The following is a 71,879-nucleotide window of genomic DNA, read 5'->3' as shown; positions in this document are numbered from 1 at the left end:
TCAGGCTGGGTCTCAGCTCCCAGAGGCCTGACCACTCGTCCCGGGGCTGTTTCATAGTCCTGAAGTCCTCTCCTACAAAAGTGGTAGCATGGAGGCCGCAGCCACCTTGTCCCACAGGTGGCTTGTGGTGTCGGTGCAGATGAGTCACCCAGGAGCCAGGGTTCTCATGCAGGGAGTCCCCAAGCTCTGATGGTGCAAAAAAAAAAAAAAAAGGTGAGGGTCAGCAATTTTGTTTACTGCTAGCAGGAAAGAAATCCTAGAGGTTCCCAGCCTGTGGGCTCACTTGGGAAGCACATAGCTCCTTTACACTGTGACCCTGGAGGGTTGTCACACAGCTGGGACTAGGGCCTGTGGACCTGGGCCCTGGGCTCCTGCTCACGTCACTGTCACCCGTGCCAGCCTAGCATTCTTGCCCGTTGGAGCTTTGGGGACAGGAATCATTTTCCTAAGGCAAAGTCACAGCACTTTGTTGTTGTTGTTTGTTTGGTTTTGTTGCTGCAGGGCAAGCCTTTTACCTTCCACTAAACATGGCAGCGGCCATAGCCAAAAATTGCTCACCGCAAGTTTCTTTTTTTGGTGTTAAGAGTGGTGAGTAGAGCTGCCCTAAGAATGTTCTGGCAACAAGTATAAATAAAGACACACACACACACACACACACACACTGACAAGCTGTGCTGGTTAGAGCTGAGCTGATGACATTCTTGTTATTGAAACAGGAAGTGACTCAGCCACGACAGAGCATATATTTTATTCGCTCACGCTGGCTCATTTGAAAAAAAAAAACCCGGATCACAAGGCAACCGGGTTTGTTGTCTAAATAATACATTTCTGCTGGGGAGAAGTTTAACACAGAGGAGGCTGTACAATTTAATGTTTTCTAAGAAACTAGGGAGGACTTCTTCAACTAATAGCCATCATAAAGATATTGCAAATTAAGTTTCACAAGTAGTCTATGGAAGGTTTATATAAAGGAAAATGCCAGTTTAGTATCTTCTCAGGGTCTGGAATCTCTAGCATCCAGGCTGCTTGTCCCCAGATCTTCACGTTGGTTCAGGGGCGAAACTCTGTGATGCATTCTGAGTTTTCAGACTGGACTCCTTTGAGATTTTGTGTTCACTGTGAGCGGGCTTGGAGTTTATCTTTTGTCTCTAAACCTTTATCTACACAGTGCAGAGAGACACTATATAAATTTTGTTTCGGGACACATGTTTAAGATTTCTGCACAAGTCTCCATGTAGATAATGAGAAACTGCTGCCCTTTGAGAAGATGCTGCCTGCTCCCAGACCACAGGAGGACAACGCCACTGCAGGCATAAAGGAGAGAGAATGAACGGGACTCTGGAAATTCTATCAGTAGACGTCCACAAATGCACCCACTCACACCCTGGGTTCAGCTGTGACTATAGTCTGCTAGATGTGTGTTATTCCTGGTCAGTTGCTGGCTGTCTTGCTAAAACACTGTGCTTATTTCATAAGGTGTGCACCCACCTGTTTTCTTTCTTCTTTCCTTCCTTTTTTCTTTTTCTTTTTCTTTTCTTTCTTTCTTTCTTTCTTTTTTTTTTTTTTTTTTGCCTCCAGGGTTACCACTGGGGCTTGATGCCTGCACTATGAATCCACTGCTCCTAGCAGCCTTTTTTTTTCCATTTTTTATTGTTGTTATTGTTATTGGATAGGACAGAGAGAAATGGAGAGAGGAGGGGAAGACAAAGAGGGGGAGAGAAAGACAGACACCTGCAGACCTGCTTCACCACTTGTGAAAGGAACCCCTGGCAGGTGGGAGGCTTTACAAAGGTCTTTGCACTTGCTGCCATGAGCACTTACTTAACCCACTGTGCTACTGCCCAGCCCCCATTCTTTTCTTATCTTTTTTTTTCTTGTGACTAATAGTGGGTTACAAAATTGCAAGCTTACAGGGTCTAGTTTTTATACCTCACTCAGCATTAATAGTTCTGTGTCACCCACCCTCCCGGCACTCAAAGATTACCACCATAGTTCTCATAAAGTCTTAGAAACAGTTTTTTTGCTTCTGTATTCTCTGTCTCTCTCTTTCTTTTTGCAAGTTCATGTGTATCAGTATCTAGATTCCATATATCAATGAAAACAACTAGTTGTTGTCTTTTATCTCTTTACTTATTTCAATAAGCATCATCACCTCCAGTTCCATTCATTTAATCCCAAAGGAGACAATATCATCTTTTTGACTGCAGAGTAGTATTCCATGGAGTGTGTATCACTCAACTTCTTCAGCCAGCCATCTGTCAATGGTGCCCACCTTTGAAATGCTGAACCCGGAGGTCCTGAAGCTTCCTCAGTCAAATCGCAGGCAACAGAGGATGGGCGAGAGGCCACACCTGGGATACAGCTAGAATGGGACCTCTACAGGTGGCCCCTGACACGCCTTGACTGTCACCTCGCTCCCTGAGAGGGCAGCCTGGCTAGCTTCCTGCTGGAGGCTCAGGTGTGGTAAGGACATGGGTGGTTTTGCTGTTCTGCTCGCCCTCCTTCAATCTCAGGCTGCCTGGTCTCCATCTGCCATTGCCGCAGTGGAGTTTTGCACAGAGACCCTCAGAATCAGCCTGTTATCTCTGCATGAGCGCAGCTCTGTGGTGTGGCCCGCAGATAACAGCACAGCCCTGTACTCTGACTGTGTCTGCGGGGAGGGCCAGCTTTGGGGGGAAGTTCCTTTCCTATTTCCCTCTCCTCACCCAGGGTTGCAGTTTTCTGCTGCTTTCACACTCTGCTTAGATCTAATTTAGGAAGCATCTAGAAAATTAAGACGCCCAGGCATTCTTCAGGATTGGCAGTTTCCAAGAAGCATGTGGTATGGAGCCTTCACTGCAGATCTGAAGCTAAGTGTTTCTGCCCTTGTGTGAGAGGGTTACCTCTCCTGAAAAAATGGGCTGGCAGTGCATCGTGAGAACCTGTTGAGGAGAATCACCGAATCTGCCCTTCTTCAGGCCTTTCCCTGGACACCCGAAGAGATCTTGAAAACTGTGCTTTCTTGAAATGGCAGAATCCACCCACTGGCCTCTGAAGCAGAGTATTGTCCTTGTTCTGGATCTGCCATGCCACCTGAGGTCTTGGAGGGAATGCAGGAAACGTCCTGGGACCCAGGACATGGCTGGGGCTGTCCACAGGTGGTTCATCTAGACAGGGACACACCACGCCTATCTGCAACCCTGACAGTATGCTCTCCCAAAGTCCCTGTTTTGTTTTGTTTGGGTTTCGTTTTTCGTAGGGTAGACTCTCCAGGGTGGAATTCCTCAAGAGATGCTGCCTTCCCGCAAGGTGACCTTTGAAATGGTATGAGCAGTGAGGAGACCAGAAGACTCTTGGGGACTTTGCTCTTCCCTGAAGCTGTTGACAGGACAGCAGTGACCTAGTGGAAGGGCCACAGAGCAGCACACACATTGTCTAATGTCCTCCAGGACTGGCCCCACGTCTTCACGCTGTCAGTGCCATGTGTAGAGAGGGATTCCTAGCAGCCACTGGCCGCTGTCTAAGCACGTCTGTATCTGCAGAGCCTTCCTGGAGAAGGTGGATCTGTTCCTGTGGCTTTAAAAATGGCATATGAGGGGGCAGGTCTAGTGGCTCACCTGGCTGTGCACACGTGTTATCATGTGCAAGGACGCAGGTTCAAGCCCCCTTACCCCCCACCTACAGGGGAGAAGTTTTAGGAGTGGTGAAGCTGGTCTGCAGGTATCTCTCTTTCTCTTACCCTCTCTATTCCCCCCTCCCCTCTCCATTTTTCTCTGTCCTCTCCAATAAGATAGAAAGAAGTAAAAAAATGGCTGCAGAGAGCTGTGGACTTGCAGTGCCTGCACTGAGCCACAGAGATAATCCTGGTGGCAATAAACAAACACATACAGACTAGCTGGTGGCTCTCGTCAGGTGATCCACACACATTGCCTAATGTGCAAGGACCTGGGTTCAAGCCCCCATGTCCCTACAAGTGGTGGAGCAGTGCTACAGATCTCACTTCTCTCTGTCTCTCCTTCTTTGTCTCTCCTCTCTCTCTCTCTTTTTCTCTCTATCTCTCTTTCTACCAAAAAACGAATGGCCACTGGGGATAGTGGAGTTGTATGAGCACCAAGCTCGAGTGATAGTCCTGGTGGCAAAAATAAATAAATAAACAAACAGATAAATAAATACAAAATAAAGAAAAATACAGTAAAGGTGACAGTTGGGGCAAACTTGGATTGTACACCAGCTTTTTCATGCTAACCACCCAGGTTTCAGCCCAACTCCCATAACTTCTGTGTTGTGTTTTCTTTTCCTCACTCTCTATCTGAAAAAACTGGCCCAGAGCAGTGAAGCCCTAGCAATAGCAAAATAAAATAAAATAAAATAAAATAAAATAAAATAAAGGTACCATTTATACTTAGTGGGGCTCAACTGTGACCTCAGTGTACCTTGTCCCATTTAGTCCCCATCCAACACTGGCAAGTCAGAAAATCTTTTAAAAATATTTATTTATTTTCCTTTTTTTTTTTACCCTTGCTGTTTTTGTTGTTGTTGTTATTGATGTCATCATTGTTGGATAGGACAGAGAGAAATGGAGAGAGCAGGGGATGATGGGGTGTTGTTGTGGTGGTCTGGTGTCGGGCTGCACCGCGGAGAAGAGAGCGAACATCCAGAGCAAAGGGGTACACAAATCTTTATTATAGGATGGGGGGGTTTGGTTCAGACCACGTGGAGCCAGCCGGCAATGGCCGTCCCCACTACCTGACCACGGGGGGGGGGGGGGAGAGCAGGGAGCGAGACCTCAGAGAGGGAGAGCTGAGAGCCCAGAGAGAGAGGGGGGGGGTGAGGGGGCTTTTTATTGGGCGATAACCAGGGGTGACGTGTAGGACCAGGATTGGTTGAAGGGGGCAATGCTAGGGTTTCGCAAGGCATAGTAAAACCTGGGGGCGGAGACTGCATCAGAATAACTCCTCAGCGACATCTCCTCCTATCTCTTTATATCTAAATGGACACAGTAAAGAAAAATGGAATGGAGCAGGCTTAAATGTTTTAGAGGAATGCCATGCTCAGGTGGGAAGATGTAGGACTTTCTGTGGAGGAGGGAAGGCTTAATGGGGGGTGGCGAGAGAAGACCTGCTTCACCACCTGTGAAATGACCCTCCCTGCAGGTGGGGAGCCAGGGGCTTGAACCGGGATCCTTACTTCGGTCCTTGCACTTTGTTCCACATGTGCTTAACCCACTGCACTACTGCCTGACCCCCAAGTCAGAACATTTTAAACCAAAGTTCAGGGGTTTGACAGCAAGGTCTGTAAGATGATTATGTTGGTCTCCAAAAGCCTGTGGGACACTGAGACTTGGCGGTGCTGGTGTCCTTGTCTGTGACTTCAAGAAGAAAGGCCACCTCCTACCACAGGAAGGAGCACACTTAGGTCCTGACGATCACCCACTCCCAGAACTCCGGCACCCAATAAATCCCACTGGGGATTCTGGGAAGGGGACAGGGACCCTCAGGATTCTGATTCTTGTACAAGAGGCCCCAGGTGCTGGAGTCTCCCTAGAGCTGTGTTGAGTTAGGAGATACTCTACTGGCTGCAGGATCTTGTCCCAAAGGCGAACCCAGGGTCTTGTGAAGGGCCCCTTCTCCCTGGCCTGAGCAGGGACCCAAACTCTCTCACAACGGATCCCAACAGCAGGCCTTTCCCAGCACACAGGGGCCTACACTCTGCAGTAACTTATTTCCCTTCCCTAGAAGTGAAATGTAGGTTGTGCTGATTGCCTGAAAATTTATACTGTGACTGTCTAAGAAGAAGTGTAGGTTTTTTTTACTAGTGCCTTAATATTAATTTCCAAAATTATAAGATAACAGGGGTGTAATTCTGTACTATTCCCACCACCAGAGTTCTGTGTCCCCATTCCCTCCATTGGAAAATGAGGTCATTCTTCCAAGATTGTAGATGTGGGTTGGGGATTATTTCTATAACTATCTGTTTATATTTACATATATCTAGCCTTCCCCCCATATTCCTGTCTTCTTACCCTTTCTAAGTCACATGTACACCTGTTACTGCTTCTGAAAGTCCTTCCTTTATCCTCTATCCTCCTCTCTCTCCTGGTCCTGATGGAGGTGGAGTTTAGAACCCACTAGTCATCTTCCCCTGTCATTTCTCCCCCTCTGGGAATATGGACCAAAAATCTTTCTGGGGTGCAGAAGGTGGGGCTCTGGCTTCTATGGGAGGAAATGCAGTTTGTAAAGAAAGATGTACTGAGTAGACACGGGATCCAAGTGTCCTCTCACATGCCCGTGAAGGACGAACCACTCACCATCCCTGGTGGATGCAAGCTGCCAGCTCTTTTTGTCTCCCCTTCTCTCTGCATAAAGACAACTCAGGCTGTCCTCCAAGATTATTTTCTTTCTTCCGTTTTCTCTCTCTCTCTCTCTCTCTCTCTCTCTCTCTCTCTCTCTTCCTTTCTTCCTCCTTTATTTCCACCAAGGCTATTGCTAGTACTCGGTGCCTACACCATGAACCTACCACTCCCAGTGGCCATTTTTTCCTATTTTTATTTGACAGGACAAAGAAAAATTGAGAGAGATGGGGAGACAGGAGGAGAGGAAGACAAATACTGGCTGACCTGCTTTACTGCTCATGAAGTGTTCCCTCTGCAGATGAGGAGCAAGGGCTTGAACCCGGGTCCTTGTGCATCGGTGATATGTGAGCTGAGCTGGGTGAGCCATTGCCTGGCCCTCTCCAGTAGTCTTTGCTTTCATCATTTTGTCATTCCTATACTTCTTTCTCTCTCTCCTTTTGCTATCATTGTTGTTGTTTATATTTACCTGCTTATATGTTAAAAAATATATTTATATATCTTAGGCTTGTCAGGCATTAAATAATTTAACACATGCCAACAAAATGAAAATAGAGGTCTGGAGCTAGGCGGTAGCACAGTGGGCTAAGCGCACATGGAGCAAAGTGCACAGATGGCATAAGGATCCCGGTTCAAGCCCCCGGCTCCCCTCCTGCAGGGAAGTCACTTCACAGAGGGTGGAGCAGGTCTGCAGGTGTCTTTCTCTCCCCCCCTCTGTCTTCCCCTCCTCTCTCCATTTCTCTCTGTCCTATCCAACAATGATGACATCAATAACAACAACAACTACAACAACAATAAAAAACTAGGGCAACAAAAGGGAAAAATAAATAAATAAAATATTTTTTAAAAATTAAAAAAAAAAAAGAAAGAAAATCCTAGATACCCAGGGATGCCCAGGCCTGTGAGACATCTCCATAATCTGGAAGAGAAAAAGACAAATGCAGCAGAAACTAAATCTGGAATCTAGCAGCACAGAGTTTCCTCGTTCCGGGCAAAACACACCAAGCAGTCTTTGTGTCCAGTACAGTTATTCTCGAGGGTTAACTTGGGATTGATCGTAAGACGGCCCTCTGGTATAATAGACGGAAGCTGAGCACACACTTTCCAGCATGTTCTGTTCTCTCATTCTCAGGTCATGTTTTCTTGATCCCATACGTTGATACACCTCAGTTATTACACAGTAAATACGAGAGGAGATGAAAGAAAATTGAGACTATGACTCAGAAAGCTTGCACACATCTGTCAGGAAGTTACTGGAGGATGTACCCCAGAAAAACTGAGGAATAAACAGCAGACAATGGGCTCTCAGAGCACTTCCGCATCCAGAGCACAGCAAAGCCCACTTTGAGGGGTTACTGGTGACCTACAGCTGCATTCTGCTCAGTGGTCGGTTGTAGCCTTTCTTCCCTTAGTTCCCCTGACCAGCAGTAAAATACAATTTTTTTTTAGACATCTCTGAGTTTGCCTATTATTTATCTGGCGGGCATACAATTACTCTGCTCTTAAACTCATAGATTAGCCTCAAGCAACCTCATTATCTTAACTATGTTCTTAGGACGCAAGAGACCTATGCTGGACTTTTCACACTGGGTATACAGTGAAATGAACTATGACTTATTTAGGAGAAAGCTAATTAAAATTTTTTTATTTAAATATTGAGATAAGCAAAAAAAGCAAACAAACATTAAAAAGGGGGTGGAAAGTGAAATAAAATCAATAATGAATTAGAGTTAAGAAAGTTATTAAAAGTTAAAAAAAGACTTTTAAGTGGCATCACTGACCTAAAGTTAAGTCCCTTATTTGTAGATTCAGTGGTTCACTCAAGAAGTATTGAGTATCCCATCAATTCTATATATAGCCCCTTTCCCTTCAGCCCTTTCTTCAGGGACTGTGCCCCAAGCCCATATTCAGGCCCCTTCTCTGTCACTGGGCACTGCGTGCCTCCCTGGGTCTAGGTGGATAAGGTAGAGGAAGGAAGGGGCCTCACTCTATCCCTCACTTAGCAGAAACAGCAAGCCCAGCACATGCTTCTACAAACAGCTCAGCACACCTGCCCACCTGTATTCAGCTCAGAGCTGGTGCGAACAACCATCCTGTAGGCACCGGGTCTGTAGCTCATATCCACATTCAATCTGATCTCATGAGGACTTTGAGTCCCCAGGAACTGAGAGGTGTCAGTGATGAGTATGAAGAATATGGTTAAGTCCTCAAGTGACCCCACTATCTTAACTATGTTCTCAGGATGCAAGAGTCCTATGCTGGGCTTTTCACACAAAAAACGTAACCTCTATAGTTGGAGAGACAGAAATGCCCCGCAGTGAAGTCTGTCCATCAGTCTGTATGTGCACTGCTTCAGACAAGCCTCTGTCCTGCGGGGCTCAGAAAGGATGAGGCCATGGCATTTGTACAGCCATCAAGATTTGCATTCTGCCTCCAGAAACCTGGAAAGTCATTAAAGAGGCTCCAAACACTGGATGAAATCACAGGCTCAAGAGACACCCCAATTCCAGTATGTGGAATCCTGGGCAGAGACCCCCAACAATGTACTCAGGCTCCTATGTGAACTGGGACATGCCAAATGAATGCTGCTTCCAGGGACAAGTTTATTATGGTAACTTTAGGCTAGGACATTGAGTGAATGCAGCAAGGTTTAGGGATCTCCTTCTGACTACAGAAGACCGCCTACTGTTGAATCACACCTCCTGCAGGTAAGATTCTAAAATCCACCTTCTGACAGCATGCTCTAGCACCATCAATATAATTCTTTGAAATCGCAAAATAAATTTAGAGGAGAGTTTGAATGGAATGATAAGAAAAACATATGAAATAAAAATTCTGTGAGACACAGTTTTAAAATAGTGTTTGAAAGACATTTACCATTCAGTACAAAAGAAGAGGGGTCTATGCTAGTGACAGTGGATTCCACTTAAAGAATATAATAAAAATGTGATGATCGACTTCACCTAAATGTAGTCAAGTAGGTAGCACAGTTACTAGGACATAGCACTTGCGTGAAGTTTTGAGATTGCTCCCTAGCATCACAGATTTCTGATGATCTGAATCTCTCTCTCATTAATAAATAAACCTTTTTTTTCCAATAAAAAAGAGAACATATTTACAAAAAGTATATAGTTAAATAGGATAAAGCTGAAATCAAGAAGTTAATAAAAGAAACAAATAAAAAAATCAAACACATCAGCTCTTTGGAGTTCCTGCATCTGGTTGTGGTCCTGGCTTTGACCCTTGATGGCTAATGTGACCAGAAACGATGATTACCTTTCAAGGTCTGCATTCCACTGCATTCAGTCTCCAAACAAGGGAGTTACAAGTCTGAAGTCCATGTTTTATGACAGGCCGCACTTCCCTCTCTGTGTGACTCTGAGATTCCTCTCTGCTGTCCTTTCTCAAAAGTAGGTATGGATGGCGAGGAGCAGACCACCATGCACCATGTACACCCGCAAGATGCTGTACGCCCCAGAAGTGCAGAAGGCCTGTTGGGGGGGCCTCATCTTCCTGTAGACCACCCCCCACCCACCCCCTGCCCCTGTGTCCCCAATACCTGCCTAGTCACAGGTGAGCCTTGTGTGTCGAATGGCTGAAGACAGGAAGTCAGAGAATTCCTTCTCTTTGAGATTCACTGCACACAACCTGTTTTCACTCTTAGTTTTTGAAATTTTTTTTGCCCTCTGAATCTATCAGCATCATATCCACCTAGATTCACTTTTACAAGTAATCTACATAACCTTCTCACCACTGGGCAGTGACTGTCAGAGCCAAGGACACAACTAGTTCTTAGAGGAAACCTTGAGTGAAGAAATGTCCAGAAAGGGAATGGTCATGCCCTCACTAGGACACCACATGGTGGCACAGAGTCATGAAGGCACCTTGATTTACCTAACCCTCTTGACCCAACTCGTGTTCCCTGGATTAGTGCCTAACTTTAGGGAGCGCCCTAATGACCAGGAAACTTCCAATATAAGCACACTCTCTAAACAGTGCCTATAACCACTAGCTGGTGACTTGGGGATAGGGGTAGTTCAATCAACCTGGGAGCCTGAAGATAGCTCAAGGCCACCCCATTTCCATCTGGGAAATAGTCAGTGTCCTCACTCAGTTGTGGAGGCTCAGCCATGCCGTTTGCTTCTAGAGTAGAAGAAGAAGGCACAGGCCTGCCATTTATACCAATTTACTTTGGGGTATCCTTGCAGACTGCACACAGTAGGAACAATTAGATAACTTAAAAAAAATTAAATTTCTTTATTGGGAGATTAATGGTTTACAGTAGACAGAAAAATATAGTAGTCTGTACACGCATAAAATTTCCACATAACAAAACACTAATGGTCCTCCTTTGCCATCATGTTCCAAGACCTGAACCCTCCCCTCTACCCCTGCCACGGAGAACTTTTTTTTTTCTTACTTTCCATCCACAAAGGTCCACATTTCTAATCACACAGGGTCAGAATCCTCGTGTATTCTAGTGTGCTCAAGTCTGCCAAAATGCCACATGTAAAAATCCTCTTTTAAAATGTTTCCCAAAGCAGGTTTTAAAATGGATGCTTACTCTTTAAAAGAATGTCCACACAACTCTTAATTTGAAAGAAATAAACAAAAAATTGAAATGGTAGCTATAATTCAGTTTTCCATTTTGAATCTGAAAATGCATTCTTTGTGTCTTGGCATTTTTCATAAAAGTGAACATTATATTTAGGAGATAACATATATATATATATATATATATATATATATATATATATATATATATATATATATATATAAAAAGCCACACACACACATTGAATGTCAGCTTCGACCTAATTTAAATTGTTTACACATCCACTGGGGAAAAGCCTCCCTGTTAACCTTGCAGAGGCTTCTCTGATATTGCAGTGCTACAGATAAACACTTTTCTCCCAATTAGAAGCAGACTGCATCTGAGAATGTCTAAGTAACCATGGACAGCACATGGTCCTCCCAGCGCCTGCTTCTCAAAACTGGAAGGCCAGTTTGAACACAGTGGCTGGGGCAACCCCCCCCTTCCCCCCAATCCCCGTCTTTCCCAATTTCTTCATCTGTCTAGTTTTAGGGAGGGAGGAAGGGACCTGAAAGGTGCTATTTACTTATTTATTTATTACAAACAGAGAGACCAGAACACTGCTCAACTCTAGTTTATGGTGGTGCTGGGGATTTAACCCGGGACCTCAGAGTCTCAGGAATGCAAGTGTTTTGCAGAACCATTATGCTGTCTCCCCAGCATAATGTCTTTCAGGAGATGTCTTTCTAACAAGGACACTGTACAGGAAGGATGCTGATGGGGGAGGGGGCTGCTGAGAACCAGAACCAGTTACAGGGTCTCTCTTCTATTTTTATGTAAAACATGGGGGAGGGGCCGTTTTCAGTTGCTTGTTTAAAAAAAAATCCGGGGTATCATTTTTCATTATTAATTTAGAAGATTGCAATGTTTTTTTTTTTTCAAGACAGCATTCCTTACTTCCCAGGCATGCAAACTTAAAACACTTCACAGGCCGACAACCCCTGCCCACCCAGGGCCCAGCCCATCCCAAGAAGGTTCTTTGACACCATCACTCCCGCATCAGGCGTCCCCCGAGACTCTCCGCACCTGAGGGGCCCCTCGTGGGCTTGGGGACAAGAAGACCGGACTGGCGGGGCTTTTTTTTTTGGGGGGGGGGCTTTCATGGGGTCAGGTTTCTAGGGGTTGATGGGGACAGAGGAGGATTTGGGGGGTAGATGGGGCAGACAGAGGGGGGCAGAGATCCTGGGGGACAGAGGATGTGGGGAGCAGACGACCTGGGGGGCGCAGGGGTCCCCGGCCGGCCGGCGGGGACAGAAAGGACCCCGACCCCGCGCAGGGACACAGGGGCCCTTAGGAGCCTGGCGGGGACATGAGTGAAGGGTTTCCAGGGCCCGGCGAATAGAGACGATCAAAGTCCGGGATCGGGGGACGAAGAGGGCCGACGCCTGGGTGAAAGGGAAACGACAGAGAGGAGCCGGCGGGGCCGGAGAGGGCCGGGACCCGTGCGGGCTGCCCCGCCGGCCGCCGCTCGGCCCGGGCCGGCCGCCGCTCCAGCCGCACTGAGCGCTCAGCCCCGCACCTCCCAGCCCGACTCCTCCGGCGAGCTGCAGCCTGCGCCTTAAATACCCTGCTAAAAATAGCCTGCGAGGACACCCTCCAATCGGAGGCGGCCCGAGTTCGAATTGGACCAATAGCGCGCGGCGGAACGGAGAGGCTCGGTCACGCCAGGCGGGGCCGCGCTGTGTCGCCGCCCGCCATTGGCCCCAGCTGACATCATCGGCGCGCCGGTCCCGGGCCGGGCGCGGCGTGATTGGGCGGTGCGCGGGGCGGTGCGCGGGGTCACGTGGCGCGCGGGGCGGGGGCGCGGCGGCGGAGGGCGGCGGGCGGCCGGGCTTTGAATAGGGAAGTTTGGCAGGGCCGGCGCGGGCACAGAGGCCGCCGCTTGCACGACCGGAGGCTCCCAGCTCTCGCTCGGCCGCCTCCCGCCGCGGCGCCCAGTGTGCGTGTGAGTCGGGGCGCTGCAGCCCGGCGCTCCGACATGGACGTGCTCCCCATGTGCAGCATCTTCCAGGAGCTGCAGATCGTGCACGAGACGGGCTACTTCTCGGCGCTGCCCTCCCTGGAGGAGTACTGGCAACAGGTAAGGGGCCGCCGCCGCCGCCGGTGCATCCTCGGCGCTGACAGCCCGGCCCGGCCGCAGGGGCCCCTGCTGGAGGCCTCGCTTGCGCCCAGCTGTCACCGCCGCGGAGCTGCAGCCCTGCCTCCCGGCCCCGGTTGTTGTTGTTGGCTTTTTTTGGATTTTTTTTTTTTTTTTGCTGTTTTTGCTTTTTACACATCCCCCCCCCCTTTCTTTCTGTCCCGAGACATCGGAATCACATCCTCCCCGGGTCGCCCCAGCCCCTGGCACAAGTCGGGTGCCTGTCGCCGGTCCAAATGGCACAGCTGGATCTTGTCAAATGAACTAGCCTGCGCAGCCAAGGGTGTGTGTGTGTGCGTGTGTGTGTGCGTGTGTTGTGTGTGTAAAGGGATTTTGTTTTGATTTTGCTTTGTGTTGTTTGCAACTCGAGCTCCCTTCCTCCCCAATTAAATGATCACCCACCCGCTCCTTTCTCTACCCCAGGTCAGGCCGTCTTCAATCTATTCTTCCGAATCTCTTGGGAATCCTTGAGATTTGCCTAGATCTGCCTCCCCCCCCCCCTTACCTGCTTCTATTGTTGACCAAGAGAGGAAAAAAAAAAAGGAGGGGGCAAACCCAACAATGTTTGCACAACCAGTGACTTATCAGTCATATGACAGTGAATCCTGGCCAAAATGCTTCACCGTCTTCGTTTGGGAAGAAGAGCCTGGGTTTCCGGCATTTTTTTTTTTTTTTTTTTTTTTTTGTGGAACTGGAATTTTTGACATTGGATGTTTTGGAAACTTAACCTCCTCCCCTTCTAATTCCTTCGGGTTGTGGTGAAGGGAGGGACATTCTGACACTTGCCTCATTGTCTTAAAAAAGACAGAAGGAGGAGGGTGTAGGTTTCTGTCAGCCCTGCTAGGCTCTTGCCTTTTTTTTTTTTCTTTAAATTTTTCCTCCTCCACCAAGTGAATTAGTAGATCAAATATATTCTGCGGGTTTCAAAGCCTAGAAAGCTTTTAAGAGGATGAGATGCAATGTGTTGCAACCTTCACATGCTTAATTGTTGGCAGCCCTCTGCCTTACACTCCCCTCCCCCTACCCCCTACAGCAGGCACCCTAGGACATGATTGAAATTGATCTAAGTAGTTTCCTTCGGGCATTTGGGATTTGGGTCCTAGCCAGGCTGAACTGTGCCTGCCTTCAGAGCCTTTTAAAACTCTCTGCGAGTTTCTTTCAGGTCCCCAGTGTTCATCAGCATAATGGAGATTTTAAATTAGCCAGATTATTAAATTTTAACAAGATCTCGATAAATGTGCTTTCCTTCGGAACATCAATAAATATATTGCCGGCCCTACCCCAGAATGTCCTAATGTGTGCCTTGTTGAGTCTGGTGTCTGATTTTAGGAGAAAAGAGAAAGCAGAGCCGTCTCCCCCTTCACTGCCCTGTGAGGGGGTTAGGGGAGGGAAGGGTTCCTGTGATGATTGCCAAAGCAAGAACACTGCTAAGTCTGCTGGTGCCCTTTTGGGGAGGCTGAGCTGGTGCTGCATAGGATATGCTAACCGGAGCAGAATTTGCTGTAGAAATGGCAGTCCCTAGACACACAGTATAGACAGCCTTATATGGGCATGCATGTAAGGATCCTGATGCAGACACGGACAACCTAAAACAAAACAAAAAAAACAGACCCCACCATTTTTCTTTGTCCTGGCTAGAGTAGTGAGGTGGTGGGGAGAGGGGAGACTGGTCTCAGGCAAGCAGTTGTAGCTTCTCGCCTGGTTGGTGTGGGGCTGGAGGGGCGGCGCTGTCTCTGTGACTCTCAGTGTTGTCTCTGAGCTGGGCCCTTGCTTAGCGGCGGCCGGTCAGAATTTCAGGAGGAAGTCTCCTTTGGCTTTGCGTGAAAGAAACCCAATGATGACTCATACAGTTGTACTCTTGGCCAGGAGATAAAGTTCTTGTCCATTGTGGGACTCCCAGCAGGGCCCAAGTCATTTCCCCTCTGGCCTCCCTCACAACAGCAGATGGCTCTTCTGGAATGACTTCTGTTGGGGCAGCTCCCTGTTTGTCCAGAATGTTCCCAGGACGCTGCACTTAGGAATGGCATGCTCAGAGCTGGGTCAGATTGTCCATCAGTGCAGACCCTCCTGGCCTCCCTTCTGCTGGCTGTGTGCATGGTCCTGTCACTGTCACAGCTGGGGGATGTGTGCCATGCCAGAATGCCTTGCCCTGTGCTCTGCCACCCCTCTGGGACCTTCCTAAGTGCACATGCTTCTGGCTGTCAGATAATCTGGTTAGACTTGCTCTGGGGGCGGGTGGGGGTGTGGATGTGTCAGAGGCAGTTCTTTCTCTTTGTGGTTTTTAGGGGTGGGGTGGGACTCATTAGCAACGTCAACACTGGTAACTACAACAGAAACCTGGTCTAGCAGCATCCAGGCTGGCTACCCAAGGATCTTCCTCTGAATTGGGGGCTTTCTAAAGACATGTATTCCCAGTGACGGAAGGCTTTGCTCTGAACTGCCTGGGCCGCCGTCTGCTGGACCCTTCTTCCTGCTTGTTTGGGGAGATGTGCTTTGGCTGCCCTGGTTTATATTCCTGTGCCAATCTCATCCTCTCTGCTTCCTCTGCGCAGACCTGCCTGGAGCTGGAACGGTACCTGCAGAGTGAGCCCTGCTACGTGTCGGCTTCTGAGATCAAGTTTGACAGCCAGGAGGATCTGTGGACCAAAATCATCCTGGCCCGGGAGAAGAAGGAGGACCCAGACCTGCAGATCTGCCCCAGTGCCCCTGAGGATGCCCTGCACAGCCCCGGCTTCGGGTACAGCTTGGAGACCAACAGTGTGCACTCGGACGCCAGCAGCGAGGCCTCCGACAGCTCTGAGGAACTGTCCCCCACCGCCAAGTTCACCTCAGACCCCATCGGCGACTCGCTCGTGGGCTCGGGAACCCTGAGCTCCTCAGTCACCTCCACGCCCCCCTCTTCTCCAGAACTGAGTAGGGAGGCCTCCCAGCTGTGGGGCAGCGTACCCAGCGAGCCGCACCCCCCCGGCAAGATGCGCAGTGGGACATCGGGCAAGTCGGGTGACAAGGGCAGCGGGGACACCTCGCCCGATGGCCGGAGGCGGGTGCACCGGTGCCACTTTAACGGCTGCAGAAAAGTTTACACCAAAAGCTCCCACTTGAAAGCACACCAGCGCACTCACACAGGTCAGTGCCTCCCGCGCGCCCCCACCCGGGAGGTGGTGGGCCGCCGCTGGCGGGCGCCCCTGGAATGCACCCGCCCTGGGAGGGGGCCGGGCCCCCGCAGACAGACACAGCCTCACCTCCTCAGCCCTCCCCCAAAGATCGGGGCTCTGGGGAGGACAGAGTGGGAGCAGAAAGACTGGACATTTTTGCCCGATGGCATTTCAGATTAAACACACAAGAGGTAAATCATATTCTCCGTCTATCCCCACCTTCCAAACTATCCCTACAGCCAGCTCCTCAAGGCCCTTGGGGGCCCTGCAGTGTTGTGTTGTATTGAATTGCCTCTGAATTTGGGGGTCAGGAGTGGGGTTCTGGGCAGTGTGGGTAGAGGGAGGGGTGAACGCGATTGATCCTACAGGAAGCGATGTTATCAGTGGGGACCCTTGGAGTCTGGTTCTGGGTGTGCTGTGGCCTTGTTTCTATCAGTTAGAAGCCAAGATTTGCTCCGGCGGGGAATCCCAGCACCTAGAGAAAAGTCCCACATAGGGTTTCTATGGTGGTGGAGAGACTGGGGAAATAGGAAGGGACCTTTGAAATGATGTCATGCCCACTGCCAAGGACAGCAGACCTGAGACAAACCCCGCTCCCAGCCCAGGTCCAACTGGGGCCAGGAGCCTGTCTTCCCAGGCACAGGGCAGCAGGGCAGGCCAGGCGCTGGCACCTATGTGCTGAGGCCTAGGCCGCACTGGTAGTGAGTGAGCTCACCGTCATCACCCAACCAAGCAGTGAAATCAGCCTGGTCATTGGGTTGTCTTGTCCTATGAAAGTGTTTTGGCCTTGGAATGTGGTTTCCCAGAATCTCATGACTTTAGCCCTGGGGCACCCAGAGAACTGGGGAGACACTGTCACCATGGACACAGCAGTGCGTCCCGCCCTCAAGGCCAGGCGCACCAAGGTCCACACTCCTCTGGGGAGTCAGGGAGTCATTCCTCCATGTTAACTGAGTGTGGCCACGTGGGGCTGCAGACCTGGGCTCTGCCTGGCATGAGGGGGCGGGGGCGGGGAGGGTGTCAGCCCAAGATGGCTGCCATTCCCTGGGAAACTCAACCACCTGCCAGTCAGGGCTTCCTGAGGCCTCCACCTTGTGAAGGCCATGTCCCCGTCATCATGCGGGCTTCCCAACCCTGTGCCCATGCACTCACGGTGTGCCATGTGCTTTCTTCTCAGGAGAAAAGCCTTACAGATGCTCATGGGAAGGGTGTGAGTGGCGATTTGCGAGAAGTGATGAGTTAACCAGACACTTCAGAAAGCACACGGGTGCCAAGCCTTTTAAATGCTCTCACTGTGACAGGTAGGTGCATGCACCAATGCAGGACAAATGCAGGCCCGGGGTGCACACCCCCCCCCCAACACTGGGCGTGCAGAGAACAGGGACCAGACCTAGCCCTGGCCTGTGAGGATATTTCATTTCTTAGCTCCTGGCGTTTAAAGTGTCTCTAACCTGCCAGCTTTTCCCGCATTCAGAAGCCAGTGTGGTGTGCTAAGTGTCTCCACTTAGGCCTCAGAGAGGGTCTGTCACCATGTTCAGGTGGTGATGGGGCAGGGCCAAAGCTCCCTTCTTCCTGCATGGGGGGGACCTCTTCCTCCTTCACTGGAGACTCCTTACTCCTTCATGGGGGACACCTTCCTCTCTCAGTGGGGGACCCTTCCTCCTTCCCGTCCCTTCTTCTCAGTTGGAACTTCCTGGCCATGGGATGGACGACCCTGGGTGTCTGGGTTCACTCTGGCATTCCATCTGGAAAGGGGGCTGTAGTGGGAAGACTCAGTGCAGGGTGCCAGCCTGGAATGAGGCCAGGCGCTGACAGCTGGGGTAACCCTTGGCCTTTCTCTTGCAGGTGTTTCTCCAGGTCTGACCACCTGGCCCTGCACATGAAGAGGCACCTCTGAGGCGATGGGGCGGCCACTCCTGCGGCTAAGACGGCTTCCAGGCTGAGGACGGCCATGGAGGGGGGGTGCGCGTTCCAGCCAAAGCATGCCATTTTGCATCTGGCCCAGTCGCCTCCAGGACCCCGACTTGGAAGGCCATTGAAGGGCTGAGGAAGTCCTGCGAGCAGCGGCGGCGTGGGGTGGGGGGGCCTGGACTCACCCTGGCGCCCCTCTCTGGAGTGGTCCCAAAGCCTTTGCCGTGAGCATGAGCACCGAGAATGTTGCTTGTGGGGATGACTGAGGGGCAGCGCCCTACCCTTGGGGGAGGGGAGGACGCGGAGGTCTGAATGTTGTGTGTGAGGAGTAGAACCTGGTGGGACAACCACCATCGTTTCTTCGGGTGGGAGGGGTGTCTGCACCTTGGGGACAAAAACAAAATGAAAAAAAAACCATAAAAAACAAAAAAAAAAAAGGAAAAAAAGACGAAAAATAGATGGGGTGGTGTGGAGGGCGGGGAGGGGAGGTTAAGACCCCGAGTGGTGAGTGGGTGTGGGGAGGGAGCCCCTCTCCTGAGCGAGAGGACCCTTGGTGTCTGGTGCAGCTCTTAACTGTGCAATGTGTCAAGTAGCTTGTTTGACCAGCTACGGCAGAGCTCATTTTGTTACCCGTTGTATAAGCTGTGTATTTACGAATATAACACAAATGATAACTTCTCCTTCTAAGACAAAAGTCATGCATGGTCTGGGGAACTAGACGCATTATCCATTTTTAAAATCAGGATCCCAATGTCGACTCCAGTCACTGAGCAATTAAGATACTGTGCGTGGCATCCCGTGACCCGGTCCCCCCACCCCTTCCTCTGGGCGACACTTCCCTCCAGAGGGGCCTTGTGTGGCAGGCAGATGATTATTTCTCAAAAGGGTTCTGTATCTGAATTGAGCTTTGGGGAGCGGGAGGGGAGATTTCAGGATGCCCCTCCCCCCGCATCCCCCAGGTGGAGAGGGGACCCAGGCTAGGTGGGGAGAGCACCAGACTGGTCTGATGTTCTGGTAGAGGAAGAACCCACAGTTTTTTCAGTCGGGTGGATGAAACCACTAAAGCTTAGAAACTGTTTTTCTCATGCAGCTAAGTTTCTCTTAATGCCTTGAGGACTAACTTCTGGTTTTCTAGCTGAGGATACACTGTCGATCCTAATAATGGTGCCTTATGCAAGCGGCCCTGCTTGGGGTCGCTGACAGGGGGATGGGTGGCGCATGCTTTATTAAGGCTCTTTTCTCACCTGGCGTTGTACTGTATCAATGTATCATTCGGAAAACAAAACAAACAAAACACGCATCTCCTTAAGGTCCTCCTTCAGGAAGACAAAGCGCGCGAGATGAAAACTCCCCAAACAAGTCAGTATTTACTCAGTGGTTTTTGACAACCTGACCCATCAGCGTGGAAGTAGAGACCACAGGAGAATTGGGAAGGCTGACCTATTTTTTTTTTCTTTTTTGGGCCACCTTGAAACTTCCACGCAGACTTTGCACAACAACTGTATAGATCACACATTGGCTGTATTTAATATGTAAGGTCACACATATTAAAGAGACAGAAGTAGAAGAGGAAAAAAAAAACAATGTTAATGTATTTGCTTAAAAGGCACAAGTTTCACGTACCTATCTAGCTTCTCTGTCGGTAATACAGAAAGTATACTACTTTTGTTTTAAAAGTGGGCGGAATTCTTGTGTATGTACATTTGTGTGTATAGTATGTGTATTGTGTGTATATATATATATGCTATATATATAAATAATATATAAATATTTTTTTAAGGAGAAATTAGACTGTTGAGCTAGAAAATTCCACAGCGTGTGAAAGAAACATTTCAAAAAACGGCCATAAAGGAGGTTAAAAAAAAAAAAACAATTGATTATCTGACTTTTATAAAGGCTTTTATCTTTACTTTAGTGGCTAGCTACCAACTTTGGGTTATGGACTCTCTTCCACTAGGCTGACTTCCTCATCACTGGTGGGTCAGAAATGCCGTCCCTTGGTTTCAGACCCACCAAGGTTTCAGATTTGGGATTTCGGCCTTAGGGAGAGATCAGACCCGAGAGTAAGCTAATCACAGGGATTCTTTTTTAGAACACTTTTACACAGATGGCAGATGGAGCTCTTTGTTCCAGCATAGATCCTTTCAGTTTTTCCAAGGAGTAATTTCCCAGAATTGGCATCCCCACAGCAAGGACAGCTGATCATCCATCCAGCAGCTGCCTGCCTGTGGGCGTGGGTCTGTCCTTTTTATATATATATGTACATATATATATATATATATATATATATATACACATGTGAGTTTGACTGGGCGGATATTTTGTTTGATCTTCCTGGAAATGAACAATGATGAAAGCTCGCATAACTGGTTTTTTTTTTTTTTTGGTTTTGTTTTTCTTTTTAAAATCTGGGCTGATCCTTACACTTACCTAAGAACTCCTTTCATTTTTCTCCTTAAGGGGAAAATGCACTTTTCTTTTGGCAATGCCAAATCCAGGTATTTGATTGGCTGGGTTTGGGAAAACTCCTTTTTGGCCCTGCTGTATGCTTAGCCATAACAATTCCATTAAGCAAGAAGGTAAACAGAAGACAAAAATAAATAATAATAATAATAATAATCACAAAACCTCAACTTGCACTGGCTTGTCTCGCTTACTCAACACTATGGAGTTGTTTGATTGGGTGGGGCCAGGGATGTTAATGCCTGTCATTTTCATAATAAGCAAGTACATCAAGAATTACATTCTGTTCAGGTGATAACTGAGCCTCAACACAAGCAGAAACTTTTTTGCTTGACATTAAAAAAAAATTTCTATTAGTGAAATTTCTTTTTTTTGAAGCACCCTGTTATCTAAAGAATCTTTGTAAGATTTTTGTAAAATTTTGTTTTACAAGATTTTATTTGAAATTGTTTTTTGCAAGATTGTTATATTTCTGTATGAATGTATTTTTTATTGGAATAACATAAAAAGAATTCTTATCAGCATCTTGAGTCCCATGGCTTTTTTACTGGGGAGGGGGAAGGGTGGAGACATTCCTGCAGCATTGGTCACCTGGCTCCTCCCAGGGAGACCTCAGAGGATGGACCTCAGAGAGCTACTTGCTGCCAGCTGCCCACGGTCTGCCATGTTCTGGCAACTCCTGTGGAAAGAAGAGCCCAACATGACTCTCCCTGGAATGCCCTGAATTCCCTCCTCCAGAGACTGACAAATGCCCCCCACACCCCAACTGCTGAGCCAGTCTCTGGCTGAGGAGAGGAAAACACTTGCTATGTTTTATCTCTGACTCTGGAGTCCGGAAGCAGAAGCAGAGGTGTCCTCATAGGGAGGAACCAAGGCCTGTTCCAAACAGAGCTGCCAGCCTCCTCTAAGCCTTGAGACCACCGGCCACCAAGAGGAGGAGGAGGGTCAGCAGCAGTGCCCAGGGGCTTTCTTCAACACCCTGTCCATGTCCCTATCTGATGCGGTTAAGCTGGTAAAATGGGCCACAAAGTACAAGTCCATTTACATGGGTTTTCCAAAGGCAGGCATTACCAACAGGATTTGTTGGGAAATAATATAGTCTGCTATTGTTTTTATTTTCCTCAAAAGCCTAATTTATTTAATGAGAAAGCTAGAGCACGACTCTGGTATGTGTATTCTCTGGAAGTGAGCTCAGAACCTCATGCCTACAAGTCCTGAATTCTACCCACTGCCCCACCTCCCTGCTGCAGACTCTTGGTTTCTCAGAAACATTTTCCCATGATCGGCTTTGGATCTTGGCCTCAGTTTTACTTTGCAGAGTGGTCAGGTGCAATTAGTCTATCTACCAGTCTGCTTTCAGAGCATAGGAAGCCAGTAGCAAAAAGTCAGTGTGTACTTCCTGGAAGAAGGAGCTTTGGTGGGGAGGGGGTGGAATTTCTGGGGTGAGGAGCTTCTTAGTAATGTTTTAGTTTAACTACAAGGAAGTTGTACCTCTCAGTGGTTGCTTTAATCCTCCTCATTGCTTCATAGTGGGTCTCCCTTCTAGCTGAGCAGTGTCTGTTCCTTGCTTTGAATAGTCTAGCGGGGCGGGGGGGGGGGGAGGTGTGTGTGTGTGTGATATCAGGGCATTGGTACCTTTCTTTGTAGAAGTGCCTTGAGGGAGGGGCTGTGGGGAGCTGAGAAAGCAGGCAGGCAGAAGTCTCCCCCCATGCCCACCCCAGCCCCCCACTGCTGGATGTGCTGGGTCCTGGTACCCTCCCACACAGCTAAATAGAAGTTGGATCTACATCCTGTCCTCAGAGACAGTTGAGGCTGGACCACTTTGCCATGCCAGCCCTGTGCCAGCAGTCCCATTTTGTTCAAATAAGGCTGTTAGAGCTGTCACACATGGAACCAGCTTGACACCAAGAATATTGATAGAAATATAAAAATCGTGGGCTGTATAACAAAGTTTATTATTATTTATGTATAAAAAGAAAACACTAACAAAACCATAGGATAAGAGGGGTACAACTCCACACAATTCCCACCACCAGATCTCTGTATCCCATCCCCTACCTGATAGCTTCCCTATTCTTTAACCCTCTGGGAGTATGGACCCAAGGTCATTGTGGGATGCAGAAGGTGGAAGGTCTGGCTTCTGTAATTGCTTCCCCGCTGAACATGGGCATTGACAGGTCGATCCATACTCCTAGCTTGCCTCTCTCTTTCCCTAGGTAGGTGGGGCTCTGGGGAAGCAGGCCTCCAGGACGCATTGGTGGGATCCTCTTATCCAGGGAAGTCTGGCAGCATGCTAGCATCTAGAACCTGGTGGCTGAAAAGAGAACATATGAAGCCAAACAAGCTGTTGACTAATCATGAACCTAAAGGCTGGAATAGTGCAGATGAAGGGTTGAGGGTGCGGGGGGGGGGTGTCTCTGTTCTGTCAATAGCTACTAGGCATATTTTAATTATATTCCAAAGGGCCTGTGGCTATACTAGTTTTTGTTTGTTTGTTTGTTTGTTTGTTTGTTTTTGCCCTGAAACTGAAATCTGATAATCGGGTGGATCCTAGTTATTGTCTGGGGAGATGATGTCATGGCTGGAAAAAGGACCAGAAAGCTGCATCAGGGAAGAGAGTAGTTCCCTAATATGGGAAAGGTGTATAAATATTGTTGACTGTAAACCCCACTGACTGTATGTGATCTGGGGCCCATATTCAGCCTAGGAGCCTATGTGACCTCTGCATCCCTGAATAACAAAAGTTTTTTGAGACCTCGCTGAAGGAAAAGGAAGCCGTGTGCCTTGGGTCCCTTTGGGGAGCTGTGCTGGGCCTCCACTTCCTCATGGTGACCCTGTTTGGGGTGCATCCCAGGGAGCAAGGATATTACTGAGTAACTGGAGTCTGTGGTCTGGGGGTGGAGGGTGGTCTGCAAAGAGTGAGCTGGCCAGGACCACTGGGCTCCCACAGGAGAGAAAAGAGAACCATATGCAATCACCTGGGAAAAGAACCTTGCCCCGTCCTGGCCTGTTGCTCCTTTAATTATAGGGAAGTTACTCCGGCAATTGGGGCTGCATGCCATACCCTCTTTAAAAAATTTTTAACACATAAATTGAAGTCTCATGAAAAACCATGATAGCCACTGTGGATCCAAAGTCAAGGTCTCCCCACCCCTATTCCACCCACCCATCCCTCCATCCATCCACTCATCCACCCATCCACCCATCCATCCATCCATCCATCCACCCACCCATCCATCTATCCATCCATCCTAGCAGACCTGCACCCAAAGGCCAGTTTACCCTGCAGCTATGGAGAAGCGGGTGGCGTCCATACGTAACTCCGTAACTCCTTCCTCATGCTTTCACCTCATTATGCCACCAGGAGCTTCTTTTTTTTTTTTTTTTTCACAGCCCCTCTCCCAAACTGAGTTATGCCTTTCCCCCAAACTGGTTGATGATGAGGATAAAGTTACCTACTATTTCTAGCAGGTGTTAACCAGAACCTGGGTTGGTAATGTGTTGTTCTCATTTTTCCTCTGCATGTGCAAGTGTGTGTGGCTGTGTGTGGCTGTGTGTGTGTGTGTGTGTGTGTGTGTGTTTATGTCCTCTACAACTCCAAGCAGTAGAGGTGGTGCCCATTTCACAGAGGAGGCAGGAGGAAAGAGGTGGCAGGAGGAAGTTACGCTGTTTTCTGGGGACTTGCTCAGAAACAACAAGCTAATTACCAGCCCCTACCCCCCAGGCTAGTCCAAGGTCAGAGTCCAGTTTCTGCTTGTCCTGATCCTTAGAAGAACCTTCTGCCTTTGCATGTTTTATAGGTTTGCCTTAACATGATGTCACATTTATGAAATGGAGACAGACTTTCTTATAAGTCAGAAGCACTGAAGCTCTAAACCGTGCTGTAATCTCAAGCAAAGAAAAGTAACCATTTTGAATCGCTTTCAAGATCCGAGACAGATGGCATGTATTTATTTTTAATGTTTAAGAAGATAGAGAAAGCAATTGGGGATGTGACATCCTGCATTAATTGGCAAGCGTCACCTAATGCACATAGTTAAGGCACAAAGAGAAGAAAATTAGATCCATGCATCACACAAATGAGGCAATACAACAAAGTGTATTTAACTAGATTTATTTTATAACACGGTCTCTCTGCTTCAGTCTGAGCAATTTTAATGAGAATGTTCAGAATGTCTGTGAATGAAAGGAGACAAAGAGGAGTGGGAATCTGGGTACCACGGAGCCTGACGGGAGCCAGGCTGGGCTCAGCAGCCTCTGCCGAATTTTCATTAAAAGACAAATTTCTCTAGAATGCTCATTGGCATTGTGAAACTCTCCAAACTTAGATTGTTAAGTCTTGCACTGATGATGATGATGATGATAGTGGCTTTTATTATAGAGACGTCACATTGCTTGGAATTGTTCATTAATTGGAATTGAAATTGAGAACTCCCACTGGAAAGCTGCCATTAATAATGAACTTTAAAAAAAATTTTATTAGTGATTTAATAATGATTAACAAGATTGTAAGATAACAGGGGTACAATTCCACATAGCCCTCACAACCATCTCCTCCACGGGAAACTTCCCTACTAGTAATATTTTTTTAGTATTTTTATTTATTTATTATTAGATAGAGATAGAGAGAAACTGAGCAAAGAGAGGGAGATAGAGAGGGAAAGAGACAGAGAGACACCTGCAGCCCTGCTTCACCATTCGTGAAGCTTTCCTCCTGCAGGTGGGGACCAGGGGCTTGAACCTGCACACTGTACTATGTGTTCTTAACCAGGTGTACTACTGCCTGGCCCTAAAGCTTTCCTATTCTTTATCCCTCTGAGAGTATGGACCAAAATTCTCTTTGGGGTGCAGAAGGTGGGAGGTCTGGCTTCTGTAATTAATTGCTTCTCCACTGGGCATGGACATGGGCAGGTGGATACATACCCCCAGCCTGTTTCTATCTTTTCCTAGTGGGGTACAGCTCTGGGGAGTTGAAGTTCTGGGATGCATTGGGTGAGGTTGTCTGCCCAAGGAGGTCAGGATGGCATCAAGATAACATCCCCAACTTGGTGGCCGAAAGGCAGTAAGATATAAAGCAAATTGTTCAACAGGAACAATAGGAGCATAATGAACTTTTTTAAAAGGCTTAGTTACAGAGATTGTGAATAACTAACTTCACCCTACCATGTTTCAGCATTTTCTGGTGCTCTAAACTAGCTTGGTTCCCAGTAAGGTTTATCAGGGACTTGCATGTATCAGCTAAACACAGCTCTGCCTGCCTGTTTCACATTACCACACTGAATCTGGGTTGTGTAAGATCTTCCTCTAGATGGGCTGGATGAGTAGTGACATGCACTGACTTTATCAATGAGCTGCCTGTGATGCTGGCGGTGGCACCCAGGGTCGCGCTGTTGTCTGTGTTTGTGAGGGGGTGAGAATGTGGTGGCACAGGTGAACAGGTGAGGCAGCTGGGAATGGCACTGTGTCCCAATTCCTCTCCGGTCAGGAATGCAAAAAATCCCCCCTATCACCCTCATCCAACTTTATTTGTGCATTTTCCCATACTCCCCAATCTCCTCCTTACCCACATGCTCTAAAAGCTAAGGCAGGTTGATTGACCGTGAGACAGATACATGTATTTCAACTCTCAAGATTTAACCCTTCAGTGGAGAGTTGCCTTCGGTCGGAAGAAGAAATAAAAAGGACACTAGGGTATCGTGTTAAGTTTTAAACTATTGGGCCATAAGGTTCCAGTTTAAAAATGTATCTGTCTTTGTGCTCCGGAGGTGGGTGCAGGAAGATAGGCGTTGCTTGGGGCTTGTGTGGGCAGAGGCAGACTGAGGTTGACCCAGGAATGATCCTTAGGAAGGAGTGATTGAGCAGAAGGACGGAGAATGAGTCTGAATCATGAATCAGCTATGAGCCAACCACTGAGCTGCCTCTACCTGGGTGACGGTGAACATGACCTAAGTGACCTGGAGTGGCTCTGGAAGTCTGACACATAGACGGGAGGGGAGGTGAGAAAGCGGTTGCCTAAGCACCTTGTTCCTTGTCTGGAAGGTGTGAGTTCCCTTGGGAACTTTGAGCAGGGATCCAAATCAGAAGTTACTAGTTTCTTATGGGATTCCCAAGAATTATATCTGAAAAAAGAAGAAAACAAAACTGGACACTCACCAACTAGTTCTGAAGGCTCACTGACAAGGCCTTCTCACACATAAGGTAGAAGGACATTCACTAATTCTGTCATCTAATCCTTTTTGAGTTTTACTTGTCTCATTTCCAAAGTGGAAGTAATGAGAATTCTTTTTCCAATGGTTGGAAGGTGGAGATGTATTATGTAGTCTGTAGTATGACAAAGGATTAATAGTTAACCATTATATATATATATTTAAATTTATTTATTATTATTTTTCATTTTTTAAGTTTTTTAGAAGTATTCTATTTATGTTATTTTTGAGAGAGATGCAGAGAGAAACATCAAAACACTGCACAGCTCTGGCTTATTGTGGTGCGGGGGATTGAACCTGGGACTTTGGAGCCCCAGGCACAAGAGTCTTTTTGTATAACCATTATGCTATCTACCCCTGTCCAATCATTATATTTTTTAAAGATTTTGTTTATTGATTAGTGAGAAACATAGGAGGAGGAGAAAGAACCAGATAGCACTCTGGTACATGTGTTGTCAGGGATTGAACTCAGTACCTTCTGCTTGAGAGTTCAATGCCTTATCTGCTGCACCACCTCCCAAACAACTATAGTCAACCATTATTAGTGGCCTGTGATAGATCTGATCAAATAGTCCTTGGTCTGGGCAATAATAACCTGTGTTCTTCTCATGAAATAAATCTATTTTAATAAGGAACTTCTAAATTAGCATGAAAAAACTCACTTGTGAGTTTCACAACACAAAAAGTTCCAGCAGACTCAGTAAAGAACAAGATTAGTGTTGTTTGTCTATGGTAAGGACAAGGTAGCTTCTTCTGGTAATATGTATACTAAGACATCTTCTAGTAAGGAAGTTCTGCAAGGCCTTAAATGAAACACTTTTCCTGTCAAAAACCGAGAACATTGCTGACCAATGGCAGAACTGGCTTAGCCAACAGACTCAGTGAGTCGAGCTCACGGTGTTTTAGATAAAGGTCCAAGAACCCAGAAGTTCTCATAGTTGTGGCAATTTTTCATGAGTGGCTCCAGATACTGAGGTTGCTCCAATTCCTCTGAATTAGGTGGCTGGGCTGATGTAGTCTTTGAACAGATGTCTCATCATGATCATCTGGAATCATTGCCTTGTTTAATTTACTCCATTCTTCCTGATTAATTGGATTAACGTGTCTGGAGTACCTCGCCACAAGTGTCCGCCTATATGCTGGAAACCACTTACATTTGGCAATGATCTAGCCAATTAAAATTCCAATGCCTACATTTTCAATACACTTGTTGGCTAATTTTCTTTACTTCATTTTTAGTTAACGGGTGTTTCCTCATTGATTATCTTCACCGGCCTTTTTTTTTTCTTTTACCTGTGAACTTCCCTTCTATCCTTACTGTTATCCTTACTGGAATAAAACTGCCTATTCTGGCAGAAAGACTCTGTTTGTTGATTTGTTGTGTTTTGGTGGTGCCTTTGTTATTTGTTTGTTGGATAGTCTTTTTTTTTTTTTCCTCCAGGGTTATTGCTGGGCTTGGTGCCTGTACCATGAATCCACCGCTCCTGGAGGCCATTTTTTCCCCCTTTTGTTGCCCTTGTTGTTGTAGCCTCGTTCTGGTTATTATTATTGCCATTGTTGATGTTGTTCATCGTTGGATAAGACAGAGAAATGGAGAGAGGAGGGGAAGACAGGGGGAGAGAAAGATAGACACCTGTAGGCCCGCTTCACCGCCCGTGAAGTGAACCCCCTGCAGGTGGGGAGCTGGGGGCTCGAACCGGGATCCTTAGGCCGGTCCTTGTGCTTTGTGCCACATGCACTTAACCCACTGCACCACCGCCCGACCCCCCATTGGATAGTCTTGCTTATTCTTTTCTTTTGACAAGTAGAGGCTACAGCTGAGTCTGATTCAGGTGACGATTTTGAATGACACAGTGGTCTTGAAAGAGACCTCTTTGTGCTCAGGCCACTTGGGTGGGGAGCAGCCCTGAGTATCCTCAGTTTGCAGGGTAACACAGAAAGTGCAAGACAGAGCCAGTAATACTGCTAACCCTTCTCTTTCTGCTTTCACAATAGGTGATTCTTAGAGAGTTGTTTGATTTTCCCATTTGGATGCAGCCACATTCTGCAGCCAGACCAACAACCCCCCCCCCCCCCGCTGCCACATACACACACACACACACACACACACACATCCCAGCTGAGGAGCCCTGACTGCAGGACATGTGCCAGAGTCTGGCCCTGTAGTACATAGACTAGATAGAATATCCCACAGACAAATGGACTGATTTTTCATTTCCAACAGGAAATGGTTGGAGTTGGGAGCAGAACAACCATGGGCTCATCTTTCCAAAGTGCCTTGGTGTTTCTCCAAAATGGGAGCTAGCTGAGAGCAGCTGCAGAGACACCAGGCCTCCTCCACAGCTATGTCCACCTGCCTCTACCTGGGCTACTTCACAACCCCTCCCACCCTTGGGGCAGGGGTTCCTTAGAGCAGAGCCGGTATGTCTGTGACCCTATGAGTCCTGTTCAGTACTCCCCTTCCCCTTTGACAGACCTGCTCAGTGAAGGAAGTAGTGATGGCAGCTTCTGGTCGGGCTGTCTCTGAGGATCAGCTCTAAATGTTTACAACCCAACAATTCATTTGGTAAAAAAATATCACACCTCTCTGCCAAGCCTTCTGCCTGGAGGGCTTGCCACAGGTCAATGACCCATGCCGATCTTCCTCATTTCTTCTTCCTTTGGCCTTCTATGAAAAGGTGATTGAAGGCAGAGGACAATGATCCAAGAAACCTGTATACCCAGCAGCTGGGTTTGAAGCTTCATCAGAACTAGCCCTTCATCCCACCCCATCCCTTCCTCAGTGAGGTGGCTGTAGTCGTGGGAGCTCCTGTCTTCCATCTTCACAACTATTTAAAGAACATCTCTCTCTCTCTCTCTCTCTCTCTCTCTCTCTCTCTCTCTCTCTATATATATATATATATATATATATATATATATATATATATATATATATATCCTATAGAGGTCTGGAATGTGCTAGAAGGAACCACACTTTTCTGAATGGAGTTACACAGGCAACGAAGCTGGTTTTGTGCTTGTCGTGAATGGTTCAATCAATCACCAGGTGTTTTGTATGTTACTTCCAGACTAAACACATAAGCATTTGAATCCTGGAGAGGATTCTTCTGCACATGAGGCATAAACTGGGTGTTCCCCAGGTGACTTGGTCAAAATTCTTGAACTTGGGACTTGAGAGCCTTGGGCATGAAAGTCTCTTTGCATAACCATTATGCTATACCCTCACCCTGCCTTTTTATTATTATTATTTTATTGGACAGTACAGAGAGAAACTGAAACAGGAGGGGGAGATAGAGAGGGAGAGGGACAGAGACATCTGCAGCCCTGCTTTACCACTTGTGAATTTTCTCCCCTGCAGGTATGGCGGAGGGGTGTCTCACACCCGGATCCTTGCTTGGGTCCTTGCACTTCATACTATGTGCACTTATCTGGGTGTGCCACCACTTACACTCCCCCTACCCTGTTGGGCAGTATGCCAGCCCCCCTCTGCTCCATTGTTTAACTCTGTGGTCTATTTACATAATCAGTGTTTTACCTGAGACCCGCCCTGGCTGCAGGGCATTGGTTTAATCTCACTGGTTGGCACTCTATTTTCGCTCCGCCCTCTCTCCTAGTCACACTCTATTTTCCACCTTTTAATCCCCACTGGTTTGCAGACTTTTTTCCTTCTCCCCACCCCCTATCCTATGTACCTCCTCTACCTGACACTTCCACCTCAGGAGATATAAAGGACAGGGTTTTCTAATGAACAGGGATTAGATTGATTGCACTGCATTCTCACTCATCAGTAAAGACTGAACTGCGTTTCCAGCTCAGCCATGAGTCCCTGGTCATCTGTCTCCCACCCGGGAAGCTAGCCCAGCATCTGGCGCCTGAATAGGGACCAAACAGGGACCAGCACTACCCTACACATATGAGTGTTCAGGAATAAAAAACTGGGTTCAAGCCCTTCCTCCCCTCTATAAACACCCTGAAGCCTGTTCCTGTGCACGCAGCCAGGCCACAGACGTAGCCCCATAAAATGGAATTATAAGTCTGGTGATGTGGGAGCCTGGAGTCCTGGCCTGCTCCTGACAGAGACCCTGATTTACTGAGAGGGGCGTGCCTGTCTCCCCAGAGTTGCAAGACCTCTACGCTGGTCTTAGGAGTCATGCAGGCAAGGACTCCTCTGACTGAACTGCAGATTTGCACAGCTTCAGCTCTGGAAGCTACGGGGTAGCTTAACAGTTCAACCCTGCACTTACTTCAGCCACACGCTTAGTGTGGTCAGGAGCAGAAATCCCATCTGTGAGGGTCTTTACCTGAGCCCTGGCTCTCTTGGGAGATGTAGGTTATAGTTCCCTTTGATTTGGATTCTGACTGGCATTTCTGCTCTGCAAACCAGGAAAAAGAATTAAAAACAAAGTGCAAAGCAAAACAAACAGGGGGCTGGGTGGTGCACATGTTGCAATGCACAAGGACCCAGGTACAAGTCCCTGGTCCCCACCTGCAGGGGGAAAGCTTTGTGAGGGGTGAAGCAGTGTTGCAGATGTCTGTCTGTCTCTCTCCCTCTCTGTCATCCCCTTCCCTCTCAATTTTTGGCTGTCACTATCTAATAAATAAATAGATAATTAAGAAACAAAAAACTAAATTGACTGGGTGGCTCAAAGGACCCTCGGACAGAGGAATCTCTGAGTAATTCAAAAACAGCCCAGGCAGTTGCAGTTCTGCCTCTTGGCATGACTGGAACCTTGGGCAGTGGATGAAGTGTGTCTGTCATCTGCTGTCCCCCATCTGACAACTTCTTCTGAAAAGTCACAGAAATGAAGATGGCGGTGCTTGGTCACACAGGCAGCCCCACTTCTCACTGGCTGCACAGGGACACTGCTGTGGTGTCTGCTGTAGGTGTGTGCACATGTCAAGACGGTGACACATGCTGGGTGACCAGTCATAGCCTTCATTCTGGCTCACTGCAGAGCATTCTGTCTCCATAAAGAAGACAGGACTGCAGGCAGAAGAGAGCCACCTCATCCTCAGTGAGGCTCATCCTCAGTGCACACCTTGAGGGTCCAGGGTCACTCCCAAAGCTGCTGCTCCCCTGTAGAGTGACCTGGGAACATGAAGGGACACACAAAGGCCAGTGTGTATCCCCCTTCACCCCCTTCACAGAGCTACACAGCGGCTACAGAGCAAAGAAAGGGACATTTCTGATGGACACGGGTCACAAGCTGCCTGTGCTACATACAGAAGGCACCGGCCTCCATTTCTGGTGAAATGTCCTCTTGTGTCATCTCTGTGTCCCCTCCCCTCCCAGTATGGTGGCCCAGGCTGGCTCATTCCATCAAGAGTCTGTAGGTCAGTGGAATGAGAGATGGACACAGCCTACTTCCCTCAGGTTGAAAGATAATCATGTTTCACTAGCCCAGGGTCTGGGGACAACTCAAGCCCAAAGGAGAACATCCCCCTGCCCTTGAGCTGCTGTGCACTGGACCTGAGTTGAGCCTGAACCTCAGTGTCACTTTGTCCTACGTCATCTGACTATAATGCTTGGGCCAGAATCAAGCTCAGGACCCAGGCCCACTGACCCCCTGCTTGCTTCTTACTGACCCACATTCATCTCGACCTCTGCCATGAACCGTGGGCATGTGTGCACGAACTGGAAAGTGGACAGAAGCTGCCACTACCCTCAGGACCCTGCCCTGATCAAGGGCCCCGGGCTGCTTTGAATAATGTTCTGTTAAGGTGAAACGAAAGCTGCAGGGTTGAAAGGCTAACATTTCCTTTTTTTTGATGCTCTTCAGTCCTGGGAGAGCAGGAATCAGTGTCCCCTTTCTAGAAGGCAGGTCCCCCAGGCTCAGGCGTGCCAATGTCACAGAACCGGAAACCAGCCTGAATTCAGGTCTTGAGAGGTGAAATGACCTCTATAGGTGACTGGGATGTCAGCATGCTCCCATGGAGCACACCTGTCAAAGAGAGGTGGAGGCACTCCCATGCTGGGGACTGTCCCCTCCGGAGGCCATGAGTCAGAGGGGGCACCAGGGTGGGGTGGAGGACCAAGCCCTGAACTTTCTTTGCTCATTCAGAACTGTTCTGGGAAAATCCGCCCAGCGCCGGAATGAAGGGCAGCCTGACACTCCTCCAGGACGTAATCTCAGGGCTTGGGCACCAAGTAACCACACCCTTTACTTCAGGTGGGAAAAGCAGGACCCAGTGAGGCTGCGAAGAAATGCCAGGTGTGTCCTCTCAGTAGAACTAGATTATTGGGTGGTAACTCCTCCCATGACATGCAGGTGGGGTGATGGCATGGTTGGGTCTGAGAGCTGAATTCAAGACTCTCATGTATTATTATTTTTTCTTTTTTACTACAGCACTGGTCAATTCTGGCTTATGGTAGTGTAGGGGATTGAACCTGGGGCTTTGGAGCCTCAGGCATCTCTTTGCATAACCATTATGCTACCTATCCCTGCCACCAATTTTTTTTATTATCTTTCTTTATTTATTGGATAGAGATAGCTAAAAATTCAGAGGGAAGGAGGAGATATAGGAGAGAGACAGAGAGACACCTGCAGCCCTGCTTTACCACTCATGAAGCTTTCCCCCCACGTGGGGACCGGGGCTCGAACCTGGGTCCTTACGCATTGTAACACGTGCGCTCAACTAGGTGTGCCACCACCCGGGCCCCTGACTCCCACGTCTTTGCTGTGTGTTTGTGAACAGGTCACTTGGAGTCTCTGAGATCTCCATGTAAATCTGTTCTCTCGTAGATTCAACTCAGTGCTTGGAGTTAAGGAGATCAGCACACCCTAGCCTGAGAGTGATGAGGACACTAAGTAACACAAAGACCCATTCAAGGATCCAGGTTTGATCCCCTGACTCCCCACCTGCAGGGGATGTCGCTTCACAAGCTGTGAAGCAGGTCTGCAGGTGTCTATCTCTCTCTCCCTCTCTGTCTCCTCCTCTCTCAGTTTCTCTCCATGCTGTCAAATACAATGGAAAAATGGCCACCAGGAGCAGTGGATTTATAGTGCTGGTACCAGAGCCCCAGTGATAACCCTGGAGGGAAAAAAAAAAAGTCAATGCTGTAGATGGGGACAAGGGACTTGAACCTGGATCCTTGTGCATGATAACATGTGCTTTCAGTAGGGCATGCCACTGCCTGGCCCACAAATGTTATTTTACTCCCATAGCTAATACAATTAAGAGAATGGGTATCCTGACTTCAAGCCATCCAGGGGCTCAGGTGTCAAAGTTAAAAGCACATGTGATGCTCAGGTGAGCCTGAAAGAAAGTGTTGTTTTCAAGCCTCCTGTTGAGAGCAATAAAAGCCACCGAAGCAGTGAAGGGTAACACAGCATGAGCACTCCTCAGCCTGATAGAGAAATGCCTATGAAGATGTGACACACACAGTGGGAGCTAAGAAAGACACCGTGGGCACTCCCTCACACCTGTGTCCACAGCAGAAGACCTGGGTCTTGCCTGTTTCTTCTCACTTCATCCCCTCTTCCTGGTGTCTTCAGTGGAGAGAACAAATGGATAGACATATATTTTTTTAACATTATTATTATTAACACGACTCCTGCCACCAAAGGTCTGTGTCCCTACCCCCAGCCCACCACAGTGGAGCTGAAAAATCTATCCTCCCTCGCCCCTCAGAGTTTTTTTTTTTTTTTTTTTTAACTTTGGTGCAATACTCCAAACTCAGTCAATTTCTGCTTTGTGGGGTAGACATATTTTGTTTCAACTGACACTTCCAAGGCAGGTTACACACAGGTGATAGAGATAAAGTCCTCCATGTTCCCCAAGGATACAACAAAAGGAGTTTACACAAGAGAATTAGCAAAAGGATTCTACAAGTGGGTAGCCTGCAGTTCCATTTCTCCCAAAATACAGAGAAAGTTGGACACACACACACACACCACAACACACACACCACAACACACACACACCTAGCACTTCACAGAATGGGTAAAAGTCAGTTGTCTCAGGAATGGTAAGCAGCTGTTGTTGTGTATGTGTCCTCTGCTTTCCAGTTGTACGGGTTGGGTTCCAAAGCCCTAAGCAAGAACCCCAAACAGGAGAGATTTAAACCCGAGAGGCAGAGGTCCTGGCTTTTCATCTTTCGTGAAGTCCGTTAAGTCCTACACTGCAGTAAACATATCCAGCCTCTTTTGTTCCAAATTCGCCATTCCTCAGAGACAAAGAGGGACAGCAGCTCTTCGTAGAAAAGCTTTTAAAAATTTTATGGCTGTCAGGCCTTCACCACTCTATTCTGCTTTTTCAGTCAGAAAGAAGGGGTGGGAGAGGGGGAGTGAGGGGAGAGGCACCAGTGCCCAGAAGTCCCCCCAGTGTCAAAGTACGCCCACATGGTTGGACCAAGGACTCAAACCTGGGGAAGCAGGTACCTTCTCAGCTGAGCTACCTTGCAAGCCAAAGATTGATACACATTTTAAGGAAAGCCTCCAACTATTTGAATTAAAAGTGAAACAGAGTCCAGGTGGTAGTGCACCGGCTTAAGCATGGCATGAAACACAAGGACTGGTGCAAGGATACCGGTTTAAGCCCCCAGCTCTCCACCTGCAGATGGTGAAGCAGGCCTGCAGGTGTCTATCTTTCTCTCCCCCCTCTCTGTCTTCCCCTCCTCTCTCGATTTCTCTCTGTCCTATCCAACAACAACTATAATAACAACAACAAAATGGACAAAACGTCCACCAGGAGCAGTGGATTCATAGTGCAGGCACCAAGCCCCAGCTATAACCCTGGAGGCAAAAAAAAAAAAAGAAGAAAGAAAGAAAGAAAAAAGAAAAAGAAGCAAAAGGCTAGGATTTGGAATATGATGGTTTTCTCAAATATTCCAGGAAAGAAGACAAACCGATCTCAGTGAGGTGCTGTTGGGCTAAGGGCTCCAGAGGAGAGATGCCTTCCTAGTGAAAGGCACGTGAAGCCAGGGAAGTAGGACCTTGGAATGGCATCTAAATCCAGGACAGGAGCCAGATGACCCTGAAGCCCGCCTTCTGTGGAGTTGTGAGTTTGTCTGCATGTTGTGCTGAGGTTGAGTTGTGATTAGGGATTTTTTTTGTTGTTGCAGATTTTCAGTTCTGCTCTAGCTTGGCTGAAAGTCTCAGTTCCGTCTTTCATTTCCTACACTGCAGGCAGCGGCTTCTCAGCCTGTCTTCCTCCCGGTGAGCAGGGCAGAGAGCAAGGCCAGCTGCCTGCAACGTTGCTTCGTGGGCCACTGGCTCCTTTGGGGGATGCATTTTCCTACGTGCTTGCTCTCAGGGTGGGGCACATGGAAGGGCCAGCTCACTTAGCCACACATCCTTCCAAGGACTTGATACCGAATGCAGAAGTCCTGCACAGGAGAAAATGCCACTCCAACTGCATGTGGAGCTGTGGTTTTGAACTAGAGCGACAATCACAAAAACTAGGGGAACTTGAAAGTGACCTGAGGCCTTTGACTTGGAGATGAAAAATTCTACTTCTCTTGAACCTCAGTTTCTTTCTTTCTCTTTCCTTCCTTTCCCTCCCTCCTCCCCTTCTTTCCTTCCTTCCTCCTTTCCTTCCTCCCTCCCTCCCTTCCTTCCTTCCTTCCTTCCTTCCTTCCTTCCCACCTTCCTTCCTTCCTTCCCACCTTCCTTCCTTCCTTCCTTCCCACCTTCCTTCCTTCCTTCCTTCCTTCCTTCCTTCCTTCCTTCCTTCCTTTCTTCCTTCCACAGAGCCAGGGTCTCACACTTACCTGATTTCAGCTCAGATAGACGTCACAGCTCTTGACCTTCCTCTGGTGCCCTGCCTCATACCCTACACAGTGAGCTATCTCTCTAGCCCTTTCCAAAATTGTACTGACATCTTATCTCCTAAAAATGCAACAAACCGAAAAGAAAACATTTGAGTGGTTTGGCATACCTTGGGTGTCTGACTGGAGGCCGGGTGGTGGTGCACCCAGTTAAGCTTACATATTATCATGCACAAGGACCCGGGTTCAAGCCCTCACTCCCCAGCTACAAGGAGGATGCTTCCCAAGTGATGAAGCAGTGCTCCAAGTGTGTGTCTCTTCCTCTCCCTCTTTTTTATTTTCTTAATTTCTTTTTTTTCTTCTCTTTCTTTCTTTTTTTTTATTGCTACCAGGATTATTGCTGGGGTTTAGTGCAGGCACTATGAATCCACCGCTCCTGATGTCCATTTTTTTCCTTTTCTTTTTTCTATTTTATTGCATAGGGCAGAGAGAGGGGAGGAGGAGGTAGAGAGGGAGAGAAACAGGCATTTGCAGACCCACTTCACCACTCACGAAGCATCCCCAATGCGGGGTGGGGGAGTGTGAGCAGGGTGTTCTAACTAGGTTCCTTGCACATGGTAATATGTGCACTTAACTGGGTGTGACGCTGCCAGGACCTAGATTTCTTCCTCTCTACCTTCCCCTCCCCTCTTGATATCTTTCTGTTGTATCAAATAAAATAGGGACAAAAAAAAAAAAAAAAGAAAAATTGGCGCCCAGGAGTGGTGGCTTCTTAGTGCTGACACTGAGACATAGCAATAACCCTGGTGGCAATAAAAAAAATATATATACTACAACAATAAAACAACAAGGGCAATGAAAGGGAATAAATTCATTAAAAAATTATTTAAAAGAAAGTGTCTGGCAATTCCAGGCTTCAGAAAGACCCCTTTCTCCCAGATTGACAGCTGAGTGTGACTCTCACAATTCTGTGGAGGTCAGACTTAAAGAAGCTTGGGTAAGAGCCCTGTGGCAGGATGGTGAAGTGTGGAGGCTTCCCTTAGCTATACCTGCTGCCTCCTCTACAGTCTTGTGAGGACAAAGCCTTGTTTGCCCACCTGTACATCACCCAGTGTGTGAGAGAATGCCAACTACCACTCAGGTACATTCTCAGAATTACCAGGAACATGTGGAAATAAAAGACAAGAAAGCCTGTTTCATTTTTATTTTTCATTTATTTATTTTGTCCCTTTGTGGTCCCAGTGATCTCCCTTTGGAAGAAATCCAGGAGGAAAAAGCCATGAAATGTTAGCCCTGCTGTACACACAGCCACGGGACCATGCTCGACCTGAGGTTTGCATCCTGAATCCGTCCCCAGTCGCCCCTGGGTGAGGCCGAGGCCCAAGAAAGGGAAGGGGGGACAGAGCATGGTGCCCAGGACCCAAAGACACATAGTGGAGGGAGGCATAGGCCAGGGAAGACAGAGCAGGCCACTGCCTTCTGTGATCTTGCTCCCAGGCTCCAAGGAGACATGCCCCAAAGTGGATCTGCTGAGAGCCAACAGCAAGACTGAGCACCACATGCCGTTGCAGCCTAAGATCCGTGAACAGTGCCTTCAAACACGGCCTGGAATTCTTTTGCTCACGCACTAGTCCACCTGTAGACGGCACACCCAGGCCTCTTGCTCTCTGGGGCTGGACGTCCAGAACTAATGTGCCGGCAGACCCTGTGTCTGGTGGGGACTCACTTGCTATTCACAGACATGGTCCCTTTGTGTAGACACCTGGGGAAGGGGCTCTCTGGGGCCTGTTATGGGGACACTGATGCCCTCATGAGCTCCATACTCATAACCTTTCACTTCCCAGCACCCCAGCTCCTGACATATACCCCAAAAGTGGGTTTCTGCATGAATTCAGGGGGACAGACAGGCAATGCACAGCTCTCATGCAGCCATGCCCTAACACCCCTTCCCATCATGAGAAGCGGTTCTCAAATCAGGGTGCTCTGAGACACCCTTCTCATTCTCTTGGCCAAGGTGTGTGTGGGGTGCTGGACACAGTGACCGATGTGTAGGTCTGAGTGAGCAGGGTTGCTCACAGTGGCCCCGGGCAGTGTGGGGACCATCACAAAGAATCGCAGAGGTTGCTGGGAAAGGCCTAGGGGCAGGGGCCAGTGGTGCCCAGTGCCACTTCGGTGCAGACCTGAGAGGGTGAGGACCCAGGAGAGCCTGCTAGATACAATTCCTGTGCCCCAGAGCTCAGCGTCCTCTGCCCTTTGTCTCCTTCCCTTATTTATTAGTTTTTCTTTTTCCCCTCATTCTATTTGCTCACATTCCCGGAGGACACGCAGAACAGCACCACTGATGGAAGTAATGAAAACAGATAGCTTCAATAAGCGGCCGCTTCCCCTCATCCCAGCCCCCCGGGGTTCTGGCTTATAAAGCAACCTTGCTCTGTTTCCTGAGTGTTCACTGTTAGGAAAGGCTGAGCTGTAATAAGGAGGGATGGGGGTGGGCTCAGGACCCGCCTGGCCCCTGTAACCCAGCCCACTCATAAGCTGGGGATGCCTCCCACCCCAGAGTCTGACTGCACATTGTCCATGCAAGCACACAGAGATGAATCTGCCTGTTAGTGGGACCATGCAAGCAGAGAGCCTTCCTAGGGAGACAAGCTTTGTCTTTATAGAAACTTGAGCAGCGCACGTTCAGCTGGTCTATCAAGCCCACAGGTCCCAGACTCTCATGCGACAAGAAAGGATTCCTGCCCCCAGGTGGACAGGGCACCACTGTCAGCTCCTCTCAACTGGACAGCTCATGAACAGGGTGTGGGGAAAGGAGACCTCTTTTTGAGAAGTGAATTTTACTTTATTTATTTATTGTAATCAACCCCAAGGAGCCGGCATCATTATATTGGCTTTGTGACTGACTCACTTAGAGTTTAAGATTTGTTTCCACACAGTAACTGGGGCATAATGCTGGCACAGGCCAAACGACAGCAAATATTTATCTTGTCTTGATGCACCAGACACCCAGTTGCAAGTCTGATGTTAGTCAATATACTTGGAAACAACGCAGGAGTTGGTGTTTTGCTTTTTTGTTTTCTACCACACTGTCCCAAGGAAAGGGAAGCTGGGAGAACTGAGGCCCCACTAGACAGTGCCACAGACCCAGCATCAACCAGCCAAGTTTTGTCATCCAGCATCTTTGGAGGGGAAAAAAAAAATCAGAGCGTCCTGGCTAAACTGATAGGCATCCTGGGCTGTGTCAGAACACGTCTCCTGGAAGAACATCTTTGCAAGAAATTGGTTTTACATGAAAACCCCAAATCTCACCTGCTATATTCTTACCTTTATGTCCCTGACAATAAGCAATTTGTTCTGCTTTACATCTTAATGCTTCCCAGTTACCAAATTGCAGATGCTACCATGATGCCAACATGATGTCCCTGGGAAGATGACCTAATCAATGTGTCCTGGAATCCCACTTCCTCAGAGCCCTACCCCACTAGAGAAAGACAGAAACAGGCCAGGGGTATGGATCGACCTGTCAACGCCCACCTCCAGTGGAGAATCAATTACAGAAGCCAGACCTCCCACCTTCTGCACCCCATAAAGATCTTTGGTTCATACTCCCCAAGGGATAAAGAATAGGGAAGCTTCCAATGGAGGGGATAGGATATAGAACTCTGGTGGTAGGAATTTTATGGAATTATAGCCCTCTTAACCCACAATCTTATTGATCATTATTAAGTCACTAATAAAAAATAAATTGGTTTTAATAGCATGTTTTTTTTTTTTCTCATTCCTCAGAATAGCTTGTCTTGTGCAGAACACATGGTGCCGATGACAGTATTGGGTCAACAAAGACATGAAGCAGGCAGTGGAGTGGAGAGCTGTCCGCTGGCCCTCCCATAACTGGTGCTTGGGCAGAGAAGGCAGCATCCTCCTGTGCTTTCTGGGAACCTAGGAAGTGAGCTGGAATTTGTCTCAGCACCTGCCTCTTTTAGCTGTAATTTCCTTCACTTTTAGCAGATCTGCAGTCCTGGGCTTCTCTCATGGACCCTCCCTGAGACCACATGCCCATACTCTTGGGGTGGCCGGCAGACTCCAATTTCTCCTACCTAATATTTCTTTAAGTGATTTCTTCCTCCTAGGTTTTTGGTATGCAAGGGCTATTTAGAACAGATCTTTATTCACATTGTGTGTGTGTGTGAGGGGGGGAGGGGCTTTACGATCAGATTAAAGGAGATACAAGATATATTTCTATAATATTTTAAAATTTGGTGTTAGTGGCTGGGTGGTGGTGCACCCAGTAAAGCTCACTTTTTTTTTCCTCCAGGGTTATCGATGGGGCTCAGTGTCAGCACTATGAATACACTGCTCTTGGGAGGCATTTTTTCCCTTTTCTTTCTTTCTTTTTTTCTTTCTTTCTTTCTTCCTTCCTTTCTTTCTTTCTTTTTTCATTTTATTGGATACAACAGAGAGAAATTGAGAGGGGTAGGGGAGATAGAAGGGAGAAGAAAGAGAGACACCTGCAGATCTGCTTCACTGCTTGTGAGGCGTCCCCACTGCAGGTTGGGAGCCGGGTCTCAAACTGGGGTCTTTGTGTGGGTCCTTGCACTTAGTACTATATGCACTCAATTGGGTCTGCCACCACCCAGCCCGTAGAGTTCATCTTTCCCTTGTTTCTAGCCCCCTGCCACTGCAGAGGAACAGTGTCACAGGTCTCTCTCTCTCTCTCTCTCCCTTCTTTCCTCCCACCCTGTATCAAAACAGAAAGAGAAAAAAAATGACCAGCACAACTGGTGGAATTTTTCAGTCACCAAACCCCAGCAATAAGCCTGGTGACAACAACAAAAAGAAAGAAAGAAAGAATGAAAGGAAGGAGGAGGGTTAGTGCTATGTTTAGGTTAGGTAAGGAAAAGCTCCTTCTATTAATATTTACTTTCTTACAATGGAAATGTTTCTCTTTTCAAAATAGACTGAGAGTCAATTTGATAGGAAAATATGTTCTAAAATATTGCTTAACTTTCTGTACCAAATTTACATATTATTCCTTCTTCTTCTAGCCTTTGCCCAATATTATTCCTTAATAAGGTATGAAACCATCAGAACATGCTACAATGGACAAGTTTCTTCTATGAAAATTCTCTCTGGGAATTTGGCTGTGCACAGCATGTTAATCGCAAAGCACAAGGACTGGTGGAAGGATCCTGGTTTAGAGCCCCTGGCTCCCCACCTACGGGGGGGGGGGGGTGCTTCACAGAGTGTGAAGCAGGTCTGCAGGTGTCTGTCTTTCTCTCCCCCTCTCTGTCTTCCCCTCCTCTCTCCATTTCTCTCTGTACTATCCAACAACAACATCATCAACAACCATAATAACTACAACAAGAAAAAAAAAGGGCAAACAGAAAGGGAAAATAAATAAATATATAAGAAAAAAAGAAGATTCTCTCCGTGTAATAATCAGTTGGCATGATACCTTTCAAGTAAAGCCACTCAAAACGATTTTAGCTGTTATATAACTCACAATACATGCTTTCCTTAGTCACCCGCATGATGTTTACTCTAAAACATGATATTTATAGTCGTACAGCAAATCTAATAAGCACTTGGCACCTTGTTGAGATTCAGAGTAAGACGCTTCCAGAATTCTTTTGTAAAATCATCTTCTTTGTTCTAATACATTTTGATAACTTACATCTACTCTATCTTCTCATTTTTCTCCATTTCAATGAAAACCATCTGAAATGATGGCAACAGTACCATCGAATCCATGATTTTCCCATCTGAAAGTACATAAGTAGCTATTAAGACTGAGCTCAGATAGTGAAATAGCAGATGATACAGAGCCCAGGGTGACGAAGTCTGGAAGGAACTGGTCTCCAGCAATGACTCTTAATTCCAGGAATTGGACTTTGACCAGCTGAGCAAAACACCCCTCCCCCCTCCCTCCAAGCCTGTGACCTTCAACCTCAAAGGAACTTCCCTCCTGGCCCACCCCTCCCCCCAGTTGTTAGAACAGGCAATCTCTTCAGGAGACCTCCAGCTCACAGAGGTGACCCCTGGGGGGGATGGGGGGGGTGAGTGGAGGCAGGGAATGCATGTGTGTGGGTGTTAGGGGTGGGGGTGGGAGGAGAGTAGCCTTTATCAGAATTCATTTTCTGTATTTGAACGTATTTCTATATTTATTTGCAATCTCAACTAAGTTTGCTGCAGAGAACAGAAGCATGGGGAACATTTTTATGCTTTGTTTGTCTTTTTTTGTTGTTTTTGCTTGAGCTCCACAACGCTGAGTTAACTTTTCAGATAGAAGAGTCAGGCTGTAGTGCAGCGGGGTAAGCACACGTGGCACGAAGCGCAAGGACCGGCGTAAGGATCCGGGTTCGAGCCCCCGGCTCCCCACCTGCAGGGGCGTCGCTTCACGGGTGGTGAAGCAAGTCTGCAGGTGTCTGTCTTTCTCTCCTCCTCTCTGTCTTCTCCTCCTCTCTCTATTTCTCTTTGTCCTGTCCAACCATGACGACATCAATAACAACAACTACAACAACAATAAAAAGACAAGGGCAACAAAAGGGAAAATAAATAAATAAAATGAAATAAATCTTAAAAAAAAAGAAGAGACAGAGAGACAGAGGGAAAGATAACACAGCACCATAGGTGCTGGGCTCAAACTTAGGCTCCCAGATGACCTTTCTATCTTTTTAATTTTTTTTAAATTATCTTTATTGGTTAGAGCCATCCAGAAATTGAGAGGGAAAGAGGAGATAGAGAGGCAGAGAGACAGAGAGAGCCCTGCAGCCCTGCTTCACCACTCATGAAGCTTTTTCTCCTGCAGGTGGGGACCAGGGGCTCGAACCTGGGTCCTTGCACACTGTACCGTGCACTCAACCAGGTTCGCCACCACCTGGCCTCCCAGGTGAGTTTTCTCTCCAGGCCTGCAGTGAAGCATTAATACAGCTGCACTAATTAAACCATCCACATTCTCTTCCACACCCTTCAAGATCTTGCCAAAAGTATTAAATATTTAGTATGTGCTTTGGCTAAATAATCCATTCCGTTTAGCTGATAACTTTTAAGTATATGAATAGGGATATGGTAGGAAAAATCCACCTGAGATGTGAAAAGCCCCGATTGAGTTCCTTCTTTCCAAGATAAGTAGATGATAGGTAGACACACATACACACGTATGACAGGTAGACAGACAGATGGACTGCTAAGCACAATAAAGTAAGCAAAAAGGGATTAGAGGGAAGCCAAACACAGAACAGCAAACAGAAAGGAAAACTGACTTGAATTCCCCTCTTTGAGTTATCTTTTTCCATTCTTTAAAAAAAAAAAAAGCACAGAAAGCTCTTAGCACATATTAACCAAAAAAAATTTTTTTAAAAAAAATCCAGTCCCCAAAGACAGCCATTTTCATTCTTTTGTTCAAGAAGTACCAGTTATCAATAAAATGCTTAGAGATATGTTTTCAGTCCTTGGAGTAGGGCCAAATAATCTATGCTTTGCCGTGGGGACAAAGAAAGAGTGGTCCTTTTGTTTCCTTTAGTGTTAATTCAATTTGTGGACAGTACCAAGTCCTCTATGAAGCCCAAACATGAGGAGAGCAGGGGCCAAGCTGCTCTCACCCCCTTTGCTGGGCCGCAGGTCAGATGTTACCCAGAGTGACCATTGTTGTCTTTTGTTTCTCTAATGAGGAAACTCCAGCCCCATGGACCGGTTCCGGTTGGCTGTCATTTTCCTTCTATTCTTAAAATGTCTTTACTAATGTAATTAACCATCCAATCAACTGTCAAATCCATCTTTGAAAATCAAATCTAGGGGGGCCTGGATTGGATTTGCTGTGCTTCCCCCCCCCCCAAGGCTAGGGTTCTACTCCAAGTGTGGCTCCCTGCAGTTTCAGCCTGTTCCCTGACCCTGCCCAGAGACAGGAACAACTATTTTTAGCCCCAGAAAGCCCTGAGCATCAGATGGTCAAATATTAGCTGCAGCATTAAAAATAGTCCTTGAGCCACTTTGGGAGCATCTCATTTCTCCGGAGCATATGGACTTGAATTTATAGCCCGTCTTTGCAGCCCAGTCCCCATAAATAGGAGGAAAGCAACCACAAGTGTGCTTGCGTCTGACGTTTCTGGGTCAGCGGGGGTGAGGACAGGACTCTGGGTCCCCAGGCTGTGGTGTGCGGTGTGTGTTTAGAGTAGCCAAAGCCTCCCCCAATCCCTGTGGTCAGCACTCAGCACACCACCAGTGCCCGGCTGGCCTGGCAGGCCTTTTTCTTCTGCATTGTCTCCTACCCTTGGCTTCATTGTCTCCAAAGGACTGACATGTGAGACAAAGCATCAAACCGTAGAACGATCACGCATGTTTTAAACCCACACAAATGCATGCTGTGCTGCACAGCATGTGTTCACATAGCTCATGTTCGCCAAAAAGGAAAGAGGTCCCAGGAAGGAAAACAACTTTGAAGCTGTGGCAAAATCATGACAACATCTGTAGGGAGCCTGACTCCCAGACAGATGCTCTGTTGGGGAGATAGCATAATGGTTATGCAAAAAGACTTTCACGCCTGAGGTTCCAAAGTCTCATGTTCAATCTCCCACTCCACCATCATCCCAAGTTGAGCAGTGCTCTCTGGTTAGCATCTCTCTCTCTCTCTCTCTCCCTCTTTTTTCCTCTCTCTCTCTCTCTCTCTCTCTCTCATAAATATATATTTAAAAGGGCCTGACTGGTGGCACACCTGGTTGAGCACATATGTTACAATGCACCAAGGACCCGGGTTCAATCCCCTGGTCCCCACCTGTAGGGGGAAAGCTTTGCAAGTGGTGAAACAGGGCTGCAAGTGTCTCTGTTTTTCTCTACCTCTCTATCTATCCCTTCTGTTGTATGCTTTACATTGGGTTCTAGTTCTCCCCCGCCAAGAGAATTAGATCAGTCCTGTTAATTTCGCGGCCCCCTTGGCCCCGCCCCTAAGAACCCCGCGAGAGTTCCAAAGTGCCAGAGTTCCTGAGTTCAAGAGGAAGAGAGAGTTGGAGAGTTCGAGAGTGGCAGAGTTCGAGAGTTCCGGAGTTGGGGAGAGTTCCTGAGTTCCAGAGTAAGAGAGAGTGCTTGCGCCGCCGCAAAGAGACAGCAGAGTTCTGTTTGGTGATTAGTTTGCTTTAGTTTATGAATCGTTGTTCCTGAATAAAGAATTACAGCTGCCCTGCCCAGCCGTTGTCTCTGCGTCTCTGTTACCCGCCCGTGAAGCTAGCCTGGCCAGCTAGAGCCTACGAATTATAACAACACCCTTCCCTCTTTATTTCTGGCTGTCTCTATCCAATAAATACAGACAATAAAAAAAAAACAGACAGAAAAATGTTAGGGTTCAGATTCCCTGTGAGGTCATGGCCTAATTCTCCATGGTCATCGCCCTCACTAATCCCACAGGCAGGAGAACAGTTGTTACAGGTGACCCCTTTCCATGAATGCCAACCCTGCTGCTTTCCAGAAAAGGCTAGACTCTGTTGGTCTGGGGGTGGGGTGGGGTGGTGGCAGTGCAGAAAAGGGAAAGGAGAGGAAGCAGCAGCTTTCACTTGGGCAGAATCTGGGGGCGTATGGGTGGAGCCCAGGACCCAGGGGGCAGGTGTCCCCTAGAGAACTGGTGGGAATCTCTTCAAGTACTGTTTGTTCAGCTTTGGGCTGTGAGAGGTCAGCTCCCACTTGTTGACAGGGAAAAAAATCTGGTGAGCAAAATACCTCTATCATTCAATATTATCTTGCAAAAATATTTACCAGGGTGGAAGCTAGAACACTGTGTTAATAGTGGGACTCAGGCATTTGAAACTGTACTCACGTCGCAGGAAAGCAGCCCCAGCACTCACACCAATGGCTTCGCCATAACTTCTTGGTTGGCATTCCAGTGGTGCTGGGTTCCCGTGGCTCCTGGTTGTGTTTTCATGATGGGTCCAGATAAAACCGAAAGGGCTTCTCATGGTTGAGTAGTAAAGTGTTAACTCCTGAAAATCAAGAGGTTAAAATTCCATTCCCACCTGGTGTGCACCTATTTGGTGCACTGCCCCTTTCTGCATGGTCATGGCTCTGTGGTCGTTCTGTTTTAACTGGCAAGAATCAAAGGTAGGTTGTAAATCAGAGGTAGGCCCCCATTCCCTGGAGACCTGGGCTCACCCAGACTGTGTCCCTGGACCCACCCACATTGAAGATGCAGATCTTCAGGTGCCTTTTGTCCACCAAGTGCTGCGTGTCTCCAGCTATCTTGCTTTGGGGGTGATAGGCACAGGAAGCACTTCAGAACAGGGTGAGGAGGGATATCTCCCCTCTCTCCGGATATCTCCCCTCTCTCCTTCCCCCTGTCCCAGGGCAACTAGAGTATTAAATGCACAAGTCTGTTAAGCAGGAATGGTGAATTCTGAAAATAACTTTTTCTTGGCGATTAAGAGCTGCTTAGCTCATGGAATCCTAACTGACTGGTTCAGTGAGTAAATGAGTGAGAGTCAGAAAAACTTGAAGTATCAGAGTGCAGAGATGTGTATACTATACTGAATGCAGCAAAAGAAAGGACTAGAACACAGGACTTGTATGCCTGGGCCCCTAGGTTCAATCCCTAGCGCCATCAAAAGTTAGATATGAGGGGTGACCTGATGTCTCTCATTCTCCATCATCTCATCAAAATCATTAAGTACTTAACAGTAAAGACTGGTAGAGTACTGATGGTAACATTCAGATAGATAAGAGAAATTAGTGAGATTTCTAGGAGCAAAAATTAACATATTTACATCATAATCTGACCAAAAGCTTTATTTGGAATCAGCTTAATATGGCAGAGAATGACAGGATAAATACAAACGCCATATTTCAAGTCTATCAGTGGAGGGTCAAGTAGTACCTCATGTCTGTTCCTCCTAGCCTGAAGATGGTGAGCTCAATTGAATCTTCCTGATGTCCCTGAAGGGGATAATTGTCCTTCCTCCCTATTCATCCCAAATACTTTATGGCTCTCCTTAGTTAATCCAATCAGCAATATTGATAAAGGTATTATGCAGGGTGCTGTTATTGTTTTAACCTTCTTTCTCCTCCAGAAAGCTGACCTCCAATCTGATACTGAATTTCAAAATGTCAGGTCTTTATTTACATTCTTCTGGCAGTGCATTGTGAAAAATACTGGACTGCAAAAAGCGACGGAAAAAGAGGACATGCAACAAATCCAGGAAAGCAGCGTCTATTTTCACCGAGACACTCGGAAAAGCTAACACAGCTATGTTGCTACCCTTTGCAAGGCATTATGGTGTAAGAAGACACAGTGGTTATAAATAAAGTTACCTTTGAAAACATGTCCTAAAGGTTTTAGGAAAGGGCTTCTTCTTTTATGATGGAAGGCTATGGCTTCTGAGACTGAAAGTGTTTTATCTAGGACAGTAAGTGCCTACTCTGTTGAACATTCCAGATTTTTCCTCCCATGAGGAGGAGGTGTGTGTGTGTGTGTGTGGGGGGGGTACCTTTCTGTGTCCAGTGGTCCAGTTTGTCCAGGTCCCTCTCAGAGATTCTGCAGCTCTGGCACTTTGATACCTAGGGTGACACTACTCCCATGCTAAAGGACATCTTTATGTCTGTGTGTCATCTGATTCTTTCCCTGGCCAGCAGCCAAGGCTTGCCTTTCTTTTTTCCTTCACTCTTGTGGTACGAGAGTAAATTTTCCATCCCACTGCCAATTTTCTCTGCTGTATTATGCCTGGCTACTCACTGGGGTAAAGAGTACAATTATTTTATTACATTTTTATTTGGTTGCTCATGGGCCTTGCTTTCTCCACTCCTCTTTCTCCCTTCCTTCCTCCTTTCTTCCTTTATTCTTCCTCTTCCTTTATCCTTCCTCCTTCCTTCCATCTTAGATTTTTTTTCCCCCACCTTTCTTTGATGTCTTAACTCTCTTTAGCTCCATTACTGAGTTAGTAAATTTTGAGATTTCTCTCAATCTGTTGTGACTTCCAGATTAATTCTTTTTCAGCACACGCGTCTCTTCACTGTACCAGCTTTAAAAACTCCTCAGTGAAAAGCCAAGGGGATGGATAACAATAAAGGCTGCGGCTGTCCCGGAAATAGGCTACCTCTTGCACAACAACTGTGGTTGGTTGATGTTAGCCAAATGCTGAGTTGTGCTCCTTGCATTTGGAGATGGAAATATGTTAGGAACAGACAGCTTTACTACAAGATGTCAGAAAGTGAGCAAACTTTACATTGTCCAGCGTGGAACAGCCATGTAGATATCAGACTGTGTTATTACTGCATACTGTAACTTCCTTTCTTTAATTTTTTTTCCAATTTATCTAATTTTACAGGACAGGGAGAAATTGAAAAAGGAAGGGGAGATAGACAGGGAGACAGAGAGGGACACCTGCAGCATTACTTCACCACTCATGAAGCTTCTTCCCTGCATCTTCAGACAAGGGGCTTGGACGTGAATTCTTGTGCATGATCATGTGTGCACTCAACCAGGTGTGCTACCACCCAGCCTTTCCTTGGGAATGATTTCTTGGAGCATTAGAATAAATTATTAAATGTTAGATTATGCCACTAGGTAGTACATTTTACTCATTGTGGTAAGGTGTAAAATTCTTTGGACAGGATCCAGAGCTCCTTCCCAATACCAACATTAGCTCTACTCTTCTCTTAGCACCCCTGTGTTGGTTGCAGAGGGAGGGTAGCTAAGTCAAGGGATGCTCTCTAGAAACAGACAAAAGACTATTTGAGAGAAACTAGGCAGGACTAGGTGACTTGCTGTTGCTTCTCCTTCCAGATAGCTGCTTTGATCTGATTTTCTGGGGGAAAGAGAACCTTCCCCAGATGGAAGGCATTTATACATATCATGGAGTATCAGTATCCAGGAGGAAGACAGAATCTTGAGAATGATGCTCAGAAATCAAGAAGCCCTCACATCTCAGTGCAACTGAGGAAACCTCTGCTCTTCAGAGGTCTTCTGAGTATGTCTGACTCACTAGAAGATTCATCACACCCCTCTTTCTGCTCAAGTGACATGAAAAGAAGGGGTGCTTTAAGATTAAGGCCTACTGGGGGCCAGGTGGTAGCACAGCAAGTTAAGCACTTAGCATATAGCACAGAGCACAAGGACTGGTGTTAGGATTCTGGTTCGAACCCTCGACTCTCGGGGTGCAGGGGGGAGGTCACTTCACAAGTGGTGAAGCAGGTCTGCAGTTGTCTGTCTTTCTCTCCCTCTCTCTATCTTCCCCTCCTCTCTGGTTTCTCTCTGTCCTATCCAGCAAGAGCAACAGCAATAGCAACAATAACAATAGCAACAACAACAAGGGCAACAAAATGGGAAGGATGGCCTCCAGAAGCAGTGGATTCATAGTGCAGGCATTGAGCCCCAGCAATGACCCTGGAGGGGAAAAAAACATTAAGGACTACTTGGCTTCTCATGCTTCCATTCTAGAATTATGTGCATGCTGTAGCTCAGAGGGAACTGTCTGTACCTATACTACACAGGGTGAGGCTGAATGTGAGGTAGGTATAAAGAGGAGTCCTCCAGAAATCTCTTGGCCACAGTAGTCTGTCTCCTCATCAAGCTTTGTCTGTGCCAGGCTTGATGTGTGACCCAAGGGCATTTCACCATTCTCACATTCTCTGTGGTCACTAAACCCACACACTTCATGCCTTTCATTTATTTGGAATCTGATTTTTTTGGGGGGTGTGTGTGCTGGGGGATTCCTGGAAGACAGGAAATGTGAGAGAAGCATTTTTTGAACAGTATGATGCTGTCTCCCAAATGATTCCAAGTAATTTCCATTCCCACACGTTTCCCTCTCTTTTGTCTTGTTAGGGCTCAGCTCTCTGAATCCACACAGGAAGTTAGAAGATGCAAATACAAAACTGAAAGGCATACTCTACTTGGTATACTTCAGAATGGGCAGGGATCAATGCAAAGATCCCCTAGCAAAAGACCTCTGCAGAATAATTATATAATGAAAAAAAAATTTGTAGCTGGAATTCAACAAAGAAAAAAAAAAACACTCTTGGGGTTTGAGAGAGGCTCTTAAGTATGTATTTATTATCTCATTAGCAAGTTGAGTTTTCCTGATTGGTCTCTGAAGATATTTTTGAAAAATTTATTTATGAGAGAGAGAAATGGAGGGAGGGAGGGAGAGATGGGGGATGAGAAACAGAGCATAGTTCTGGAACATGTAATGCTGGAAATCAAACTTGGGACAACAGGCCTGAAAGTTTAATACTGTATTACTGTGCCACCTCTCTGGTGCCTCTGAAGATTTTATTCAGGTTTCTGAGAGCTGAATGTTGAGTTGGAATAGAATAAACTGATAGATCTGACATGTTGATGGGATAGAGTTGGCCAACGAATCTTGATCTGAACCAAAAAGACACTGTACTATCCAACCATCCAGTGAGTTTTGACATTCCATTTAGTGTAGTTTTTCATTTCTACAGTTTTTATTTAGTTATATTCTTTAACCTCTATTTCTTGGCTGACCTTTTCCATTATTTTCATTTATATTGTGGTAGTTTCTAATTGATTCCTGGTACCGTTATCTGATGTCTATTTTCAAATTCTTGTTGATAATTCTAGTGTCTGATTCATTTCTGTATTTGGTAACAACTGGCCACTCTTATCTAAGTTCTCAGCATAAAGGGTGATTTTTTAAAAAAAATCACTGCATCTTGGAATTCTGTTCAGTCCTACATTTTTGCATGCTTCCATCCTGCTTGGTCCCACCCACACACTACTTTTATGGGCTATGGGTTCCATAGACCTTTACTTTAAAGACATTTTTTTTTTAATTTCTTAAGATATAGAAAGGGGGGAAGAAAGGAAAGAAGGAAGGAAGAAAGAAACAGGCTGTCTGTCTGACGCTTCCTTCAATGCAATGGGGTCCTGGCTCCAAGCCGGGGGGAGGGGGGGGGGCAAAGCAGCGCACTATCCAGGTGAGCTATTTTGCTGCCTCTACGGCAAAGTTGTTTCCCTCTGGAGCTCCCACGCATTCATTTCAGAAGAGCCCCCAAGGTGGGGCAGGAGGGCTCAGTGGGGAGCACCCAGTGGTGGGGACGAAGTCTGCAGCTGGAGAAGGCCCGCCGGTTAGGTGGAGCCCCCCCTTTCCAGGGGACCTGGCACCCTGATGGCCACCGGCAGGTGGCGCAGGGGAGTGGCGGGTGGGGAATCACTAGCGTGGAGGAACTTCCGTTCACGTGCGCACATACCGGATGTACATGAGGCACGTGCGCACACACCGGATGTACATGAGGCACGTGCGCACACACCGGATGTACATGAGGCACGTGCGCAAAGCCGCATGGGACGCTCGTCCCGGCACACGGCGCGGTACACGTCACACGTCACGGCACACGTCACAGCGCACGTCACGGGTGCACTGCACAGGCGCGCGTCACAGCCGCACGTGAAAGCTACACGTGACTGACAGGAACTGCACCTGCCTGAAGGGAAAGCGGCCACTGGCCCTGGACAGCCGCGAGCCTCTGCCTCGCCGCCCCACTTCAGGCACCCGCACCCGCACCCGCACCAGGAGGGGAAGGTGAGTCCGGCATAGGGTCAGCATCCTCAGGCCAGCTTCCAGGGCCTGGCCGTCTCTGGGTCACAGGTCACAGGTCACAGGTCACACGTCTGGGGCCGGGGGTGTCTATTTACTTCCCACTCCCTTGCGTCTCCCTGCTTCCAGGTCAGAGGGGTCTGTCTCCACAGCTCCAGTGTGGGAAGTTTGGGGTTCGCGTGGGGCAGGTGTGAGAGCTTTGGGGATCTCCCCTGGTCAGGTGTGACGAGAGGGGTGAAGGTTCCCACGGGCCAGGTGTGAGCAGTTCAGGGAACCCCATCAGTCAGGTGTGAGAGGTTTGGGGTCCCCACGGGCCAGGTGTGAGCAGTTCAGAGGACCCCATCAGTCAGGTGTAAGAGGTTTGGGGTCCCCGCAGCTCTGGTGTGAGTATTCAGGGGACCCCATCAGTCAGGTGTGAGAGGTTTGGGGTCCCCGCAGCTCTGGTGTGAGCAGTTCAGGGGACCCCATCAGTCAGGTGTGAGAGGTTTGGGGTCCCCGCAGCTCTGGTGTGAGTATTCAGGGGACCCCATCAGTCAGGTGTGAGAGGTTTGGGGTCCCCGCAGCTCTGGTGTGAGCAGTTCAGGGGACCCCATCAGTCAGGTGTGAGAGGTTTGGGGTCCCCGCAGCTCTGGTGTGAGTATTCAGGGGACCCCATCAGTCAGGTGTGAGAGGTTTGGGGTCCCCGCAGCTCTGGTGTGAGTATTTCAGGGGACCCCATCAGTCAGGTGTGAGAGGTTTGGGGTCCCCGCAGCTCTGGTGTGAGTATTCAGGGGACCCCATCAGTCAGGTGTGAGAGGTTTGGGGTCCCCGCAGCTCTGGTGTGAGCAGTTCAGGGGACCCCATCAGTCAGGTGTGAGAGGTTTGGGGTCCCCGCAGCTCTGGTGTGAGTATTCAGGGGACCCCATCAGTCAGGTGTGAGAGGTTTGGGGTCCCCGCAGCTCTGGTGTGAGTATTCAGGGGACCCCATCAGTCAGGTGTGAGAGGTTTGGGGTCCCCGCAGCTCTGGTGTGAGTATTTCAGGGGACCCCATCAGTCAGGTGTGAGAGGTTTGGGGTCCCCGCAGCTCTGGTGTGAGTATTCAGGGGACCCCATCAGTCAGGTGTGAGAGGTTTGGGGTCCCCGCAGCTCTGGTGTGAGCAGTTCAGGGGACCCCATCAGTCAGGTGTGAGAGGTTTGGGGTCCCCGCAGCTCTGGTGTGAGTATTTCAGGGGACCCCATCAGTCAGGTGTAAGAGGTTTGGGGTCCCCGCAGCTCTGGTGTGAGTATTCAGGGGACCCCATCAGTCAGGTGTAAGAGGTTTGGGGTCCCCGCAGCTCTGGTGTGAGTATTTCAGGGGACCCCATCAGTCAGGTGTAAGAGGTTTGGGGTCCCCGCAGCTCTGGTGTGAGTATTTCAGGGGACCCCATCAGTCAGGTGTGAGAGGTTTGGGGTCCCCGCAGCTCTGGTGTGAGTATTTCAGGGGACCCCATCAGTCAGGTATGAGAGGTTTGGGGTCCCCATAGCTCTGGTGTGAGTATTCAGGGGACCCTATCAGTCAGGTGTGAAAGGTTTGCGGAACTCAGTGGAGGTCAGGACTCAGTCATCCACCAGCCAGTGGATGTCTGTGTCACCTGCGTGTCACCTGGGGTCCTGGTGTCAGTGAGGTGGTAGCCGTATCAGCCCTGGTTGTTGATGATGGGGCTAGATGGAGCTTGTTGCTAAGTGGACCCTGAGTCCCTGTTCCCCCACTGTCCCTCCAGTGGTCCAGGTGGGGACTCTGTGGAGGGACCCTGTCTCCTTCAGTTTGGCTCTCTCCCACCCCTGTGGGATTTGGTGTGTTGCATCTGGTATGGCGACAGGCAAGTTCTGTCACACAACCCTGGAACAGCTGGAGGGGACCAGGGTGGCCTTGCCTTCTCCTAGTTTTGCTTCCTGTAGCTGGCGACTCTGGCCAAATGGTGAGGGTGAGGCAGACACTTATCTCCCAACACCCTACCCCTCTGTGCAAATTCACTCCCATCTTTGTGTTATTGTGGATTTTGGTGTGTCCCTATTTATGTAGGGAGGAACTCTTAAAAGTATTTGTTAAATACCCAACTGGGGGGAAATGTTGATTTATTTACTCTCAAGAAGACAAGTGGTGGATGTGTCATTTTTCTGTAGGGATATTGCAAAGCCAGGCATGTATTAAGCCAACTTACGTATTAAACTCCAGTCCTGTGTAGTGTTTTATATGCAACTGCTAACTGTAAGAGTAGCTCCCAGTTTGAAAGTATAGTATTTCTTTTTGTCACTTGGGGGTGCATTGACATTTTTTCATTATAAATATTACATATCCATTATACTAAAATTGGGGAGTACAGAAAGGAAAAAATAAAAAGAGAAGACAAAAACAACTTGCAAGTCCCTTATCCACTGGCGGTATCCATGAATATTTTGTGTATTTCTTCCTGTCCCTGCATAGTTCTCCTGAGTTGTGGATTGCTGGTTTCTTTCTGGCTCCCAGACTACATTAGAAACATCTTCACCAAGACACCAAAAATAATTTTGTGAAATAATGGCAATATTAAATAGCTTGACCATGGTAATCTTTTCACATGTATATTGTGTGGACACCCTCAATTATGCAATTTCAGCTTGTCAATTATAAGTTGGTCAGACTGGAGGAAAACAAGCAGTGTCAAGGGGTAACCAACACCAAAGACACAGAACTCCAACTTCCCTTTGTTAAAAATCAAATCTTTGTGAACATGGGTTGAATTCCTGCAAAAGATACTGGGTCAAGAGCAGATAGCAGTGATCTCTGTTGCTTCTCACTAATGATATCTTCATGAAGAAGGAAAAAAATACAACAAATGAGATGGCCCAGTGAGACCCTTTGTGAAACAATAGACACTACAGATTTAAAGGTTAAAGAAGCAGTGAATACATTAGGTAGGTAATCACATTGCTGTTGAAGCCACCCTCAAACTCAGTGACCCACAGTGTCCACTCATCAGATTTGCTTTTGAGTTTTTGGGTATGATGCAAGACTGGAGTGGGCACAACTCTTCTCTGCTCCATGACTTGAGTGAGGGTACTTATCACAACCAAGGTGGTTGGGAACAGAGTGAACTTGCTTCCACATTTGGACTAGTCCCCAAAGCAAATACTGCTTGCACTCATTTCTTGGAGTGCAAGCTTGGAGCAGACCCAGTGTCACTTCTGCCATGGCTTGTTTGTATAGTCAAGACCTAGGCACCAAGATTCAACCTGGGCTTGGCCAACTGACAGGTATTCGCCGTGACTTTTGACTACTGCCACTATGGACTGACATGTTGCAGAGTCCTGCCACTTGGGCTCAGTTTTTGACTTGGCAATAACAGCTGCATAGCCCAGATACTTACCAACTAACTTACACAAAACCCCATTTTTATCTTCTGAAAATGCATATGCTACTACTGGTTAGCTGTGAGGGTTGAATGATGTCATCTTGAAAATTTGCTTAGTACAGTATCTGGCCTATTGCAAATAAATGGTCAGTAAATTTTAGTCTAATGTTTAAATGGAGACCTGTAATTTGGAGATTTTTTTATTAAGGATGATATAGCATTGATATTGCCTCATGCTCATTTTCTCATACACACAGCTACAGGTCCAGGCTCTGTGGACAGCATTTAGGGAAGAGAAGCTGATAGGAGCAATTTCTTTTTCCAAAGCTGGATAGAAAAAAACCCCAAAACTTAGGGACACATACGTTTCCCTAAAATACATATTAGAGTAAAATGAATTGCCTTGAGATTCCATATCATCCAACGCTAACATTTTTAACTCTGCCATAAAATCCTCAGACTGTTGGCTAGGATAATTATTTGTGCATGAAGCTGAACAATGATGGATCATTTTTCATGTCATAGAACATAAAATTGCAGTACGTTTTAGCAGATTATCTTGCCTAAACATTTTAGTAACACACTGTAGGAAAATATTGGATTTCTAGTTTAAAAAAAAAAGTAATAAACAAACCTGGGGCCATGTGTTGGCTTACCCAGCAGAGTGCACATGCCATGTGCAAGGATCCAGGTTCAAGCACTTTTTCCCATCTACAGAGGGGAAGCAGTGTTGGAGTTGTGCAGTGCTGCCCCTCCTCCCCCTCTCCTGTCCCCTCCTTCTCCTTTTCCCCCTTCCTCCTCCTCCCCCTCCTTCCCTTCTTCTTCTTCTCCTCCTCCTCCTCCCTCCCCTTCCCCTCCCCCGCCTTCTTTTATTTTTTAAATTAATTTATTTATTTTAAAAAAGGAGACATTAACAAAACCGTAGGATAGAAGGGGTACAACTCCACACAGTTCCCACCACCAGATCCCCTCCTTCTTTTCTCTCTCTCTCTTTCTCTCTCTCTCTCTCTCTCTCTCTCTCTCATCCTATATAAAATGACCATCAGGAATGATAGAGTTATGCAGGCACTGAACCACAAGCATAACCCTAGTGGCATTGAAAAAAGATATTTTAAAAACTATATACTCTAAATCCATCATTTTACAACTACACTTCTCTGGAGAGAAATTGGATGCTGAGCTTCATAGGCAACAAGTGACCTGTTATAACTTAGTACAGGGATGCCTAGTGAATATTGAAACAATCAAAATGGCCTATAATTTAGATGAGTATCTCATTAAACTCTGTATTTTCACTAGAAACATCAAGTGAATTTCTGGATGGATGGTTATTTTTCTGAATGGATAATTGCAACATGTAATCTGGTGACATGGTAAGAGGAGATAGAATTAATCTTTTATTCATGAAAAAGTTAAAAGAACAAAGCTGTGTTTCATCCCTTTATTACTTTTTATTCATTTAATGTTATTGTGTTTCTCCGATAATATGTTCTTTGACAAATTGAAGGTTTGTGTCAACTCTGTGCTTAACAAATCTATTGTTGCCAATCTTTCCGATCATTCTTAATGAAGAGACTTATTCCTGATCTAATTCCCCGAATTTAAAGTGGGGATTGTGACCGTTTTCCAAGGGACTGGGCCAAATTTGGTCTGAACAGGCTCAGCGATTGGCATTCTCTTCGAGAACCCTGGGTAGAGGCAGATATGGAGAGCAGGGTGCCCAAAAGTTATCAAAAACCTATTTCACTCTGAGGTATCCTGACATCAGACCATAAAATGTGCTCATGAAGTCAGTCATTCAATTCTAGGGAAAATGTTTGATTTTTGTCAGATTGGAACTATCTCGTCTTTGAGAGAAAGCACCATTTATAATGGACTAGAGATAGTTTAGTCTTAGGACAACTGATTGTAAAGATGACTGGGGTATGCAGATTCAGAGTTTACGAAACATAGGTGATGAGTGGTTTTTTTTTTTCTATGTAATTTGTTTCTAAATTTGTGCCTTTCTGTTGCCACTATTCCTGTTCATTATTGATAACTGTGAGACATGACGGGTATATAGAAAATCTTATTTCATCACTGGGCTTTAGTTTCAAATAAAAATTTTACTGTGTAGTTATCTGGCCATTATACTGTTTTCACTAATGGTATTCCTACAATATCTGGGAAATCATGAGAACTTTTGTGGAATTCTGTACATGGAAGGGTTCTTTAGAAATGACTATCCCAATGTATATTGACTAATTATATTCCCTTGTGTGACATAGAAGTAACTCAGAATGTACAAAGACACTTGGTTGTCTTTTTCTAAACTCATAGGTTTCCTGTCACTCTGCATAATTTAACAAGGAGTTTAAATAAGCTAGATAAGAAATTCAAAATTTAAAAAGCTATTATTTGAGTCAGTGAGAGGCAAAACAAATCCAGATGTGGAAGCTGGATATTATGAAAATATAATTTCCTTCTATAAAATGTATAAGTATGATGTAATGCCAAACAAAATATGAATTAGCCTCTTTTGGAATTTTATAAATTTCCTTTTGAAACATACCTTAGAAACAATTGGCTAAATTTATAAGTAAGTCAATTTCACCTACCAGAATACCCCCACAGCCCTTTGTGCGTGTGAAGTGTCCTTCTATGGGATCTTTCAATAAAAATATAAAGCATATAACTATTTTATTGTGTATTTATTACCTCAAATGAATCATTGTACATGTAAAAATAAATTTTCTTCCCTTTAAAGTTTTCTTAATGTCAAGTCCAAATCTGTATTTTCCATGAATAGCCTCACTAATGCTTAAACATTCAAATTCAATCACATGGGACTTTTTATGTAAAAGAAGGTAGTTTTTAGTTGTATGAGTAATTATTATTGTGTAAACATTCCCTTGAGGATGTGAGCTTAGCAATAAAGTAGTTAAAAGTACCACTAAATCGTCTCCAAATAAAATGAGTCAGTGTGTATGCCATTCTGTTTTACCCAGTGTGGTAAAGTGGGTTACTAACTCTGCAGTGTACAGCAAGTTCTGGAGGATATGTTGCAACCAGGAGGATCCTGTATAATCACTGTGGCCTTTAAACTCTCCTGGGTTCCTCAAAACTGTTTTCTCATATGCAAACAATGCAATAAAAATAAGTAAGTTCTATATCATCAGTTATATGCATGTATTTCCTTGTTTTGATATATGAAGGTGTTTGAGACAGATAGCTTGACCAAAATCTCTAAAGTGAAACCCTGAGGAGGGCTGAGTGTGTATTTAATGATATTTAATATTAAGTAAGGCACATTTGGGTGCTAGAAGACATTAAGAGGGCATAGGCACAGAGGCAGTGATTCACTAATTGGCTGCCCTGGCGGTCTGAAGACACACCCAAAAAGTGCTTAATGCGTTCCCAGGCTGGGGCTTAAGTGCAAGAAATATCTGGCTCACTGTAGGTGGCTGAAGCCATTTAAGTCACATTTACTTTATTGAAAGGTACCTATACTTTAGCAGTATGGCGTTAAGGACATGGGACTTAGAATTCTGAGAACAATTTCAGTGCCATTCATATACCATTGGCTATGTAAGCTGTAACTATTAACTGATTTAAAGGGGGAAAGAGATTATGACACATTCTCCCACCCACTCACTCCTCTATGCTGAGACCCTTTTCTTTTTTAAAATTATTTATTTATTTATTTTCCCTTTTGTTACCCTTGTTGTTTTTTATTGTTGTTGTAGTTATTGTTGTTATCGATGTCGTCGTTGTTGGATAGGACAGAGAGAAATGGAGAGAGGAGGGGAAGACAGAGAGGGGGAGAGAAAGACACCTGCAGACCTGCTTCACTGCCTATGAAGCGACTCCCCCTGCAGGTGGGGAGCCGGGGGCTCAAACCGGGATCCTTATGCCCGTCCTTGTGCTTCATGCCGCGTGCGCTTAACCTGCTGTGCTACCGCCTGACTCCCACTGCAACCCTTTCTAAAAGTCACATCTCTTCTAATAGAAACTCATGACATCCAAGAGGGGAAGACACTTTCTTTCTTGATGACTCTCATGGCCTAGGGAGTTAGGAATTCCGAGATGCCCAGCAAGTAGCTGAGAGCACAGAGAGGGTGTCAGGGAGGATACAGAGTTCATACTGGACAGAAGAGGATTTTCTCAGGAAAAGTCTGACAGAGAGAGCAGGGACTGTGGCACAGCTGGGAATTCAGTGCCTGAACGAAGAGACTTTCCTCTGTCCCTGCCAACTCACCCGGCTCCAGCCACATTGGTCTCACAGGCTATCCTGCCTTCCAGTCTCTCAGGGACTTTCTGCCTCACGCCGAGCTCCACCATGATAGCCACTGTTCAAGCCTTACCTGCTCTCTGAGGACAAGCCAACTTCCTATTTACACTGCACCATGTTTCCATTTTCACCACACCCTGCCCCTCTTTCTGATCGGCCTTTGACCTTTGGCTTTTTCAGGGTTCTACTTTTCACCTCAGCATTATAATTGCCCAGTAATTACATGACATGTATGTTTAACTTGCTGCAGTTTTAGCAGCTAAGAGCAAGGATCTCTGCATTATCTGCTGATGTATTCCAAACATGTAAGTCATAGTGAACACTTAGTATGTAGATTTCAAGTATTTATTAAATGTTTGAGCATAATATAACCAAGGCCAGCAATCTCCTGAAGAGGTATAAGTTTGAAAGCTACTATTCAATAGCTGGGGTCAAGAGGGTTTGTCACAGCAACATACTTTGGTAAGTGATAACACTTGGACCAGAACTGCACCTCCACCATCATGCTTGCTAGGAGATGCTTGGCTGTCATCTTCTTTCACTGACTCACTTCTTGATGGATATTGTCTGTTTGGCGCAAATCTGGTAGTCTGAGTAATCCCAGGGCAAGAAGACTGAAATGTGGTTTTGGAACTTCCAGCCTCAGAGGACTGAAAGTCAATGTGGGGGTGAGTGGGCCAATTAGTACTATCCTCCAGAATTCTATTTCATTCCATTCAGTAAATGCTTTCTTTACATGGCAACACTGCTGATTTTTCTGCCAGGTGTGTGTCATCCACGTCCCAGTTATTATAGCAGCTCTTGAGTTTTGAATGAATTATTGTTAGAACTTTCAGAATAAGAAATTGGTGCTGAAATAGGTCAAGTAATATCTCAAGGGAAAATCATTTAAGCTAGTGGTAAAAGCAAACTACTCACACAGACATTATTATTTCACTCCATGATGACTGTGCAAGCTACAAACTGTATTTGCCACAGAAGAAGGAACACTTTTCATCCTGTGTTCTCCAGTCAGGTCCGAGGTACCGTGAGGGTCTGGAGTGAATGATACACAGAGCCACCCAACTTCAGGCAAAATCCTAACAGCTGGCAACATTGATTTTGTAACCAGTTGGGTATCTGTGTGCCTCTTTATGCGGTAGGCTTGGGCTCAGCAGTAAGATGAGGCAGTGATAGGGTAGAGACAAGTAGACATTGAAAATTGATCTTGTATTTATAGAGATGACACTGCAGTCTAGCAGAGGAAGACAGAATAACCACTCACAACATTTGACTGTTAGTTACCCAAAACAAACACCAAAACAAAAAAAACTCATGGAATTAGAACCTCTTCTTATATCACATCCAACAATTCCAAATTAATTAAAAATCAGACATGTAAAAAGTACCTTAAAATTATAGAAGAGTATAAGGGAGAATATCACCATGAGCATGAGCTCCGAAAAGTATTGAAGAAAAAAAAAAAGACACAGGGGTTGGCTGGTGAAACACTTGATTGAGCACACATATTACAGTGTACAAGGACCCTGGTTCAAGCCCCCAATCCCATCTTCAGAGGGAAAACTTCAGGAGTGGTGAAGCAGATCTGTAGGTGTCTTTTGTCCCTCTTCCTCACCAACTCCCACTCCCCTCTTGATATCTGGCTGTCTCTACCAAATAAATAAAGATAAAAAAAGTTTAAAAAAGAACAAGACACAGAAATGTGCATCATTAAGGAAAAGACTGATAAACTTGACAACATTTAAGTTTGAATTTTATTTGAGGCAGTAGTAGACTGTGGAGTGTGAGATCTTTGAGGGGAGGTGAGATGTTCTGTGTTTAGTTGTGATTGCTCCATTGGAATGTATACTATAAGCTATAAAATTTATTGTTCACCTCAAGTGACTGATGAATAATACATGAAAAGATATTCACTCTCATTAGTAACTTGGAAAGTTCAATTCTGGGGTGAAAGAGGATAACTTTTCTTCAGTCAGACTGGTAAAATAAGGAACCTGAAGCTACATGCCTTAGAAAAAAATCATGGGGCCTGGGAGGGAGGTAAAGGAATATTTATATCTACATTGCTTATAACAGTAAAAGGTAAGGACAAGTGAGTCTAAACATCCACTTTTAGGAAGCTGAAAATAACCTGTGGGTTATTTCAGTGGTAAATATATACATGAACAAAAAGTTACTGTGTCAGCATGGATGATTCTCAAAACCCTAATGCTAAGCAAAAAAAAAAAAAAGGCAAATTGTATAGAGCAGGTACTATTTATGTGCATTACAGCAGCATTTGCATACAGAATGCGGATTACAGGGATGTATGTATCACATACTACATATCTACTGGGCTAAGCCGAACTTTAAGGATGAATACTAGGACGATGGCAAGCACAAAGATGAAAAAGATGGCTATTTAGGGAACTGTAGCTTCTGAGGAGAAGTGAGAAAGCTGTTACTCAGAATTCCTTGGCAACATTTTCTAGTAGACTGTGAGTCGTGGATGCCAGGTGCTCCTTTGTCGGTATGCTCTAAACCAAACACGTGTGAGGTTTATTGTATGAGATAATTTTCTTTTAGTTTGTGGAGGAACTCGGACAAGAGGTACTGTTCACCACAGAGTAACTGAAACAAAATCTATCCATTTTAAATTTGTTTAAGAAAATTTACTATACCTCATAAACAGAAATGAGAAAAAAGATGATACCATAAAATATAAAAACCGTGAATAAGGAATGGCGCATCTGGTTAAGCACACACATTACAGTGCGAATGGACCTGGGTTCAAGCCCCTAGTCCCTACCTGCAAGGGGAAATTTTCACAAACGGTGAAGCAGGTTTGTGGCAGTCTTTCTGTCTCTCTCCCTCTCCATCTCCCCATCCCCTCTCAATTTCTGTCTCTATCTAATAGGTAAATAAAAATTTAAAAATAAAAACCATGAATAAAATTATAAAGATGAAATTTAATATGTTACATATCATTAGTTATAACTAACTAATGTATTTTTGACGAATTCAATAAAGTGTAGTAGACTTAACAGGCTTAATGAAAAAGGGTGTGCTTTATTTATTTATTTTTATTTCAAATGACTTTTTTAAATATTTATTTATTCCCCTTTGTTGCTCTTGTTGTTTCATTGTTGTAGTTATTACTGTTGTTGTAATTGATGTCATCGTTGTTGGATAGGACAGAGAGAGATGGAGAGAGGAGGGGAAGACAGAGGGGGAAAGAAAAACACCTGCAGACCTGCTTCACCACTTGTGAAGCGATCCCCCTGCAGGTGGGGACTGGGGGCTTGAACATGGATCCTTGTGCATTGTAACATGTGCACTGAACCAGGTGTGCTACTGCCTGGCCCCCTTCTGATATATAGATTTATGCACACATAAATCATAAGTATGTAATAATTATTTTTGCATATGTAAATGGAAATTCATACTTCTTTAGCCCAAACAGAACTTTTACAGAAAATGATCTTCTAGTAAGGTTTTCTGCTTATCTTGACATATATAGGAAGAAGAATAACTAAACAACTTAAGTTTACTGAAATTACAATGAACAAATGAAACTTAGAACAATTTGTTTAACCTAAGTTCATGCTACCAGAAGGGCAAACTTGACTGAAAAATCAAATAGTAAATGTTACAATGTGAGGGACAGCACTAGAGCAATAATCAGATTGAAAGTTACAAATTTCATTATGTGAGTCATTATGTGAGTGTGAGCGCACATGCAAACACACACTCTGTCTCTCACATGCATGGTCAAAACCAGGCTGTGCTTTGAACTAAATTTTCTAGGGAAAAAATTATGAGCATCAGTATACAATTTCAAAAGAAGGAATTACAATGCCCGATATCAACAAAATAGAGACCTGTATACAACAAAGTCTGGGTTTTCGGAAAGATTAATGATGATAAAATATCTTATAAAATTGATGAAAGTGGGAGGAGAGAAAACCAGAGAAAGGGAAAATTATAGTTACACAAAGGTTTTGAGTCAAGAATGTATGAGAATCTTAACATGAGAACACTAATCATGTAATTTATCTAAGGAATTAGAATAATTCTGCATAGACAAATAAAATTAATGTAAATGTAAATTTATCATTTAAAATTCTCAGAGAGGACATTGTTATTCAGTTAGTATTTCTTGAGTGTCTACTAAGTTCTATGCATTCTTACATACTGAAATATCATTTGAGCTTTCATCCTTTTATTTACACGTCATTTTAATATTCAGTAGTGATATTCCTTCATAGGGAGATAGGATACCCATATATAGCCACCTATAAAAAACAGCTTATAAGGGGCTGGGTGTTGGCGTACCTGGTTGAGCATGCATGTTGCAGTGCATAAGGACCCAGGTTGGAGCTCCCGGTCCCCGCCTGCATGGGGAAAGCTTTGCAAGTGGTGAAGCAGGGCAGCAGGTGTCTCTCTGTAGTTCCCTCTCTATCACCCCCTTCCCTCTCAGTTTCTGGCTGTCTCTATCCAATAAAGATTAAAAAAATAAAAAACAGCTTATAAATTGACAGATTATATTGCCACTTCTGTTAGTTCAGAAGTCTGTGCTATTCATACACATAATAATTTCATCTTTTCCCCATTTTCCTTTATGAATATCAGCAAATATTAGCACAGGTATTGAATGTTGTCTTGGAGTTGTAAAATCAAGAGGAGAGTTCTCAGCTGAATTATAGAGCTGTTGATTTTCAGTTTCAAAGAGTAGGTAATTTTTGTATGCACCCCTGCATGTGTGTGAGTGTATATTAATGTGCATGTGTTTAGGTTGGTAGTTTGTGACTTGACCTTTCCACTGAGGAAGGACACTGAATGCATTCTTAGACAGGTTTCTCATGTTCCCTTGGTTCAGAAGTGGTATGAATCTAATTTCTTTGCAGGTGCTAAATAAAATCAAGATAAAGTTAAACAGATGGTCACACCTCCCTCTTCTCATCACAGTTAGTTAGGCTGATTAAAATGGTCATTCTTCCAAAACTTGTGTGTCTTATGCAAATGCATCAAATATTTCCACAAACCATATGTCCAATACCCTAACTTAAAGATGAATAGATTTATGTGACAAGTTAGTATTGATACTTACTTGAGTAAAACACTCCCAGAGATCCTGGGAATTCGCTCCTGTGAGGTTTTTGTTTATTTATTTGACATACACCTATAAAATCTAGAAACATTTATTCAGAGGATTAAGGCATTATCAGTGGTATATTTGAAAGGAAAAGTTTGTACCACAGAGTAGATCACTGTCCATTTGACAAAAATCAAAAGCTTTGGCCATGTATAACAAATGGCATTTTAGCCGTAAGTAAATGTTTTGAATCTTAAAAGTAGCTACAGTCCTTTCTCTTTGTTTATTTAACCAAACCCCATTCTGTGTTATAAAGCAGGCCTAAAGTTTTGAATGAAGAGGTTGCTAGTTTCTGCTTATGACATCTGCTTTAATTGAGCTGACCAGTTATCCTGACCTACAGTAGAGGAAAATGTGGAACACGGGTGAACCCACTTATAACTTCTCTTCTCGCCCCCACCCCAGAGCTATGTACACAGGTAGTACGTTTCAGATTGATACCTGTGTGGTTACTCATATCAGGGAAGAACATTTCACAACTCGACAAACTGGTTTCTTCTGACGAACCTTTTACTGGTTGATATAATTTCAGTCTGGGTTTAGACCTAGAGCTCCTGATATGTTGCATACTATGATTCATTTTAGCAACTGGAGCATAAATTAATTTCTTACTTAGGAATATAGTTGGAATTGATATTTTGTTTTAAAGACCATTCTGCTAACTTTATTTGGAACAACTTCAGAATTTGAGTGGAATTACAAAACAGACATTAAGTGAATAATAACTAAGCACATAGAGTTTTTGTTCTTGTCTTCTGACAGCTCACAGAGTATCTTCATTTAAATTTTAAATCATTGGACAGTAAGGTCCAGGATTCTTCTTCCATGTGTCTCAGAAAATAACTTAGATGTCAGGAGTTTACTATATAAATATACAGCAGATTTGGTAGAGTGTACATGTTACCATGTGCAAATACCTAGGTTCAAGCCCCCAGTCCCTACCTGCACTGGGTAAGCTCCATGAGTGGTGAGATAGTGCTGTGAATCTCTCTCTCATTTAAAAAATATTTATTTTATTTTAAATTAGTTTTATTGGGGGAATTAATGGTGTAGTCAATAGTAAATACAGTTGTTGGTACATGTGTAAAAAATCTTAGTTTTCTGAAAAACACTCTAACCCTCTACCTAAGTTCTCCTATATTACGTGCACCAAGACCTAACCCTCCCTACCACCACCAGGTCCTTCACTTTGGTGTAATACACCAAACCCAGTCCGAGTTCTACTTTGTATTTCTGCTTCTGTTCTTGTTAACTCTATGAGTGAGATCATGCCATATTTATTCTTCTCTTTCAGGCTTATTTCACTTAACATGATTCCTTCAAGCTCCATCCAAGATGGATAACAGTGAATTAGTCATTTTTCACAGCTGAGTAATATATATCACTCTTTATCAACCGTTCTTCTGTTGTTGGATACCTGGGTTGCTTCCAGGTTTTCACTATTACAAATTATGCTACTCTGAACATAGGTATACGTGGATCTTTTTGTATGAGTGTGTTTGCTTCCTTAGGATATATCCGCAGGAGAGGAATTGCAGGATCATAGGGTAGGTCCATTTCTAGCCTTCTGAGAGTTCTCCAGACTGCTCTCCACAAGGGTTGGACAAATTTACATTCCCAGCAGCAGTGCAGGAGGGTTCCTTTGCCCCATACTTTTTTTTTTCTCTAGGGTTATTGCTAGGGCTTGGTGCCAGCACTACGAACCCACTGCTCCTTAGGACATTTTTTTTCCATTTTATTGGATAGGACAAAGAGAAATTGAGAGGGGGGAGATAGAAAGAGAGAAAGAGAAATGCCTGAAGATCTTCTTCACTGCCTGTGAAATGTCCTCTGTGCTGGTGAGGAGCTGGGGGATCAAACCCAGATCTTTGCACTTGGTACTATGTGTGCTTAACCGGCTACACCGTCTCCCAGCCCCTCTCTCCTCTCCAGCATTTGTTGTTACTGTCCTTTCTGATGTATGACATTCTCACAAGGGTGAAGTGATATCTCACTGTTGTCTTTATTTGCAATTCTCTGATAATCAATGACTTGGAGTTTTTGTTTGTTTGTTGGCCTCTGGTGAATATTCTATTTATATGCTGTCCCCATTTTTCTATGGGGTCGTTGTATTTTCTTGTTGACTTTGGTAAACTCTTTATATATTTTAGTTATTAGCCTTTTGTCTGATGTTTGGCATGGAAAGATCTCCTATTCTGTAAGGAGTTTCTCTGGGTGGTGGTTTCTTTTGCTGTGCACCTTTATTGTTTTTTTCTTTATTGAGGGATTAATGGTTTACAGTCAACGGTAAAATACAGTAGTTTGTACATGTGTAACACTTCTCAATTTTCCATATAACAATTCAAAGCAGAGCCTTGTGAAAGTTGTGAATGTGAGGCAGGCACTATGTCACTGAGATACCCCCCCTTTTATTTTTTACATAAACACCATTCCAACCACCAAAAGACTGTGTCCCATTCCATACCCCCCCACTCCCCACCCTGTGAAGCTGAACATCCACCCTCACCCTCAACCCAGGGTTTTCACTTTGGTTCCCTACTCCAAATTTAGTCAAGTCATGCTTTTAGTTTCCCTTTCTGTTATTCTTTCTCAACTTCTGTTTATGAGAAGTTCTGTCCCATTTCACCCCTCTTTTTTTATGTTACTTTGTGTCAACAACTTTAGTGATTAAAATTGTAGGGTCATGAAGCCATTAGGTAGAAATGTGAGCAAGAACGGTGTGGATTCAGGACAGCCCCACAGGTCCTGTGGTGGGTGGCATGTGGACCTCTGGGAGACTGAGTACCTCTTGGAGTACAAATGTCCAAGTTGGGGCTTTCAGGAATTGCTGACTGTGTAATTCAGAAGCAGTGAGATGGAAACAACAGGAATGAAGGCAATATGCTGTAATCATATATTGATTTTTATATCTGTGTGATGGTAGTTTAAAGAGACTCTCTTTAGGACCTTGAAGAATATAATCTCATGGATTTTGCTCACCTTCAATTCACAGTATTAAGTTTTGGCCTGCCCAAAGCTCATAGACTGACTCTTACTCCATTACTGGGAAACCAGAGATTTTCTGTAGCACAAGACCATGTATAAAAGTGCGTATATCAGATTGTTTGAAAACTTATCCCCTGCCCCCACCATCATTCTCCATTGTACATTTTCCAAATGATTTCCACAATTCTCCCAATTCGACTCAATCTTGGAATTTAGAAGTTCCCAAACCTACACTCTTGACCTTTTGAATACCCCACTTTCCATCTCTTTCCAGCCTAAAGCCTAAAATTTGCACTTGGTTGCCTTGACCACATAGAGCCTGAATCTTTCCTTGAGGTTCCTGGAAGACATGTCTCTGTGATGTTGATGGGGTTAGGGCAAGTGTGTCAGAATCCAGTGTATTAGCACAGCTGACATCGTGAATTATTTATGGACTCCTAGGAATGTAAAATAAAAGAACGCCGTTTGGACCATTCAGATTGGTGTATTTCCATCTTGTGAAACCTCCCTTGCTTCCTGAAAGAGCTCAGCCTCTCTTCCAGAATCTCGTGCAGAATATGTAACTTGCATCTGTAGAGTTAGTTGTGGCGTTTCATAACTTGCCTTGGTAAGCATGTGGTAATATGATTTACTTATTTTGCAAGCTAGAAGCTTGGGATGACAAGTGATATTAATAACTCCTTTCTGAGCACCATATCACAGTCAAGCAAATAACTCCTCATACTCTTAGAATAACTGATTAATGTGAAATAACTAAATATTGTTCACAGTAGGCTTTTAATGAGCTCGAATGAACATTTGGCATCTTTCACCATAATTGGAAATTAGTGTTTAACCAGAAGATACCACAAGAGCAAATATACCTAACTGTGCTTGCTATCCTGGGCTAATCACATGATACATACCATTTTTCATTTTGTTTAATGACAAGAATGATAAATTGGTTTTGAGGATGGGTAATCATTTTAATCATTATTGTCTCTTTTTTTAAAATGAAAACTCACTCATGCCTGGAGCCCTTTGGGTTGTAGTTGAACTGTTGGTATACATTGATGCCCTGGGGTGTCTTTGTGTTTGGCTTTGGACTTGCCTATTTCTACTTATGTAGTCTCATTCTTCTTGTCATTCATCCTTATAACATTTCTGAAAACAATTGCTTATAATATCCCTCTGAAGCTATAAGGAAAATCTTTGTATTAATCTTGAAAACTTGCCATAAATTGATGGTTTTAGATAATTGGTTGGTTAATTGGTGGATTAGTTCAATGTTTTCTTAACTGTCTTTCTTCCTCAGAAAAGAACAGAAAGCAAAAAGGTGGTAGCACTGTCAAAGTGGATATTGTTATTGATGTTGATAGAATATGTGAGGTAATATACCATAAACATTGATTCTTTGTATCATACAAATGATAATGTAAATAATTGAACTTTAGCACCATTACTGTAGATTTTTTTTTTATTTTTTAGCAGAAACTTTAAAGTTTATTTTTAATTAAAATTTTTAAAAAATTTATTCCTTTTGTTGCCCTTATTGTTTTATTGTTGTAGTTATTATTATTGTTGTTCTTGATGTTGTCATTGTTGGATGGGACAGAGAGAAATGGAGAGAGGAGAGGAAGACAGAGAGGGGGAGAGAAAGATAGACACCTGCAGATCTGCTTCACCACTTGTAAAGCAACTCCCCTGCAGGTGGGGAGTCGGGGGCTCGAACCGGGATCCTTATGCCAGTCCTTGTGCTTTGTGCATGTGAGCTTAACCTGCTGCGCTATGCCCGATTCCCCTTAAAAATTTTATATTTATTTTATTTTCCCTTTTGTTGCCTTGTTTTTTATTGTTGTTGTAGTTATTATTATTGTTATTGATGTCATCATTGTTAGGACAGAGAGAAATGGAGAGAGGTTGGGAAGACAGAGAGGGGGAGAGAAAGATAGACACCTGCAGACCTGCTTCACTGCCTGTGAAGCGACTCCCCTCAGGTGGGGAGCTGGGGGCTCAAAGCAGCATCCTTAAGCCAGTTCTTGCGCTTCATGCCACATGCGCTTAACCCACTGTGCTACTGCCTGACTCCCTAAAGTTTATTTTTAACTTTAGAGCTTTATTGAGTAGTGGTTTACAGTATAGTCTCTTTTCAGCACTCCTGTAATATAGTAGATTTTTATTAATTTCTACAATTATATTACTACTTGTATCATCTAGCTGATAATGTACTGTTAGTAATTATTATATTACTATTGTTAATAATTGCTGTAGTACTGTCAGCTGATATTAATAGTTTGCCACACGTGAAAGAAATATATACCTTCTGAAAGCACCAAAGCTCTCACTGAAAAAGAAATATTTGAGCAACTCTTTTTTAAAAGTCTTTTAAAAACATTTTTATTTATTTACTATTGGATAGAGATAGAGGTAAATTGAGAGGAGGGGAGGAGGTAGAGTAGGAAAGAGACAGAGAGACACCTGCAGCCATGCTTCACCATTCATGAAGCTTTTCCCTTGTAGGTGGGGACCAGAGGTCTGAACCTGGGTCCTTGAGCACTGTAAAGTGTGTACTGCTTAACCAGGTGTACCACTGCCTGGCCCCTCATTTGAGCAACTCTTAAGCAGAGAATGCATTCCCTAGGTTCTTAAAGAATGCTGATTGAATTCTGCACCAGACTTCTCTTTTGAAACTTTTTTTTAAAATTCAACTCCTCCTTCACTTGTCATTAGGTATGAATGTGCATTCCCAGTGTGTTATGGTTAGTTAAGTAAAAAAGTGTGTTTCACACCCAGGAAAAGAATGGTAATCTCAGGAAATTCTTTTCCTCACACAAGAAAAGTTGTATGTATGCATTTTTTGCTCTGCACTTCAGGCCTCTGCTGACAGGCATGTCCAGGCTCTCTGTTTTGTAATCCGCAGACATCTCCTGGCTCAAATCTTCTGTATGGATTGCCTGAAAGCAGGATGCAGAATCTCTCCTTCTCTTGAAGAAAGTAACTGAAGACATACAAACTAGGTATTGTAGTTTAGATGCACAAACGTGGAAATCAGCTGTCAATCTTTAGCTAGGATGGTGTTCTTCCTTCTTCCTTCTTGATTTCTTTAAGTTAGCAGCACACTTGACCACCACAGAAAATTGAGACATTCTTGTTCTGTGGGGTATTTAGTAGTACTATTAAAAAAAAAAACTTCATCATAGCAGCAAGACTTGGGATAATGTTAGATGATGATGATGATGATAGGCTAACACTTTGGCTAATATTGTTTTACAAGGAAGATCTTAAGATAAAAAATGATATGGCAGATTTTTGGGCTTTTAATTCAGAGTCCTCTAGCCCAGCTCACAGAAAATCTAGTTGCTTTTCTTGGTTCTTTGGTGAATTGGTGTTTTATTTGGGCAGGGAAACAGAAAATTAAACATGAATATGTTTTCTGCACATATGCTAAAATAAATAAATCATTAGTGCTGAAAAGAGAAAAAGTACAGTGGTCGACTGTCAAGTTTGCTGAGCCTTTGAGTGAAGAACTGCTTTTTTGCCCAGTTCTGAAGAAACATCTACATGCTGACAAAAATAGCGGTGAAGACCACTAACTAGTTCCTAAAGTGGGAGGTGGGTAAGGCAGCCCTAGGACAGCCTGGGTGCACATCTGTGTCCATCCTATTGTAAGGAACCTCTGTATTTCTAAGATCAGTCACTCCTGAAAGGATTGTCACAACTTCTGAGTATGTAGCTGCAATATCCATCCATCTCTTGACTTTGGATAGATTGAGGTCAAAATACCCATTTACTCTGATATTACACTGCTTCAGACCAGAAGAAAGATGGATAGTGCTAAGAGTTATTAGAGGAAATAGAGCAAGGTGATTATTCTGCTCCTCCCATAGAATTATTTTCCTTTATCTTAGATAAAAAGACATGTGTGTGTACACACACACACACACACACACACACTCACTTTATATTGTATTTCATACAATAGGTATTTCCTTTCTTAAAATGCTGTAATTTCTGTGTTCCTAAACATGTCTTGGCTGCTGGCTAATTGGCATATAATATAAGCACAGTGATCCTATCCTTAGGAGTAATATGAGAACCTTCTGATTATTGAAATTGGTGACA

The 71,879-nt window shown here is 45.5% G+C and overlaps 1 protein-coding gene across 1 annotated transcript; it reads left to right on the top strand.

The window, feature by feature from the left end:
• The first annotated feature begins 12,743 nt into the window (after nt 1-12,743).
• Nucleotides 12,744-21,112, top strand: KLF6 (KLF transcription factor 6). Its single transcript, XM_007526583.3, has 4 exons — nt 12,744-13,002; nt 15,612-16,185; nt 17,392-17,515; nt 18,060-21,112. The coding sequence occupies exons 1-4, from the start codon at nt 12,901-12,903 to the stop codon at nt 18,109-18,111; spliced, it is 852 nt and encodes a 283-aa protein (XP_007526645.1). The 5' UTR covers nt 12,744-12,900; the 3' UTR covers nt 18,112-21,112.
• Nucleotides 21,113-71,879: the final 50,767 nt, after the last annotated feature.

This window comes from Erinaceus europaeus, chromosome 6 (assembly GCF_950295315.1).
Source record: "Erinaceus europaeus chromosome 6, mEriEur2.1, whole genome shotgun sequence".
Taxonomy (NCBI): Eukaryota; Metazoa; Chordata; class Mammalia; order Eulipotyphla; family Erinaceidae; genus Erinaceus; species Erinaceus europaeus.
The sequence above is the reverse complement of the archived record's forward strand: the minus strand, read 5'-3'. Positions and strand labels throughout refer to the sequence as shown.

What these genes read in the sequence shown, in the direction of transcription:
- KLF6 (XM_007526583.3), top strand. Translation starts at nt 12,901, where the DNA reads ATGGACGTGCTCCCCATGTGCAGCATCTTCCAGGAGCTGCAGATCGTG. An exon ending in TGGAGGAGTACTGGCAACAG is followed by an intron (nt 13,003 to 15,611) that starts GTAAGGGGCCGC and finishes TCCTCTGCGCAG; the next exon opens with ACCTGCCTGGAGCTGGAACG. An exon ending in AAATGCTCTCACTGTGACAG is followed by an intron (nt 17,516 to 18,059) that starts GTAGGTGCATGC and finishes TTTCTCTTGCAG; the next exon opens with GTGTTTCTCCAGGTCTGACC.